General features: G+C 36.3%; 4 protein-coding genes, 2 long non-coding RNA genes and 1 pseudogene across 21 annotated transcripts in view; 1 reads left to right on the top strand and 6 right to left on the bottom strand.

Moving 5' to 3' along the window:
- LOC113313768 overlaps positions 1–4,376 on the bottom strand; it is a 16,269-nt gene extending 11,893 nt beyond the window's left edge. For 9 of the 11 annotated variants that reach the window (XR_003342034.1, XR_003342037.1, XR_003342030.1 and 6 more), the window contains exons 1-5: positions 4,131–4,376; positions 3,455–3,665; positions 3,023–3,160; positions 758–934; positions 34–351 (exon numbers count right to left, since the gene is read on the bottom strand). This is a non-coding gene — a long non-coding RNA (uncharacterized LOC113313768). The remainder of the gene's footprint in view (positions 1–33; positions 352–757; positions 935–3,022; positions 3,161–3,454; positions 3,666–4,130) is intronic. The other 2 variants (XR_003342035.1, XR_003342033.1) reach the window with 2 other exon arrangements.
- Positions 4,377–18,416: 14,040 nt separating this feature from the next.
- On the bottom strand, positions 18,417–20,071 carry LOC113311230 (fructose-1,6-bisphosphatase, chloroplastic-like). Its single transcript, XM_026560072.1, has 2 exons — positions 18,836–20,071; positions 18,417–18,704 (listed from the first exon to the last, which is right to left on the bottom strand). The coding sequence occupies exons 1-2, from the start codon at positions 20,045–20,047 to the stop codon at positions 18,633–18,635; spliced, it is 1,284 nt and encodes a 427-aa protein (XP_026415857.1). The 5' UTR covers positions 20,048–20,071; the 3' UTR covers positions 18,417–18,632.
- Positions 20,072–20,289: 218 nt separating this feature from the next.
- Positions 20,290–22,262, bottom strand: LOC113314464 (fructose-1,6-bisphosphatase, chloroplastic-like). Its single transcript, XM_026563257.1, has 4 exons — positions 21,664–22,262; positions 21,256–21,483; positions 20,677–21,177; positions 20,290–20,576 (listed from the first exon to the last, which is right to left on the bottom strand). The coding sequence occupies exons 1-4, from the start codon at positions 22,135–22,137 to the stop codon at positions 20,499–20,501; spliced, it is 1,281 nt and encodes a 426-aa protein (XP_026419042.1). The 5' UTR covers positions 22,138–22,262; the 3' UTR covers positions 20,290–20,498.
- Positions 22,263–29,024: 6,762 nt separating this feature from the next.
- Positions 29,025–33,621, bottom strand: LOC113308674. Of its 6 annotated transcripts, none has more exons than XR_003339981.1 (12): positions 33,259–33,621; positions 33,096–33,156; positions 32,907–32,968; positions 32,721–32,791; positions 32,067–32,565; positions 31,347–31,616; positions 30,981–31,245; positions 30,462–30,552; positions 30,285–30,380; positions 29,942–30,063; positions 29,667–29,840; positions 29,025–29,333 (listed from the first exon to the last, which is right to left on the bottom strand). It is a non-coding gene; the product is annotated as an uncharacterized LOC113308674 (long non-coding RNA). The 6 variants fall into 6 exon arrangements; XR_003339980.1 differs by having other exon boundaries at positions 31,353–31,616; XR_003339979.1 differs by having other exon boundaries at positions 30,981–31,616; positions 33,090–33,156.
- A 4,393-nt stretch (positions 33,622–38,014) lies between these two features.
- Positions 38,015–39,240, bottom strand: LOC113311302. Its single transcript, XM_026560140.1, has 4 exons — positions 39,106–39,240; positions 38,839–38,991; positions 38,473–38,619; positions 38,015–38,383 (listed from the first exon to the last, which is right to left on the bottom strand). Exons 1-4 carry the CDS (start codon positions 39,238–39,240, stop codon positions 38,015–38,017), a joined length of 804 nt encoding a protein of 267 aa, XP_026415925.1.
- A 22,614-nt stretch (positions 39,241–61,854) lies between these two features.
- LOC113311301 (LRR receptor-like serine/threonine-protein kinase GSO1) lies at positions 61,855–64,824 on the bottom strand. Its single transcript, XM_026560139.1, has one exon. It carries the CDS (start codon positions 64,822–64,824, stop codon positions 61,855–61,857), a length of 2,970 nt encoding a protein of 989 aa, XP_026415924.1.
- A 4,110-nt stretch (positions 64,825–68,934) lies between these two features.
- Positions 68,935–69,018, top strand: LOC113314526 (annotated as a pseudogene).
- The last annotated feature ends 3,071 nt before the right edge of the window (positions 69,019–72,089 follow it).

Genomic DNA, 72,089 nt, shown 5'->3' with positions numbered 1-72,089 from the left:
CCTTAATCGGTTAAACCAGTTGCATGCCAATACCTGTCCTGGACAAAACTGCTCACATATTGCAGCTCTATTTCCCAGCTAACCACCTGACGCATTGGCCAACCCGGCCAACGGCACACCAGGCACATCGGGCCGCCAGGACGCAGCGGCCAACCAGGCAAATCGGCCTGACAGGGTGCAGCGGCCCACCAGACACAGAGACCGAAGCCTCTGTCCTGGAGACCTCTGTTCTGGAGACCTTTGTACCTGGAGACCTCTGTTCTGGAGACCTTTGTACCTGGAAACTTTTATGCCGGGAGACCTTGGACCAGGAGATTCAATTAAAAGCTTAATCAAGACTCGCCTCCTTGTCTGCATCATTATTAAACCCAATGTTAAGATTACAAGCTCCAATTGTTCACTGGAAGACATATATGATATTTAACCTAACTACTACCGAAAGTCAAGTGTGATCCTTCTGTAATCATGATATTTATAATTCTCGCCTAAATAAAAAAGAATCTAGCACAATGAATCAAGATAACTGAAAGTGAGACTGTAGAACTGTAAAATTAAACATAGTAGGGCATCGAGAGACCATGGTTTTACTCTTTTGGCAATTTTATGATAGTTTACAATTTTTAGCAGTTGACAATGTGATCAGCTCTTTTACAGCAGAAATTTTCAACTATCCGACACGTCAAACCATAGAGAGGTTGGAATCGTAAAGTACATAAAAATACAAATGTTTCTGTACTCAAAGAAACAGACAACTGACCTCCATTAAATGGCTAAAAGCATTGTCATTTAACAAATCCAACGTCTTCCACACAGCAACATTTCGTACCAGGTTCCCTTTCATCTCCTGTATTTTCTCCATGACAGGCAAGAATGATATTCATCAACTCTTTATCTTCTCCCACTGATAACTTCTCCCACTGTAATATCAGCATCTCTGAGGGGAAAAGCACACAACAAAGACAGTAAGAGTTTACTTAGATTATAATATAATTGAATCATTGGGTGTTAACTCTGCAGTGAACACATGATATGCAAACGTGCTTTCCAAACCATTGCCTCTATCTACTCAGTCGACAGAGTCAAAAGGCATGCTCTCTGACTAGAAGCTAGTTTAGAATGTTCTCTTCTCAAGCAGTAATTGCAATAAGATCGCTTAAGTAAATTAAACAAATGCAAACTCTTAATATAACCAGTAAATACCACATTGAAAATCCAAAATCCTAAGACATATACTACGGTGCTAAGATGAAGATCACTAAAGTTTGAGGAACACAACAAGCCCACATTGAAAATTATGTTGGTCCAGGGAGAAAGATAACATGATAGCAACAACACAATCAAGAATATAAAAGGCAATATCAGGTCTAACAAAGCCAGAAAGACCAAAATCAATAAGTTTTACTGTGGCATCCTCATGCCTCGACAGGAAATAGTTTTAAGAGTTAGGATTTTCCATACAAACTCTGCAACTATACAGAAAACAAAAGGAAAAAATCAAACTATATAAATATAAATCAAAGGGGAAAACATCGTTCCATTGTGAAAAAAAAGCTTCACTTATAAGTGGCGTTTTTTATAGATATGATAAAACTTGTTTCCAAAAACCTCCTGGAACTTGTTTTCACAACATATATAAAAAAAATTCAACTCATAATGCTCAATTTCAAGGTTCAAGTACTAAGTACTAAAACTAATTTCAGAATTTATCAGAATTCTGAAACAGTGAGTGAGTTAATCAGAATTTCAACAAACATGTGGACAGTTGATGTGAAACAGACTCAAACTCTTTATTCGTTCTACTGGCTAAACTATGTGAACCGTCAATTTCACAGAATTGAAACATTTGCCTCCAAAAAGGAGTGATATAGGCGTAAGTATGTGAACAGAGTTAGTTCTGGAATTCACAAATAAGCAAAATCTTGATATGCCATCCCTTTGGTTGGTTGCTTAAATTTGGAAACTTTCCTCGTGAAAAGATTACACATAGACAAGATTTGAGGGGTCTTTTGAAGGGAGTCAAGAACATGAATATAATATTGGATTTACATATGAAAGTTCAGCTACATTTTATTTCATACATACTCAACCAAATAATTACACTTACATTTGATGCGTCTTCTAATCCACCATATACATCTTTAAGTTTTAAATTATTGCTGTTTCATGAGTTTTTAACCGGAAAATGGGGACTAGAGTTAGTGTATCAACTTCATTTCTTATCAACATCTATGAAACCTTCGTAGTGAAACCAAGCATTCTCTGCTCTTTTGACCCTTATATGCTTATTATAAAATTGGCATGAACCAAGGTATGTAGCAACCTAACTTCTTCTAAAATGTTGTTCTATCTTAATTTTTTACACTGAACTTCAGGTACGTTGCATTTCTTGTTTGCAAGAGAATCATTATTTGTCTATCAAAAAATTTACACTGAATTTCAGGTATGGTTTGTGCATCAAGCTCCTCCTCCAATTCCATAGGTCTGAGTTCCATGACTTTCAATGTGGCCATGGCTTTAAGAGTTACACTGTTAACTGTTCCAGGTCTACCTAAAACGAGAGCACTCTCTCATTAATTAAATAACACAGATAATCAACATCTTCTTCACTATTATAAAATCAATTATTTGTTTTTTTATTGTATTATTCATTCGAGTGTTTCTAAGGACCTTATTTTATAGTTATTATTCATTCGAACTCAAAAACATTCAGTGTTGATAAAGCCAGTGACTTGAATGGTAACTCTATTCTGTACATATGCAAATTGCTAATACTTTCAGAATCTTCCTTTGGACAAAAGAAGCAGCGCCTACCAAGGCGGGATAATCTTGAAAGACATCTAAAAAGAAGGCTAACACAGATTTGAAGTATTTCAAGTGCAAAACTGCAGTTATTGAGGGCATTTTGTTTCATGACACAACTGATCTATCATCCAGGAAAATAGCTAACTAGTGAAAAGACATAAACAGATTAAGAGTGCAAAATTGATTGGAGACTAAAATAAAATGAAAAAGAGAACAATACCAAAGTAGCGACGTTCATTTGCAGCCTTAGCTTCGTCGAGCATCTTGTGAAGATCAACTTGAAGCTGAGCATCCCATTTGACCAACTGATTTACGAATACAGCTCCAAGTCCCACTCCCAGTACATGCTCCCATGGATCTAAAATGAAAATGAGAAATTGTAGAAATCAGATGAAAATGAAGAAAGAGGAGGAAGAATTGATAGGGAAATGAGGAAATTAGTTAGGGTTAAACGATAAAACAACATATGCCTCATTTAAGGAAGTTTACAAAGGGCATCTGAGTACATGTGTGTACCCAACCCACTACTTAAGTAAAAAGTATCAGCTAGGTCCATACCAAGTTTAAAGAAGTAAGGATAACTACATGCTTAGAACTACAATTCACCAAAACAGCAGAGAAGTGAACAAAAACACATTCATAATCTTCTTACTTCTCTGTGAAATAGTTAACACCTACTAAGTGGAGGCTTCCCATCTGGCGTGTTTACTGTAAGATCCTAAGCTTTACTGTAATTTTTGCCTCCTCAGCAGTTTTAGGGGATGAAGGAGATTGAAAGATGGATTCTATGGTTGCTGCTGGTGCCTTAATTTCCGGCCTAAAACCCTCACCAGTTGCAGCTACATCATACTCCTCCATTTATCCTGTCCAAACCATATCATTAACAAAATGAAAAAATGTATCACAACTAACCACCTAAAGATCAAACACGAGTAGTAAGAAATTGTCTAACAACCATCAAACCCTAATTCCCCCAGAAAATATAAAATTCAAACCAAAATCGACAATGCAATTCACTAAGCATCACCCTAACATCAGCTATAAGTACAAACTGGATTATAAGAAGCGGAATAAGAAGTGGTTTTGTGGGCTAAGATTTTTATCGCAGAATTCAAAATCATTTGGTTTTTAAGAAGTTCTATAGGAAAAATGACACGGGCGATTAGTAATCTACCACCTGATCGAAGAAAAATTAGGCAGAAAACGTAGGATGGAGGTTTTGTTATACTATGAAAACCCTAGAATAAGAAGACAAAATCTGCTAAAATCTTAGAAGAATAGCAAAATAATGATGAAAATCACAAATAAATCACGAGAAAGAAATAAACCTTGGATTTTCTTTGCTTCAGAAATCAGATCGTTTCTTCAATCGGTGGCGACGATTTCTTCAATTTAGGGCACAATTTCTTCAGAAGAATTTTGACTTTTGAGTTCAGAGTTAGACAGTGAAGATGGATTTGCAGAGATAGGTGGTGGTGCTGATTAGCGGAAGACGGTGGAGATGGAGTTGCGGAGATTGAAGACTGAGATTTAGGTTCAGAAAGGGGTTTTTTCATTTGGGTAGTAAGGTTTTGAGTGTGTCAGAGTGAAATGCTCTTAGCCGAGACGTTTTATTCATTAGGTGAGCCCCATGATGAGAAGCCCAAAGATTCGATTAGTAATGCCACAGAGAAAGGCACCCAGCCACCCGCCCACCGTTTGGTAATTCATGTCTATAACTATAAAAAGCAACCGGCCGGTTAGACATCTTTTTACTCCGTTATTTATCTAGTTCTGACTGGAATTGAAGGTCTAAAGAGTAAAATCGAATTTTTAAAGAAAATCCTAGACAACTGTACACGTTTTGTTATCGTAAAAACGGCCTGAAATATTTTGTGGATTTTTACACGTGGTATTTTTCCATGATCTGTAAGGTCTCAAATGAGCCATTATTTGTCTAGTTCTGACTGGAATTGAAGGTCTAAAGAGCAAAACCGAATTTTTAAAGAAAAGCCTAGACAGCTAGTTGTACACGCTTTGTAATCGTAAAATCGGCCTGAAATATTTTATGGATTCTTACACGTGATATTTTTCTATTCTCTGTAAGGTTTCAAATGAGCCATTATTTGTATAGTTCTGACTGGAATTAAAGGTCTAAAGAGAAAAACCGAATTTATAAAGAAAGGCCTAGACAGTTGTACACGCTTTGTTATCATAAAATCGGCCTGAAATATTTTATGGATTCTTACACGTGATATTTTTCTATGATCTGTAAGGTGCCAAATGAGCAATTATTTGTCTAGTTCCGACTAGATTTGAAGGTCTAAACAGCAAAACCGAATTTTTAAAGAAAAGCCTAAACAGCAATACACGCTTTGTTATCGTAAAATCGGCCTGAAATATTTTATGGATTCTTAGACGTGATATTGTTCTATGAACTGTAAGGTTTAAAATGAGACATTATTTTTCTAGTTCTGACTGGAATTGAATGTCTAAAGAGCAAAACTGAATTTTTAAGGAAAAGCGTAGACAGCTACACGCTTTGTTATCGTAAAATCGGCCTGAAACATTTTATGGATTCTTACACGTGATATTGTTCTATGATCTGTAAGGTTTAAAATGAGTCATTATTTTTCTAGTTCTGACTGGAATTGAAGGTCTAAAGAGCAAAACTGAATTTTTAAAGAAAAACCTAGACAGCTGTACACGCTTTGTTTTCGTAAAATCGGCCTGAAATATTTTATGTATTCTTACACGTGATATTGTTCTATGATCTGTAAGGTTTCAAATTAGCCATAATATGTCTAGTTCTGACTGAATTGAAAGTCTAAAGAGAAAAATCGATTTTTTAAAGAAAAACCTAGGCAGTTGTACACGCTTTGTTATCGTAAAATCGCCCTGAAATATTTTATGGATACTTACACGTGATATTTTTCTATTATTTGTCCAGTTTTGACATGAATTGAAGGTATAAAGAGCAAAAACCGAATTTTTAAAGAAAAACCTAGACAGATGTACACGCTTTGTTATCGTAAAATCGGCCTGAAATATTTTATGGGTTCTTACACGTGATATTTTTCTATGATATGTAAGGTTTCGAATGAGCCATTATTTGTCTAGTTTTGACTGGAATTGAAGGCCTAAAGAGCAAAACCGAATTTCTAAAGAAAAGCCTAAACAGTTGTACACGTTTTGTTATCGTAATATCGGCCTGAAATATTTTATGGATTCTTACACGTGATATTTTGCTATGATCTGTAAGGTCTCAAATGAGCCATGATTTGTCTAGTTCCGACTGGAATTGAAGGTCTAAAGAGCAAAACCGAATTTCTAAAGAAAAGCCTAAACAATTGTACACGCTTTGTTATCGTAAAATCGGCCTAAAATATTTTAGGGATTCTTACACGTGATATTTTTCTATGATCTGTAAGGACTCAAATGAGCCATTATTTGTCTAGTTCCGACTGGAATTGAAGGTCTAAAGGGAAAATAGAATTTTTAGAGAAAAGCTTAGACAGCTGTACACGCTTTTTTATCGTAAAATCGGCCTGAAATATTTTATGGATTCTTGCATGTGATATTTTTTTATGATAGTAAGGTTTCAAATGAGCCATTATATGTCTAGTTCTGACTGGAATTGAAGGTCTAAAGAGCAAAACTGAATTTTTAAAGAAAAGCCTAGACAGCAGGACACACTTTGTTATCGTAAAATCGGTCTGAAATATTTTATGGATTCTTACACGTGATATTGTTCTATGATATGTAAGGTTTCAAATGAGCCATTATATGTCTAGTTCTGACTGGAATTGAAGGTCTAAATAGCAAAACCGAATTTTTAAAGAAAAGCCTAGACAGCTGGACACACTTTGTTATCGTAAAATCGTCCTGAAATATTTTATGGATTCTTACACGTGATATTTTTCTATAATCTGTAAGGTTTCAAATGAGCCATTCTTTGTCTAGTTCCGACTGGAATTGAACGTCTAGAGAGCAAAACCGAATTTTTAAAGAAATGCCTACACAGTTGTACTCGCTTTTTTATCTTAAAATCGGCCTGAAATATTTTATGGGTTCTTGCACGTGATATTGTTCTATGATATGTAAGGTTTCAAATGAGCCATTATCTGTCTAGTTCTTACTGGAATTGAAGGTCTATAGAGCAAAACCGAATTTTAAAAGAAAAGTTTAGGCTGTACACGCTTTGTTATCGTAAAATCGGCGTGAAATATTTTATGGATACGTACACGTGATATTTTTCTATGATCTGTAAGGTCTCAAATGAGCCATTATGTTTCTAGTTCTGACTGGAATTGAAGGTCTAATGAGAAAAACCGAATTTTTAAAGAAAAGCCTAGACAGTTATACATGCTTTGTTATCGTAAAATCGTCCTGAAATATTTTATGGATTCTTACACGTGATATTTTTTATGATCTGTAAGGTTTCAAATGAGCCATTATTTGTCTAGTTTCGACTGGAATTGAAGGTCTAAAGAGCTAAACCAAATTTTTAAAGAAAAGCCTAGACAAACTCTACACGCTTTGTTATCGTAAAATCGTCCTGAAATATTTTATGGATTCTTACACGTGATATTTTTCTATTATCTGTAAGGTTTCAGATAAGCCATTATTTGTCTAATTCTGACTGGAATTGAAGGTCTAAACAACAAAACCGAATTTTTAAAGAAAAGCCTAGACAGTTGTACACGATTTGTTATCGTAAAATCGGCCTGAAATATTTTATGGATTCTTACACGTGATATTTTTCTATGATCTTTAAGGTCTCAAATGAGCCATTATTTGTCTGCTTCCGACTGGAATTGAAGGTCTACAGGGCAAAACCAAATTTTTAAAGAAAAGCCTAGACAGTTGTACACGCTTTGTTATCGTAAAATCGGCCTGAAATATTTTATGGATTCTTACACGGGATATTTTTCTATGATCTCTAAGGTCTCAAATGAGCCATTATTTGCCTAGTTCCGACTGGAATTGAAGGTCTAAAGTGCAAAACCAAATTTTTAAAGAAAAGCTTAGACAGCTGTAGACGCTTTGTTATCGTAAAATCGGCCTGAAACATTTTATGGATTCTTGCATGTGATATTGTTCTATGATCTGTAAGGTTTCAAATAACCATTATCTGTCTAGTTCCGACTGGACCTGAATGTCTAAAGATTAAAATCGAATATTTAAAGAAAAGCCTAGAGTACACGCTTTTTTATCATAAAATCGTCCTGAAATATTTTATGGATTCTTGCACGTGATATTGTTCTATGATATGTAAGGTTTCAAATGAGCCATTATTTGTCTAGTTCCGACTGGAATTGAAGGTCTAAAGAGCAAAACCGAATTTTTAAAGAAAAGCCTAGGCAGCTGTACATGCTTTGTTATCGTGAAATATCTTATGGATTCTTGCATGTGATATTGTTCTATGATCTGTAAGGTTTCAAATGAGCCATTATCTGTCTAATTATGACTGGAATTGAAGGTCTAAAGAGCAAAACCGAATTTTTAAAGAAAAGCCTAGACAGCTGTACACGCCTTGTTATCGTAAAATCGGCCTGAAATAATTTATGGATTCTTACACGTGATATTTTTGTATGATATGTAAATTTTCAAATGAGCTATTATATATCTAGTTCTGAATGGAATTAAAGTCTAAAGAGCAAAACCAAATTTTTAAAGAAAAGCCTAGACAGTTGTACACGCTTTGTTATCGTAAAATCTGCCTGAAATATTTTATGGATTCTTACACGTGATATTTTTCTATGATCTGTAAGGTCTCAAATGAGCCATTATTTTTCTAGTTCCGACTGGAATTGAAGGTCTAAAGGGCAAAACCGAATTTTTAAAGAAAAGCTTAGACAACTGTACAAACTTTTTTATCTTAAAATCGTCCTGAAATATTTTATGGATTCTTGCACGTGATATTGTTCTATGATATGTAAGGTTTCAAATGAGCCATTATCTGTCTAGTTCTGACTGGAATTGAAGGTCTACAGAGCAAAACCGAAGCCTAGGCAGATGTACATGCTTTGTTATCGTAAAATCGGCGTGAAATATTTTATGCATACTTACACGTGATATTTTTCTATGATCTGTAAGGTTTCAAATAAACCATTATCTTTCTAGTTCGGACTGGAATTGAAGGTCTAAAGAGCAAAACCGAATTTTTAAAGAAAAGCCTAGACAGCTGTACACCCTTTGTTATTGTAAAATCGGCCTGAAACATTTAATGGATTCTTACACGTGATATTTTTCTATGATCTGTAAGGTTTCAAATGAGCCATTATTTTTCTAGTTCTGACTGGAATTGATGGTCTAAGGAGTAAAACAGAATTTTTAATGAAAAGCCAAGACAGTTGCACACGGTTTTTTATCTTAAAATCGTCCTGAAATATATTATGGATTCTTGCACGTGATATTATTCTATGATATGTAAGGTTTAAAATGAGCCATTATCTGTCTAGTTCTGATCAGAATTGAAGGTCTACAGAGCAAAACCGAATTTTTAAAGAAAAGCCTAGGAGTGAAATATTGTTCTATGATATGTAAAGCCTAGCTGTACATGCTTTGTTATCGTAAAATCGGCGTGAAATATTTTATGGATACTTACACGCGATATTTTTCTATGATCTGTAAGGTTTCAAATGAGCCATTATCTGTCTAGTTCTGACTGAAATTGAAGGTTTAAAGAGGAAAACCAAATTTGTAAAGAAAAGCCTAGACAGCTGTACACGCTTTGTTATCATAAAATCAGCCTGAAACATTTTATGTATTCTTACACGTGATATTTTTCTATGATCTGTAAGGTCTCAAATGAGCCATTATTTTTCTAGTTCTGACTGTAATTGAAGGCCTAAAGAGCAAAACCGAATTTTTAAAGAAAAGCCTAGACAGCTGTACGCACTTTGTTATCGTAAAATCGGCCTGAAATATTTTATGTATTCTTTCACGTGATATTGTTCTATGATCTATAAGGTTTCAAATGAGCCATTATCTGTCTAGTTCTGAATGGAATTGAAGGTCTAAAGAGCAAAACCGTATTTTTAAAGAAAAGCTTAGACAGTTATACACACTTTGTTATCGTAAAATCGTCCTGAAACATTTTATGGATTCTTACACGTGATATTTTTCTATGATCTGTAAGGTCTCAAATGAGCCATTATTTTTCTAGTTCTGACTGTAATTGAAGGCCTAAAGAGAAAAACCGAATTTTTAAAGAAAAGCCTAGACAGCTGTACGCACTTTGTTATCGTAAAATCGGCCTGAAATATTTTATGTATTCTTTCACGTGATATTGTTCTATGATCTATAAGGTTTCAAATGAGCCATTATCTGCCTAGTTCTGAATGGAATTGAAGGTATAAAGAGCAAAACCGAATTTTTAAAGAAAAGCCTAGGCAAGCCGTGCACGCTTTGTTATCGTAAAATATGCCTGAAATATTTAATGGATACTTACACGTGATATTTTTCTATTATCTATAAAGTTTCAGATAAACCATTATTTCTCTAGTTCTGACTGGAATTGAAGGTCTAAAGAGCAAAACCGAATTTTTAAAGAAAAGCCTAGACAATTGGACACACTTTGTTATCGTAAAATCGACCTGAAATATTTTATGGATACTTACACGTGATATTTTTCTATGATCTGTAAGGTTTCAAATGAGCCATTATCTGTCTAGTTCTGACAGGAATTGAAGGTCTAAAGAGCAAAACCGAATTTTTAAAGAAAAACCTAGACAGTTGTACACGTTTTGTTATCGGAAAATCGGCCTGAAATATTTTATGGATTCTTACACGTGATATTTTTCTATGTTCTGTAAGGTCTCAAATGTGCTATAATTTGTCTAGTTCCGACTGGAATTGAAGGTCTAAAGGCCAAAACTGAATTTTTAAAGAAAAGCTTAGACAGTTGTACACGCTTTGTTATCGTAAAATCGAACTGAAATATTTTATGGATTCTTGCATGTGATATTTTTCTATGATTTGTAAGGTTTCAAATGAGCCGATATATGTCTAGTTCTGACTGGAATTGAAGGTCTAAAGAGCAAAACCAAATTTTTAAAGAAAAGCCTAGGTAGAGCTGTACACGCTTTGTTATTGTAAAATCGGCCTGAAACATTTTATGGATTCTTACGCGTGATACTTTTCTATGATCTGTAAGATTTCAAATGAGCCATTATCTGTTTAGTTCTGACTGTAATTGAAGGTCTAAAGAGCAAAACCGAATTTTTAAAGAAAAGCCTAGGTAGAGCTGTACACGTTTTGTTATCGTAAAATCGGCCTTAAATATTTTATGGATTCTTACACGTGGTATTTTTCAATGATCTGTAAGGTCTCAAATGAGCCATTATTTGTCTAGTTCTGACTGGAATTGAAGGTCTAAAGGGAAAACCGAATTTTTAAAGAACAGCATAGATAGTTGTACACGCTTTTTTATCTTAAAATCGTCCTGAAATATTTTATGGATTCTTGCACGTGATATTGTTCTATGATATGTAAGGTTTCAAATGAGCCATTATCTGTCTAGTTCTGACTGGAATTGAAGGTCTACAAAGCAAAACCGAAGCCTAGGCAGCTGTACATGCTTTGTTATCGTAAAATCGGCGTGAAATATTTTATGCATACTTACACGTGATATTTTTCTATGATCTGTAAGGTTTCAAATAAACCATTATCTGTCTAGTTCGGACTGGAATTGAAGGTCTATAGAGCAAAACCGAATTTTTAAAGAAAAGCCTAGACAGCTGTACACCCTTTGTTATTGTAAAATCGGCCTGAAACATTTAATGGATTCTTACACGTGATATTTTTTTATGATCTGTAAGGTTTCAAATGAGCCAATATTTTTCTAGTTCTGACTGGAATTGATGGTCTAAGGAGTAAAACAGAATTTTTAATGAAAAGCCAAGACAGTTGCACACGGTTTTTTATCTTAAAATCGTCCTGAAATATATTATGGATTCTTGCACGTGATATTATTCTATGATATGTAAGGTTTAAAATGAGCCATTATCTGTCTAGTTCTGATCAGAATTGAAGGTCTACAGAGCAAAACCGAATTTTTAAAGAAAAGCCTAGGAGTGAAATATTGTTCTATGATATGTAAAGCCTAGCTGTACATGCTTTGTTATCGTAAAATCGGCGTGAAATATTTTATGGAAACTTACACGCGATATTTTTTTATGATCTGTAAGGTTTCAAATGAGCCATTATCTGTCTAGTTCTGACTGAAATTGAAGGTTTAAAGAGGAAAACCAAATTTGTAAAGAAAAGCCTAGACAGCTGTACACGCTTTGTTATCATAAAATCAGCCTGAAACATTTTATGTATTCTTACACGTGATATTTTTCTATGATCTGTAAGGTCTCAAATGAGCCATTATTTTTCTAGTTCTGACTGTAATTGAAGGCCTAAAGAGCAAAACCGAATTTTTAAAGAAAAGCCTAGACAGCTGTACGCACTTTGTTATCGTAAAATCGGCCTGAAATATTTTATGTATTCTTTCACGTGATATTGTTCTATGATCTATAAGGTTTCAAATGAGCCATTATCTGCCTAGTTCTGAATGGAATTGAAGGTATAAAGAGCAAAACCGAATTTTTAAAGAAAAGCCTAGGCAAGCCGTGCACGCTTTGTTATCGTAAAATATGCCTGAAATATTTAATGGATACTTACACGTGATATTTTTCTATTATCTATAAAGTTTCAGATAAACCATTATTTCTCTAGTTCTGACTGGAATTGAAGGTCTAAAGAGCAAAACCGAATTTTTAAAGAAAAGCCTAGACAATTGGACACACTTTGTTATCGTAAAATCGACCTGAAATATTTTATGGATACTTACACGTGATATTTTTCTATGATCTGTAAGGTTTCAAATGAGCCATTATCTGTCTAGTTCTGACAGGAATTGAAGGTCTAAAGAGCAAAACCGAATTTTTAAAGAAAAACCTAGACAGTTGTACACGTTTTGTTATCGGAAAATCGGCCTGAAATATTTTATGGATTCTTACACGTGATATTTTTCTATGTTCTGTAAGGTCTCAAATGTGCTATAATTTGTCTAGTTCCGACTGGAATTGAAGGTCTAAAGGCCAAAACTGAATTTTTAAAGAAAAGCTTAGACAGTTGTACACGCTTTGTTATCGTAAAATCGAACTGAAATATTTTATGGATTCTTGCATGTGATATTTTTCTATGATTTGTAAGGTTTCAAATGAGCCGATATATGTCTAGTTCTGACTGGAATTGAAGGTCTAAAGAGCAAAACCAAATTTTTAAAGAAAAGCCTAGGTAGAGCTGTACACGCTTTGTTATTGTAAAATCGGCCTGAAACATTTTATGGATTCTTACGCGTGATACTTTTCTATGATCTGTAAGATTTCAAATGAGCCATTATCTGTTTAGTTCTGACTGTAATTGAAGGTCTAAAGAGCAAAACCGAATTTTTAAAGAAAAGCCTAGGTAGAGCTGTACACGTTTTGTTATCGTAAAATCGGCCTTAAATATTTTATGGATTCTTACACGTGGTATTTTTCAATGATCTGTAAGGTCTCAAATGAGCCATTATTTGTCTAGTTCTGACTGGAATTGAAGGTCTAAAGGGAAAACCGAATTTTTAAAGAACAGCATAGATAGTTGTACACGCTTTTTTATCTTAAAATCGTCCTGAAATATTTTATGGATTCTTGCACGTGATATTGTTCTATGATATGTAAGGTTTCAAATGAGCCATTATCTGTCTAGTTCTGACTGGAATTGAAGGTCTACAAAGCAAAACCGAAGCCTAGGCAGCTGTACATGCTTTGTTATCGTAAAATCGGCGTGAAATATTTTATGCATACTTACACGTGATATTTTTCTATGATCTGTAAGGTTTCAAATAAACCATTATCTGTCTAGTTCGGACTGGAATTGAAGGTCTATAGAGCAAAACCGAATTTTTAAAGAAAAGCCTAGACAGCTGTACACCCTTTGTTATTGTAAAATCGGCCTGAAACATTTAATGGATTCTTACACGTGATATTTTTTTATGATCTGTAAGGTTTCAAATGAGCCAATATTTTTCTAGTTCTGACTGGAATTGATGGTCTAAGGAGTAAAACAGAATTTTTAATGAAAAGCCAAGACAGTTGCACACGGTTTTTTATCTTAAAATCGTCCTGAAATATATTATGGATTCTTGCACGTGATATTATTCTATGATATGTAAGGTTTAAAATGAGCCATTATCTGTCTAGTTCTGATCAGAATTGAAGGTCTACAGAGCAAAACCGAATTTTTAAAGAAAAGCCTAGGAGTGAAATATTGTTCTATGATATGTAAAGCCTAGCTGTACATGCTTTGTTATCGTAAAATCGACCTGAAATATTTTATGAATACTTACACGTGATATTTTTCTATGATCTGTAAGGTTTCAAATGAGCCATTATCTGTCTAGTTCTGACAGGAATTGAAGTTCTAAAGAGCAAAACCGAATTTTTAAAGAAAAACCTAGACAGTTGTACACGTTTTGTTATCGGAAAATCGGCCTGAAATATTTTATGGATTCTTACACGTGATATTTTTCTATGTTCTGTAAGGTCTCAAATGTGCTATAATTTGTCTAGTTCCGACTGGAATTGAAGGTCTAAAGGCCAAAACCGAATTTTTAAAGAAAAGCTTAGACAACTTTACACGCTTTGTTATCGTAAAATCGGCCTGAAATATTTTATGGATTCTTACACGTGATATTTTTCTATTATCTGTAAGGTTTCAGATAAGCCATTATTTGTCTAGTTCTGACTGGAATTGATGGTCTAAACAGCAAAACCGAATTTTTAAAGAAAAGCCTAGACAGCTGGACACACTTTGTTATCGTAAAATCGGCCTGAAATATTTTATGGATTCTTGCATGTGATATTTTTCTATGATTTGTAAGGTTTCAAATGAGCCGATATATGTCTAGTTCTGACTGGAATTGAAGGTCTAAAGAGCAAAACCAAATTTTTAAAGAAAAGCCTAGACAGTTGTACACGCTTTGTTATTGTAAAATCGGCCTGAAACATTTTATGGATTCTTACGCGTGATACTTTTCTATGATCTGTAAGATTTCAAATGAGCCATTATCTGTTTAGTTCTGACTGTAATTGAAGGTCTAAAGAGCAAAACCGAATTTTTAAAGAAAAGCCTAGGTAGAGTTGTACACGCTTTGTTATCGTAAAATCGGCCTTAAATATTTTATGGATTCTTACACGTGGTATTTTTCAATGATCTGTAAGGTCTCAAATGAGCCATTATTTGTCTAGTTCTGACTGGAATTGAAGGTCTAAAGGGAAAACCGAATTTTTAAAGAAAAGCATAGATAGTTGTACACGCTTTTTTATCTTAAAATCGTCCTGAAATATTTTATGGATTCTTGAACGTGATATTGTTCTATGATATGTAAGGTTTCAAATGAGCCATTATCTGTCTAGTTCTGACCGGAATTGAAGGTTTACAGAGCAAAACCGAATTTTTAAAGAAAAGCCTAAGCAGTTTTACATGCTTTGTTATCGTAAAATCGGCGTGAAATATTTTATGGATTCTTACACGTGATATTTTTCTATGATCTGTAAGGTTTCAAATGAGCCATTATCTGTCTAGTTCTGACTGGAATTGAAGGTTTAAAGAGCAAAACCGAATTTTTAAAGAAAAGCCTAGACAGTGTACACGCTTTTTTATCTTAAAATCGTCCTGAAATATTTTATGGATTCTTGCACGTGATATTGTTCTATGATATGTAAGGTTTCAAATGATCCATTATCTCTCTAGTTCTGACTGGAATTGAAGGTCTACAGAGCAAAACCAAATTTTTAAAGAAAAGCCTAGGCATCTGTAATGCTTTGTTATCGTAAAATCGGCGTGAAATATTTTATGGATACTTACACGTGATATTTTTCTATGATCTGTAAGGTTTCAAATGAGCCATTATCTGTCTAGTTCTGACTGGAATTGAAGGTCTAAAGAGCTAAACCGAATTTTCAAAGAAAATCCCAGACAAGAGTAGGCTCTGACCATACTCATATACTTTCTGATTCAAACCCCAAACAAAAAGGCTATTTAAACATAAAAATATTAGAAACTTTAATAAAAAAAATAGATAACATTCATAAATACGGAAACATCTCGTTCAAGATATGTATTCTCAAAAACCTTCATGTTAAACTGGGAAATGGTACGAAATTAGAAATGATTACTATCACCAACTCTCAGGGGATAAATTCTTCGGAGAATATGACCAAAATACGGAATATTTCCATGCTTTTGCCTCAAATAGGAAGAAAATCAATGTTATTCATTCTCTTAGAGAACCTATGGAATTATGATCGAGACGAAATAAATTCCCTTTTAATCAACCATTTCACACAAATTGGAGCTTCGCAAATGAAAAACTACAATGTGGACTTATCAGAAATAATCCAACCTTATTTAAGACTCGGAAAACATAACTTTAACCCAAATGCCATTAAAACAAGAAATTTGGTCAACTCTTTCTAACATGAATCCTTGGGGTGCTCCAGACCCGGACGGTTTCCATCCGGGTTTTTCAAAGCTAATAGGGATATATTAGGTCCGGATATAATAAAGGCTACGGAAGATTTATTCAGAATAGGGATTATGGAAAAAGAATTCAACCACTCGTTCATTATTCTCATACCAAAAATATCAACTCCGTAAACTCCGACAGATTTTAGACCTATCAGCCTAAGCAATAAAATTTATAAACTCATATCAAAAATCCTAACCAACCGAATAAAACCCATTTTAAATAGGTTGATATCCCAAAATCAATATGTTTTTTTATTAGGGAGGCAAATTATGGATAATATTATCATACCTCATAAACTGCTTCACTCGATGAAAACCTCCAAAAAGAAAAAGGGTTTCCTAGCTCTCAAGATTCATTTATCCAAAGCTTTTGATATAGTTGCGTGACCTTTTATTAAAAAAGAATTATTTTTTTTTGGGTTTAAAGATGAATAGGTAAACCTCATTTCTCAGTGCATTTCCACAACTTCTTTTTCCATCCTTTTACATGGATCCCTGAGCCCAAAATTCTCCAACTCAAGGGATTTAAGATAGGGTGACCCATTATCTCCATATTTATTTCTAATTTGCACGGAGATTCTCTCAAAACTCCTCGAAAAGGAGACAAAAGACAAAAAGTTATCAAGGATTAAAATAAATAAAAATGCCCCTATTATCTCCCACCTTTTCTTCGTTGATGACTGTTTTCTGTTCACCAAAGCAAACCTAGGGGAAGAAAAAAAGTAATTGGATATATTATCTAGGTTAGGGTAAATAACGAGGCCAATGGCAATCCAACAGAAATCAGGTATCTATTTCAGGCTTAAATCCATCCCAAACATGGAAAATTATTGCGAAAATCCTTAAAGTAATGACTAAAGAGGACAGATACCTCGGATCACCCCTCTTTTTTTATAGAAACTGAAAAGAGAATTTTGAATCGCTTCTTCTAAGATATTATCATACCTTACAAGGATGGAAACCAAAGTTATTATCTCAAGCGGGAAGGACTTTTCTAATTCAATCAATTCTCCAAGCTTACCCGACATATCAGATGCAAATGATAGCTCTTTCTAAAGATAAATTAGACAAAATTCAAAGGGGTTTTTAGTGGAAAAAAGATAAGTCAAAAGAAAAAGGCATGGTCAGGCATGTGTAAACCAAAATCTGTGGGGGGGTGGTTGTTGGGAATAAAAAATTCCCTACAAATTCAACGTAGCTCTTCTAACGAAGCTAACAAGCAAAGTAATAATAAAAAAAAAAAGATCAATTGTGGGAGAAACTGCTAGAGGCAAAATATTACAAAGGTAACCAAACGAGAAATTATGAGCTCTCTTGGATTTGAACAAGCATCCAAAAAGGTCTCAATTTTATAAGAGGAAATTTTGTCTGACAAGTGAAAAATGGAGCTAATACAAAAATTTTGGAAGACAATTGGATATCTAATACAGACAAAATAAATAAACCAAACGACATAGTAGACCTATTACCGCATAAAAGTTCAAGAGCTACTAAGTACTGAAAGGTCGTGGGACACCGGGAAACTAAATATATTCTTCTCGCCAGAAATAAAGGAAATTTTTTAGCTATTACTCCGAATATGGAGAAGAGAGACAGAATCAGATGGAAACATCATAAATTTGGGAATTTTATGGATAAAAACATCTATAACTAACTCATCATTCAAAATTCAGATAATGAGAATATTATTGATTTTCCTTGGAATAAATTATGGAAGATGCAAGCAATCCCCCGGATTATACTATTTATTTGGAAACTAGTTCAAAAAACGCTTCCAACTACCAGCAAATTAGCAGCTCACGCATAACTCTGAAATTTCATATGAGTGCCCTTTATGTAATAATCAAGCGACATAAACAGAAGATCATCTATTCGGAACGTGCCACTTTGCTAGATCGACTCGGGTTGGTTGCTCTATGGATGCCGTTGATTCGCAAATTAACGCAAACTCCAATAGCAAGTACGTGGAAAATTGGCTAACAGATCCTAGATTTTCGTAACATTGTGTGCAGATTGCGACGACATGAAATGGTGTTGAGGAAAACCTTTCCAGATCCAACTTCTTTGATTCAAAAAAAAAAGGGACATGCATTAGCTCCAATGGTCATCTATACGACTCCCTTCGATCGTCCGATAACATAATCATGTACCACATTATACCACCCCAAGACAAAATTTAAAGAGGAGATAAACTATATTTTCTTGATGGCTTATGCAACTTATTTTTGAGAAAACATTGCATACGGATTCCATGGCCATCTTAATGGCAAGACAAATGTTGATTAACTCAAGTACTTCTCCAACTTGTCCATTTCTTCTGGACTTCCGATGAAAAGAGGAGCCCGTTGATGAATCTGCGGATATATAAGTAATATGTTCTGCTCAGTAATTAATTAATTTCTTCACTCAAATTTCTTGCTAATTTATTTACGAGTATAAATCTTACTACCAAAATTTTGTGCTAGCTAGCTAGCAATTGTTATACCTCATCCGGTTTGATATCAAGTATTCTGCAACGACCATCAGACGCCTTGCCTCCGGCTTGTTCAACCAAGTAGCTCATGGGTGCGCACTCATACAAGAGCCTCAGATTCCCTTGTTTCCTTTTTGTGTTGCTTGGGTTACCATATATCCCACCGCACAGCAGCATCCGATGAACTTCACCAACAAGACACCCAATATACCTGCCAGCATATTGTTTCTTCTTTGTGTCCTTGATATCATCAATATATTTCTTCAGTTTCTCATCCCACAGCTCGTAATTAGCTTCGTTGAATGAGTATATTTTCCCCGACTTTGGTATCTGAATGTTCTTGTGTGTCAGTACAAACTCGCCGTACATCGGGTCCAATGTGAACGCGAAAACTCCATTCCCGATTGAGAGTGTAAAGACCACCATGGTTGAATACATGCAGTAACCGGCTGCCAACAGATTGCTGCCAGGTTGACACGCACTCACCACACATTTCTGCTCCTTTTTCCCCAGCTTCTGATCAGAGTGATCTTCTTCATCATCATCCTCGTCGTCATAATCGACAAGGCACGGCTCTTGATCGTCAGGACTGTAAATTCCGAATATGGAACCAGTAGTTAAACCGGTGTCGATGTTGGAGGAACCATCGATAGGGTCAAACACAACGGTATAGTTACCAGAATAAGTTTCTTCGATCGCAATCGGGACATCTTCTTCCTCGGAGGCTATAATGCCAGTACGTCCAGTGGATCTCAAGCAGTTACAGAACACCTGGTTGGCAATGAAATCAAGCTTTCTCTGGTCTTCACCTTGGATGTTGATGAATCCCTGAGAACCAGTGAGGTTGGAGAGTGTGGCTCTCTGAAGCAGGGAAGTGATTTGTTTGCAAGCAAGGGAAATGCTGGAGAGGACAATCGCAAGCTCGGAATCGATGTTTCCTTGTCGTTCTTGATTCAATAACCAGGTAGTCAGGGTTTCAATTTCGAATGCATTACTAGTAGTTCCCTTTTCCTGCTGCTTGTTATTGGCACGCCTAGTCTCCGATCCCTGCTCATTCACCGAAACTGCTATACAACCACATTGGTGTCTGCTAGTCCTATTGTTGACGTAATGACAAGACTTAGTAATGCCGCTGCTAGTAAAGAAACCGGCCTGCGGCTGCTGAAGCAGCAGTGATGATGAAAATGCTATTGGAGTTGCTCCAGCAGTACTCATTATCATCATCACTATCTTTTTTTTTTGGTTAATTTTCACAGTTTGTAAGGCTGGTGGTGAAGATAGATGGTGGTAGGTCCTATACTTATCCTCTACTGTCTTTTAACTTTACCGAATGAATGGACACGGTTGAGTCGGATTATGATCAGTAAAATAAATGTTTTCTGAGACGAACATATCCGTTTGTGATTACTGGCTAAGTTGCATTAAGTACATGGCGAATTGATTTTTTTGATAAATTAACACAAGTGTTTATTATATGGAGAATATCTCTGGATCTTAGTATATTATTAATTGTGATACCAATTACAAAACAAAATATCTCTGGAGAAGGAAAAAATAAATTTTCAGAAATGAAGGCCAGTTATTAGACATATCATTTCCTTGAATTCATCACTAAAACTGATTAACTTGAGAATTTATCATGTCGTTGGCGATGGTAAGATCATGTCTATGATGATCATTCAGCAGCCAAGTACTTCTCCAATTTATCCACCTCGTCCACGCTTCCAATGTACAATGGAACACGCTGATGAATCTGCAAAAAACATATGTATGCATAAATAGATGAGAACGGTAAATAAAAAGGGATTCATGAATTACTACAGGTCTCAGTGGTATGCTGCAGCTGCACTCACCTCTGTTGGTTGGATATCCAGAACTCTCTGGTGCCCGTCAGAACCTTTACCACCAGCTTGTTCAGCCAAGTAGCTCATAGGTGCACACTCGTACAAGAGCCTGAGCTTCCCATTCTTGCTCATACTGTCTCTTGGGTAACCGTATATCCCTCCATAAAGCAATGTCCTATGGAAATCACCTACAAGACTACCAATGTAACGAGCTGAATACGGCTTTGGATCTGGGATTTTGAGGTCATCAATGTACTTCTTTAGCTTGTCGTCCCACATTTGGTAGTTGCCTTCGTTGAAAGAGTAGATTTTCCTGGATTTGGGGATCTGCACTTTCTCTTGAGTCAGCACAAACTCACCGTACATGGGATCCAACGTGAAGGAGTAGACACCTTTCCCGACGGACAACACAAAAATCACAGAGCTCGAGTACATGCAGTATCCTGCGGCCAACAGGTTGGTCCCTGGTTGGCATACGCTCACTATGCACTTCTGTTTCTCTTGGTCCAGCTGCATTGGAGAATTTTTGGTTAGCTATGAAAACCAGGATTGTCAGATTTCTAAATAAAAGCGTTTGCATATACGTACAGCGGATACATCATCCCCAAAATCAGCAAGACATTCGTCGTTGGGATGGTATATCCCAAAGATGGATCCAGTTGATACAGCAGCGTCGATATTGGATGAGCCGTCAAGGGGATCAAATACAACAATGTAGTTCCCTGAGTAACTCTCTTCCACTGCAACAGGTACATCCTCTTCCTCTGAAGCTATAATCCCTGTTCTTCCACTTGATCTCAAACAGCTTGAGAACACCTAAACCACATTCATGCATCTATGTAAGAAATTATACATGCTACATGACAATAAATGCAATGCAAACTAGGGAATTGGATTTCTAATGGTGTGGTAATAAAATCATTCGAGTATAAGCAAGACTAATTTCTAACTAGCGGCCCAAAATTTCACAATGGATTCATTGAGTTCAGTAAATACCTCATTGGAGATAACATCGAGCTTCTTCTGGTCTTCGCCTTGAATGTTAACGGCACCTTGACCTCCAGTGAGGTTAGAAATGCTGGCTCTCTGTACCAAAGAAGCAATCTGTTTGCAAGCCATGGAAATACTAGACAGCACAACGGTAAGTTCCGCATCGATGTTCCCAGATTTCTCTTGGTCCAATAACCAACTTGTTAAAGTCACTATGTCATACTTGCTCCTTTTGGGGGTTGCCGTTGCGTTCTCAGATGTTCCAACTGCGGCACACCTGACTCCATTAACTAAGACAGAGTCATTACTAAGTGATTTCCTGCTGATTGGGATTGTCGACTGCTTAGAGACGTCAAAGAGTACTCGCGCAGAGGATGATGCATATGACGATGAGGAACGGTAGGGATGATGAGCAGAGGTAGTAGTGCTAGAGAATAGAAGCTGATGAGAAGCTGTTGCTGCAATTGATGATCCAACCATAGCTAGACAATTACCTCTGAATCAACTGATATTTCTCCAGTGATTACGACCAAGAATTTCTCTATAAAATCAACTGATATTACAGAGTTTGTGTTCTGAGTGAAAAGAAGAGATTGGCTTAAGATTGTCATGTGAGGCTAGTAAGAGTTTTGAGTTTGAGATGTCTTTTGGTCCCACTTATCTCATTTCACTCGTGTCCTTAAGATGATGACTTAGAAAACAATTGGTGTAACCGAAGAAGAACGTATATGCTCCATTACTTGTAGACCTTCAAAAATCCAAATTAAGAATTCCCAATTTTAAGCTTCAGCATTTTTTCTACTGCGACACACCAGCCGGTAAATGTTTATTTTGTTGTATGGCATTCACCCAATTTATTCTGAACTTTTAATTACGATGAAGAAATTTATTGGGATATCATCCTTGCCCAGTACTCCAGTACTAACAAACAAGTAGTCATGGTGTACTACCACTACGGATAACTGCGTATTTTGAATCATATTGACTTATTTTGACTCGTATTGACTATTATCTGCTTGTAGATGAATAGGATGCATAAGCATATGCTAGCTATTAATAGAAACAAATGGACAGCAGTTGCAAGGTCATTACCAGGGAGAACAGACAATCTATCAAGAAGAATCACTGGAATTCCACACAAAGCGGAGGTGCATTGATTTCAATCCCCCCAGTGGTACTAATACTACTGCTGCTGCTTCAATTGAAATCTTCGACACGATGCCATTTTCACAAGAAACTCTCATGTGAACACGACAAGAATTGTGAACTTAATGTCAAAGGAAATGATGGTGTTAACTCTCTTGAGAATCAATCAAACAAATATGAGGACAGGGAGGGGTATCGTTGCAGTGATGGAGTAAAAGGAAAACCGACACTCTTCCGCCCAGCACCTGGTTTTAGTGCATTAAACCGCTATAATCATCTGGACTGGATGGGTCCTTGGGTGGCTGAGGTTTTGCCAACAATGGTCCCGATGCTTCTGCTTCAACCTTATAACCACCTGATGTTGGGCAACACGAGCTGCTGGGGTGTTCGTGGAGAAGGGCGAGGGCCCGAGTGCCTTATCAATGTGAGCACGGCTGTTGCACTGGTGCTTAAAGTGGCGGGGATGATGGGCAGAGTTTGATGAGTTTGTGGATCCCCCACCTTTCTCGAGCCATGATATGATAAATCAACTAAAGCTTTATCTGCATTAAATCATTCAAATCAGAAGACACCTAGAATCTTCACATATTTAACTAGAATAAGGATTTTAAAGGTATAGTACTGCATTATGACAAGTGATCTAAAAGTTACAGAACTGACCCGACTGCTTTTTCCTTCCACCTTCGTAGTCTTCGATTCACATGAGCTACATGACTGCCTTCGCCTTCTGTCTCTGCAGCCTATAGCTCACAGAACTATAACAGCATTCTGTTTCGACAACCCTCCTTGTTGAAAATGTCCTACAATTGAGAAGGTGAGACCTGCAGTAAACAAAAAAGATACTCCAAAGCTAAAGTCAGCAAGACTTTATGCAAAATACAGTAAACATAGAACTTGACTTGAGAATATTTACTTTTTAGATTTGCTTTTAATCAGACAGGGATAGGGATTAGAAGCTTCTTCAGCAGTGGTTGTGCTATGTAGGTGTCCGACTGTTGTGTACCGACTCTGTCGACTTTTAGTTTTGCTTCATCCCTACATAAGAAATCATGGAGACTATCAGAAACAGCTGGGACATTTCCATCTTAGCTCATCACGTAGTAACTAGAGTGAGAACACAGAAGGAAACCAAGACTGGGAATCAGAATAAGAAAACATCATAACCATCAACCAAAGTCAGCAATTCAGCTGGTAAACACATATCAAGATTGCAAACCACATTGGAATTAGGATATAACAGTTAAAAAAGAGGCATATAATGATATAAGAGAATGTTGAATTTAACTATTCAGAGAACCATTTACTCACAGCTAAAAGAGTACCTTGGCAGCAAGAGCATTGTCATCAATCAATCAGTGGAGCAGCAAGATTTATGCCCATCAACACCAACCAGCCTAGAAAGAAAAGTAGCAAACTTTAAGTCTAATAATAAGTAGTTGATTATTTGATAGACACAATGACACACACAATCAAACTCAAATGATGATTATTAGCATATAAGCATACCTCAGTAACTATTAAAAAAATGCCACTTCGTTGGCATATGACTATTTGCTCAGAGTTCCTAGGCTTGCAGTGTTTTGGCTCACAGCGTTCAGTTCACAGCATTTGGCCTCACAGCAATTCGGATCACAGCATTCGGTTCACAGCAGCCTCGCAGCAATTCGGATCACAGTGTTCGCTTCACGGTAGCCTCACAACAATTCGGATCACAGCGTTCGCTTGACAGCAGCCTCGCAGCAATTCGGATCACAGCATTAGGCTGGTCATCGATGGTTATGAGGCTATAGCTGTTCTTCGATGGCTTGTCATCGATGGTTGTGAGGCTATGGCTGATCTTCAATGGCCGGTCATTGATGGTTGCGAGGCTATGGCTATTCTTCGATGGCTGGTCACTGATGGCTGAGCACCATTAGCTGCGTAGGTACATCTGTGTACCAACTCTCCCAACTTTATCCCTAAATAATAAAAAAATCCTGGAGACTGTAAGAAACGGGCTTCAGGATTCACCCAAAAGAGATCAATAGATATACTTTTGACATACTTTCAAATTCAATTATAGTATACAAGTTGATACATAAATTAGAGCACATGATACTCTTAGATTGCAAACAAATATAGCTAAGAGATGATTACCCTAACTAACAATAAATCAATGAACCAATACTTCTGAACTTGGTAGACGAAACATCTGAAAGAATCATGTGAGTAGTTCATATCAAATGGATTTAATAAACATTGTCCTCAAAAGATGAACAATGAGGATTGAGCAGCTGATAATTACTTCTGGTTAAAAGATGATCATTCAGAAGACACTCGGAAACAAAAATGCGTGAAAAAAATAACCTTATTCACAAATCTCCTTTCGGATAAGTCTTTGATATGACCAACACTCTTCCGTCCAGCACCTGGTGTTAGTGCATTTAACCTCTGTACCTCTATAATCATCTGGATGGGTCCACAGATGGCTATGTTTTGCAAAGAATGGTCCCAATGCTTCTGGTTCAACCTTATAAACCACCTTGTCTTGGACAATGCAAGCTGAGGGGTGTTTGTGGAGAAGGGTGAGTGCGGCATGGTTGTTGCACTGGTGCTCAATGTGGCGGGATGATGCGCAGAGTTCTTTCTTGGGGTCAGAGTGTGTCGAGTTTGTGGAGCCCCTAACTTTCTCAAGTTATGAAATGATAAGTCAACTGAAGTTTTATCTGCATTAAATCATTCAACCAGACGACACCTAAAATCTTCACATCTTTAACTAGAGTAAGGATTTAAAAGGTACAGAACTGCATTATGACAAGTCATCTAAAAATTAAAGAACTGACCGGGATGCTTTTTCCTTCCACCTTCGTAGCCTTCAATTCAGATGAGCTACATGACTGGCTTTGCCTTCTGTCTCCGCAGCCTACAATTAACAGAACTACACCAGCATTTGTTTCGACAACCTTCCTTGTTGAAAATGTCCTAGGATTGAGAAGGCCAGACCTGCAGCAAATAAAAAAGATACACCGAAGCTCAAGTCAGTAAGAAATTTATACAAAATATAGTAAACATACAATTGGAGGTAAGAGTATTTACCTTTAGGTTTGAAACAAGGAAACTTGGTCACAAATTAAGGTTTACATAACTCTTAAGTAGGTTTTAGAGAGAGGGGGCACAGATTTGCTTTTACTCAGACAGGGATGGGGGTTGTATCTCCTACATGGCTGCAGAAACGGTTGCTCAAAGGAAAGAAGAATGGAGAAACAATAGGGAGAAAGATTATCCTAAGTCTGATCATCACTGCCTTGTTATAAAAAGAAAGAGCGATGGAAGCTCCTTCTGCAGAGCTTGTGGTACGTATATGTCCTGTAGTTGTGTACTGACTCTGTCAACTCTTAGTTGTTTGCTTTATCCCTACATAAGAAATCATGGAAACAGTAAGAAAAGCTACAGAATTCAACCCATAAAGGGATATTTAGTACTACTTTGATATACTTAGTAATAGTATAAGTTGAGACATAAATTAGACCACGTGATTTACTCGCAGAGCAAAAATAGCTAAAGATTACTCATTTACCCTAACAGCAAATCAAATAATAGTAAACTTATACACTAATCATGTGAGTTTTTATGAACAGGTTTAACAAACTTCGACACCAAATCCTCGAAAGATGAACTAGGATTGATCTGATAATTCTATTTAAATATACTTGAATCTAACTAAACTTCATTTGCAGGCAATAGTGCTAGTATTTATAAGAGCTGGTAATAGATCCTAGATGGGCACCAACTACCAACACAGTTTCTCTATGATGATGCTAAATGATTAAGCCATACAAGAACTGAATGATAAGGTTGTTTGTCAGGGTTGTCATAGCGTACCCATCAAACATAGACAGCAATTCATTTGGTGAAGACATATAAAGATTGCAAACCACATTGTTGTCTAAAACATGATAGTAATTAAGAAATAAAAGATATAAAAGAGACATATAAGAGAATATTGAATTTAACTACAGAGAGAACTATTTACTCACAGCTGATTAAGTTAACTGAAGAGAACGAGAAAGGAAGAAAAAAAACCTTGGCAACAAGAGCATTATCATCAACAAATTAATGGAACAGCAAGATCTATGCCCAAGGCTGCAAGGCATCACCAACACCAACCAGCCTAGAAATGAAAAGTAGCAAATTGAAGTTTAATTATAAGCAGTTGATTATCTGATAGCCTACCGATAATGTATTAATAGACACACTATCGAACTTTAAGGATAATTAATAGCATATAAACATACCTCAGTATCAGCTACAAAATAACGATATGACCAATTAAGTTCAGAAACAGGCCACTGCATTGGAATACAGCTATTAGCACATAGTTCTTCGACTCGCTGTCTTTTGGCTCACAGCAATTCTGTTCACAGTGTTCGGTTTGTAGGAGCCTCACAGCAATCGCTCCACAGCAGCCTCACCGCAATTCGGTTCAAGTGTTCGCTTCGCAGCTGCCTCACCGCAATTGGGTTCACAGCGTTCGCTTCACAGCAGCCACACAGCAATTCGGATCACAGTGTTCGCTTCGCAGCAGGCTCGAAGCAATTCGGATCACAGCATTAGGCTGATCACTGAGGCTATGGCTGGTGATGGATGGCTGAGCACCATTAGCTGTGTACCTACACACCTGGTATCAATTCTTAGTTGCTTGCCCTTTATCCCTGCATAACAAAAGAAATCATGGAGGCTATAAGAAAAGGGGTTCAGAATTCACCAAAAAGAGATTATTATATCTATTTTTGACATACTTCCAAATTCAATTAGGGTATAAGTTGATACATTTGGAGCAGATGAAACTCTTAAATTGCACACAAATTTAGATAAGAGATGATTTCCCTAACTAACAAAAAAAAATCAACTAACCAATGCTTGTGAACTTAATTCTAGTTAAACATTGTCCTCAAAAGATGAACAAGGAAATTGAGCTGAAAATTATAGTTAAAAGATGATCACAGACAATTACTCAGAAACAAAAAGTAACCTTATTCACAGATCTCCTTCCGGTTAAGACTTTGATATGAGAGAAAGAATCTCCGGCGACGATAACGATTGAGAGAAACAACACGGATCTGTTTTGTTAATACGATTTGAGTGAAGATGTAGAAGAAAACCCTAGAAATGATTTTGTCGAAATTTGGGGATGATTTTAGTTGAAATCGATAAATCCAGAGTGTGTGAGAAAGAGGAAGTAGTGTATGGAATATATGTATGACGATAGAGAGGTGGATCTGTGCCCTAAAGAGTTGATTTGAGCGGGAGATTGGGTAACCCAAAACAAATTTTCGAATTTCGAATTGGCACACAGAGAGAGACGGGGAGATAAATGAACTTCACATTTGACTGATTCAACTCAAGGACTGAATCTTATCTTCACTTGACTCGTTTTTTCTTATTAATTTTCTTTTTTTCTGTGTCCACTTGTGCTGGTACACTAGTCAACAATTCGGGGGTACGAGCATGAATTCGGACAGCATATGTACGGGAATTATAAATTTAATTTTACAGCACAAAATGAGTGTAAAATGTAACCCATGAGTGTCGGTTAAAGAGTGCATGACAGACAGTCAAGGAGGAGTGCGAATTCGTGCACACTCCTTAACGAGTGTATATTTCACATTTTAATCTCTACCCTTGATTTAATTCAGAGAATTATGTAACGAGGGCCGTGATTCTAAACATGGAGGATAATGGGACCATCCGTTAAATAATCAACCAATCAAAAAACTATGTGAAATATACACTCGGTAGGGGAGTATGAACAGATTTGGACTCGTCAAGGAGGAGTGTTTGAAACAGACAATCAAAGGAGTCTAAAAACATTGACTGCAATAGCCGGTTGCTTTCCGTGGAGAACCAACTATATTTTATCCAACATTATGATATTTCTAGTCTAGTGAAGCCAGTAGGCAGCCTCTAAAACTATGCCACACGTTCACTTTAACAGAGAAATTAGTTTTCCTTGGAAAAGCCAAGGAAGCTTATACCTTCCATGAAAACAAAAATAATAGCATTAGAATCTGTATGGATAATTACTCTCCTACAGTTTTAAACTTAAGAGACTCTCCTACGGTTCCAAACTTCAGTAACAATGGTAATCCTACTCCTGATTACCATTTTTCTAGTAGTCACCCCAATGATAAGGATCTGAAGATCATTGCGTATGTAACAAAATGTAAAATAAGAGATAGAGGTCAGGTGGTTAATAGAGAGTCAGACGCAGATTTTTACGTGGTTCGGCATAAGGCTTACATCCACGGGGTTAGTGTTTCACTATTACTGTTGATTCCATTACATTGAGGTTGGAGATCCATTTAAGACTTCTGGAGTTCAGTAAGTAGTAAAGTCCAGCAAAATTGACTCTTCCCACTGAACTAATTCTAAATTGAGCACAAAGTCCAGCAAGAATGGACAAAAAGGCACATTAGATGACCTTCCAATTAATACTTGAGCCTCTAAAGAAGGCTTAGCTGAAGTTCCAATGTTTTCCTCCTGGCCTGGCCCTGCAAATGTGAAACTTGGACAATTAATAGATGTGGAACGAAAATGACCTGGAGCAGAAAAACACAAAACCATAAAGTTACGAGAAATACAAGTGAACTTTCACTATCTTATGAAGTTGAAGCTCGACGCAGTTGTTCAGCGGTAATCAGGGTCCATAAACCAGAAGGTAACTTAATTATGCTCTTTAATCCAACACAAATTACAGTATGTATGATAGATGGCCAATTTCTAGAAGATGCAAAATCAGATGAGTTTTCAAAATTCAAGCCCATAATAATGGAGGAAGATAATAAACACAATATTTGCTATATTATTAACTCAAGGATACTGACCTCCTTCCAGAATTGTGAGGGGTAATCATTGAGCCAATTAACCTCGGCAGCAGACATTGAAAACTTAGAGTTTGAGGACCTTGAATATAATTCTGTAATCAAATGAATAGAGCTATAAAAGGGAAGTATTTTTAGCAATCTTTCCAACCATTTCTTCTTCAATATAATTCTTCTCTGCCAAGACCAAATTTAATATATCAATAAATTGAAATTCTGAAATAGTGATGAAAAATCAAAATTCTAAGAAGCAAAACTAGAAGAGGCCAATTCGAGACCTATTGACATGATCTTTCTCCTCCTTTGATTCAGGACCAAACCAAAAGCCTTCTATTTTTGTGTTGTGAACCTTTTTATTTGATACATAATCTTCGTACTGGTGTACTGTTCCTCACTTGACCTGTTCCAGATGAAATGAAGTTTCTAACTTAGTTCAAGTAAATTTACAGAACATTTTAGTAACAAGTACGAAAAATAGATTTCATCAAGAACCAAATAGGTCTAAAGGCTCAATGCCTACATGGTACTTCATTTCAATCAAATAAAAGTCCATTTTTAAACCAAAATCCTACCAAAACTGGAAATGAATACTAATAGAAAATCTATTAGAACAGTACTTACCAAGCAACGGAATTCCCAGCAACCAATCTGTCAAGTATCATTCTGCAGTTCATCTGTGTCGATTTCTAATCAGTGTTTGCTCATAATTCATAAAACCTGCAAGCATCAGCAATTCAACATTATTAAACCATGGTCTTTGTTAAGCTGAAATGTCCAAACATACGCTTCCAATAATACCCGTCTGAAATTTTTAAGAGTCATGGCCTGAAAGTGCCCTGGCATCAGTGGACGCTGCTTCTCCTTTACCACTCCATTGGATCTGGTGAAGCTGAAAATATTCAAACATCATATATGCATATGACCATTGATCAACTTTGAAAAGAAAAAACATCATTTAAGTTAATCTACTGCGTATTGCTACTTCAGTTAATTGAACAGCTCAAGATGCTGTTAATTAAACAGCTCAAAATGCTTTTAATTGAACAGCTTAAAATGCTGCTAATTGCTACTTCAGTTAATTGAACAGCTCTTTAGTCGGTTTAAATGCTGTAGACGAAATAATTTTCAAGAGAAAGACGTAGTGAAAAAAGGACAAATGACGCACAAAGCACAGAACAACTGAGGCTTTCCACGGCCGAATTCACCGTAAGATTCATTAGGTGATCAGGTCTCAGTTCCTCTTGTTACAAGCAGGACTGTGTAAGTTCAATAAATATCGAAACACAACAATCTAGAGTCATAATCTACTGGTATTACCTTCAAAAACCGTGTTGAGTACTCTTGATTGTGATGTTATCTGAACAATCTCATGCATTCTTGGATGAAGTTAACTAGCACTAGAAAAACCCAGCAGAACCAACTCGACGCTCCATAGTATTCAGACGGCACCAAAAGCCAGGGGCTAGGACCACGGGGTTCAGACGACACCAAATGCCATGGCCAGGACTATGACTTTCAGACGTCACCAAATCCCACAGGATAGGACCGTGGCTTTCAGAAGACACCAAATACCATGCACTGTCTGTAAAAAAATTCCAAAGACAAAAAAAATGTCTCAAAAACGATGAACAAAGAGCAAGTTCAATAAATATTGAAACACAAGAATCTAGAGTCATGATCTACTAGTACTATAAAAACCGTGTCGAGCTCTCTTGATAGTGATGTTATCTGAACGATCTCATGCATTCTTGGATGAAGTTGCCTAGCACTAGAAAAACCCAGCGGAACCAACTTGATGCTCCATAGTATTCAGACGGCACCAAACGCCAGGGGCTAGGACCATGGGGTTCAGACGACACCAAATGCTATGGCCAGGACTATGACTTTCAGACGTCACCAAATCCCACGGGATAGAACCATGGCTTTCAGAAGACACCAACTACCATGCGCTGTCTGTCAAAAATTCCAAAGACAAATAAATGTCTCAAAACGATGAATAAAGAGCAAGCATACGACGACAACAACCAATACTTTGTCCCAAAAACATTTCAGTGAAGCTGAAAAATATTCATCAACTTTGATAAGAAAAAGTATCAAATAAATTACTCTACTTCACTACTGCATATTAACTCAGTTAACTGATCAGCTTAGGGTGCTCTGTTTGGTTAGAATGCTCTAGACGCACTAATTTTCAAGACAACGATGTAATGAAAAAGAAGTCAAAATCTTAATTGACAAGTGACACACAAAGTGTAACACAACTGGGGATTTCCAGAGCGGAATTCAGCGTAAGATTCAGGACTGATCAGGTCTCAGTTCATCCTATTACATGTTCGAACATGTAACTTCAACAAATATCGGAATACAACAATCTAGAGTCATGATCTAGTGTGGTATTATTACCTTCGGAACTATGTCAAGTTCTCTTGACCATGATGTTATGTGAATGTTCTCAAGCATTTGTCGATGAAGTTGACTAGCACCTAGTAGAACCAATGGAAACAACCTCACGCTCCATAGAATTCAGACGACACCAAATGCCACGGGTTAAGACAATGAGGTTCAGACGACACCAAATGCCACGGGCTAGGACCATGGGGTTCAGACGACACCAAATGCCACGGGTTAAGACAATGAGGTTCAGACGACACCAAATGCCACGGGCTAGGACCATGGGGTACAGACGACACCAAATACCACGCACTAGGACCATGGGGTTCAGACAACACCAAATACCACAGGCTAGGACCATGGCATTCAGACGTCACCAAACCCCACTGACTAGGACCATGGCTTTCAGACATCACCAAATCGCAGGGGCTAGGACGATGGCTCTCAGACGGCACCAAATCGCACTGGCTAGGATCATGGCTTTCAGAAGTCACCAAACACCATGCGCTGCCTGTAAAAATAGCAAAAAAAAAAGGATTAACTTACAGCAGATACTCTGATTTTACTAATACAGTGTGCTGATTGTTAAAAAAAAAATCCAAAAAGAAGTCTAAAAAACAATGGAAATTAGAGAAAAAAAATGGATCAAAAAACAGAAAAACATACATGTTTCTTATGGTTGGCTTGCATGACTTAATGATACTCTCTCCAGCTTTAGCAATGTAAGGAGCTTTGTCCTAACAGAGATGAAAACACCGAGTCAGCCAACAAATTAGGGAACCAAATAGAAGCGTAATATTGGGTGACAAATCAGAAGTCATTTGAAGGAGTAGATCTATGAAAATAAGTTACATCAGAGACTGAAGTAGTAGGCTTGTGAGTTTGCTTCTCTATCCTTGGATGATGCTTTTCTCCTAATTGATATAAAATTTTGAACAACAAAATCATAAAAATTAGAAGCAAAAACTTAATCGATTTTAAATACACAAAAAAAAAATAACAAAAATCTGGAAAAAACGGAAATTAGACAAATACTCGCACTTAAAATCATGAGTGCTAGTCTTGTTCATATCTTTAGTTTAGCTAAGCTCACTGTTAAAACCTTTTAAACACAAGAACAAAATAACATAGTCAGAACCAATTTCACTGATAATAATGAATCAAACGCATACTAGAACACAATTTCACAGCAAGATATACTCACTTGTTCGCCCCATAAATAAAACACACACTATTTAGGTAGACTCGTCTCCGATTCAGCTCGTGAAATGCAATACTCAGATCTTTGATCTTGGCTCCTTGAATCACTTCAAATTTAGGATTTTCAGAGAATGAAAACCCTAGAAATGATTTAATTGAAAATTTGGGGATGATTTTTGTTGAGATCTAATAATCTGGATTGTGTGCGAGAGAGAAAGTGCTGTGCAGAGGTATCTAGGTGAAGAGAAGGTTAGATCTGTGCTCTAAAGATTTGGTCTTGAGCGGGAGATTGCGGAAGCCAAGATAAATTTTCAAATTTCGAATTCGCAGAAAGAGAGAGAGACGGACAGAGAGATAATGAAATTTATATTTGATTTGACTGCAGTCACTGAACCTTATCTTCATTTCACTAGGTTTTTATTTCTTTTTTTTCTTTTTCTTATCTTCACAATTGCTGGTCCACGTAAAAAGGAGGATTATCTGTAACCCCTTGTTTTCTTTTCTTTGTAAAAATGTCCCTAAAGGTATAATTTAAGTTGATAATAAAAAATAATTAGTACTTTTCTAGATAAAGAAAATGAATTCGTATGTTCTTCACTGGTGAAAAAGTCAACCCAACCTCCTTCCAAGGTTGAATTGACTTAGTATAATTTTACATGTGCCGAAAACTAGACCCTAAAATATATCCCTTAGGGGTATTTGTGATGACCCTTGAAAAAGAAGGGTAGTTATTCAAGTTCCACAAAAAAAAATTATATTCTACTGAGAAACAGAAAATGTGCTTAAATCTACCATCAATTTCATCCAGTACCCATAGACTCACCATCGGTGACTTCTAAAAACGTTGGACTGCAACTCCTAGTTCCTCTTGAGGTCCCAAGGGTCAATTCAAAATACTAATAGGTCATAGAAATAATATATTATAGAGAGTTTGGTCCAGTTGACTGAGTCAATTGTATGTTTGGTCCATTTTCAAAATATATATTACAGTTTGGTCCTGCAAATTATGGTTTGGTCCTAACGTGACGTCATGGATGATGTAATTGTCATCTCGCAGTGGCAGAAATACCCTTTCAGATCCATATATGTAGGAATTTCTTAGCAGATAGCACAAAAGAAATCATTTTATTTTTATTTTTTTCTCTCCTCTGTTCTTGATTTTCTTTTTCTTTTGTTTTGTTGCTGGTGTTTGAATATGATGAAGACGATTGTTTTGAAGATGAAGAAGACGATGAAGATGATGAATGATGAAGACTTATGTTTTTTTTTCTATTTTTTTTTTGTTGTTGTTGTTGAAAATGGGGGAGAGGATGAAGACGACGACGAGAATATGTGATGAAGATTTTTGATGTTTTTTCGTCTCTGTTATTGCTGCTGATGATGGAGACGATGAAGATGATGAAGATGAGTTGTTGCTACTGATGAAGAAGATGAAGATGACGAGGTTCATTTCTGTATTGAACTCTGGTTTGTGATGAAGATTTTGATGTTTTTCCGTCTCTGTTGTTTCTGTTGATGATGGAGACAATGAAGATGAGTTGTTGCTGCTGATGAAGAAGATGAAGATGGCGAAGTTCATTTTTGGAATGAACTCTGGTTTGTGATGAAGATTTTGATGTTTTTTCGTCTCTGTTGTTGCTGCTGATGATGGAGATGAAGATGATGAAGATGAGTTGTTGCTGCTGATGAAGAAGATGAAGATGACGAGGTTCATTTCTGGAATTAACTCTGGTTTGTGATAAAGATTTTGATGTTTTTCGTCTTTGTTGTTGCTGTTGATGATGGAGACAATGAAGATGATGAAGATGAGTTGTTGCTGCTGATGAAGAAGATGAAGATGACGAAGTTCATTTCTGGAATGAACTCTGGTTTGTGATGAAGATTTTGATGTTTTTTCGTCTTTGTTGTCGCTGCTGATGATGGAGACGATGGAGATGATGAAGATGAGTTGCTGCTGCTGATGAAAAAGATGAAGATGGTGAAGTTCATTTCTGAAATGAATTTTGTTTCTTCTTTCTCTGCTGCTGTTGAAGATTTGGGTTCATGTAAAGAATGAACTCTTTTTTTAGATCTTGAATTACTAGGTGTTCATGTAAAGAATGAACTCATGTTGAAGATAAACTCGTGTGTGAAGGTGTTCATTTGAAGGAATGAACTCCGAAGTTCATCAGACAGAATGAACTTCGCACAAAAAATAAGTAGGAAATCTAGTTTGGTTTTATTAGGAGTTCATTTGAAGGAATGAACTCCGGAGTTCATCAGACAAAATGAACTGCTACAAAAAATAAGTACGAAGTTTAGTTCAGTTTTATTAGATGTTCATTTGAAGGAAAGAACTGCTACAAAAAATAAGTAGGAATTAACACGGCAGGGTACTTTGGTCCATTTAATATTTTTAAATAATTATGGGCCAATGAAAAAGGTGATTTCTGAAAGGATCAAACTGACTTGGGACCAAGCGATATTTTTTCCAATCTTAAAGTCTTAGGCCTATTTCTATGGGATGTGGTATAAATTTTAGTTTGACATGTCATGTGGGCCCTTATGATAGTAAATACAGCGTTTCTATATGGACTGATGCTTTGAAGGGAAAAAAAACGTCTATAGAGAACAGAGGGTCCCATTTTGTTGTTGGGTCTGTGAGTGTGAGTGTGAATGTGTGGTTTCTTTTTAATCCATTCTCACTGTTCAAACAAAATTTCTATAAAAAATATATTTGTGGATATTTTGCCTGGCTAGTTTGGGGCCTAGTCCATTTGTTTGGGGCATATTACTAGATGTCAAAAAAGGTCATTATAAATAAATTTCACATAACCCTTTATCCAACTATTATTTAACTACCTATTTTATCTCTGATTAATTAGTGTTAATTAATCATATTAGGTATTAATTATCATGTGAGATCAACTAATGTAAATCGGTCTTCAAAAAAAGAACTGAAAAGTTTTGATTTTTTTTTGATAAAACAAAAGCCAGAATCGGTTTACATTCATGCATTAGTAAATCGATTCTGGGCTGGTGTTTTCGAAATTGACAGAGGACTTCTGTAATCTGTTGACGCATGCATAGATAAAGCCCAATTTCCAAAATCGGTTGTTTTGACGTCCATGTAAACCGATTGTTACCTTTTCATAAGAAATTTTTTGTCCATTAATTTCATATTTACTCCTTTCGTATGAATCACGGGTTGCACTTAGCACGTGCATCAAGCCTTTGAACCCTTAGGTGACCCTAGTGGACGAGTTATAGTCTCGTGAGGGTTTACATAGAGGTCTAACCACAAAACCGATACAAAAACTTTTGAAACCATCAATCTTCATCGGAGGAATCCGAGTCTGATTCACCCACCACAAAGTATGGGCCATACTCCGAAATTTTGGATACCATGAAGTGATAGCTTGCATCGAATATGAATGCTTTCCCCTTTTCTTCCAAGTAGCGCGCTTTCACGACTTCATGCTACAAAAGCACAACACAAACTCACTTAGTTAGTGGTGTTTCATTGGAAGATAAAACAACATGGATTACGTAAAATAATCCACAAAAATACTTACGAATTTTTCGATGGACAGGCTAAAGTGGCTAGCGTTCCAAATCCGATGTTAGATAGCTAAATAAGAAAGTATCGCATTTTCAATGACTTGGTGCCTATCATGGGTTTGTTGAACACTTCTTTCATTCGGATTCCCAAAATGTTGCCTATATTTGTTAAACATAGAGATGAGTCACGGGCTATTTCACACTATCTTAAGCTGGGTTTAACTTCTTCTTTACGTTTGTTTAGGTAAACAAAAAGGCCTTGAAAACATTCCATGCTTTGAAGGGAGATTAGGAATAGCATAGTTCCATTAAAAAAAATTCTCGTACACGGTTTTTACCCATATGGAGGTTGTGGTGGGAATGGTGGTTCATTCACTTTTCCAGTATCCAATATATGGAGGTGGTGGTGGGATTGTTGGTCTATTCACTTGTACGATATCCAACAGTATGTATTGATTGGTTACTCAACATCATTCGATTATAATTTTGGATTTGGTTAAATATAGTCTTTATGTAAGTTAATTGAGATTTTTTTATTATAATTTTGGATTTGGTTAAATCTAGTTTTCATGTACAGTTAATTGCGTTTTTCGTTGGGCTATTTCAATGGAAATATATTGTGTCCCTTGGCCTCTAACTTGTATAAATCATCATTGAATTTATGATTTTAGGAGCACCTGACATCTCTGTACATTCTTGGTCTGACGTCGGTTTTGAGCAAACCCCAGACTGAGAAACCAGTTTATAACTTGGATAAATAAAGTAATTCACTATCGGAAGATACCAAAGCACCTCCTAAATATATTTCCAATCGTTCACTTCCCTTAACGCCTATAACCCTATTCAGTTTACCTAGTAAAATTTAATAAAAAACAGTTAATTTAAATAAATCAGACTGCTGACTTCCCTAACGGTAAGTCTCGGACTACTAAAAATGATACTTGAGTTGATTAGCAATTCATTAGTAGGGAAATAAAAACTATAATTACCGCCTGAATTTTAATGTTAAAAGCATAACAATATCGATCTTTTTTGTCCTCGGTTCAATGAAGGTGCTAAACATATGGAAATAAAAAACAGAAACCGTATAAAGTTATCGAAATAAAATACTCATGCCAAAATGAATTTAAAGTTTTATGTATTTGTACTGTGATGTTAATATAACACTAACGAATCATCACCCATAGATAAGAAATTATTTTTAGGTCATATATATTCAATCATTGACATCTATCATTATAATCAGGATCTCCATAGTAAAAACTGTAACCATTTGTATCATAATTGTCATCGGTAATTTTCAAATCATAGCAGTTTGGATTCGTAATATATGTTTCAACATTTTCAGGGTTCTTCATCGCGTTATCTTCATCAATTACTTGAACCCAATTAAAATAACTCGACGTCTTCAAACCACCCTCAGAAGGGAAATGTCCACTACCCATTTGAGTCGAAGTATGTCGTCCTTTAGTCCTATCAATGATTTCTCCACCCCTTATACTGTTGTTGCTACTTTTGATAATTCCGTGAAGAGAGAACTTGGATAATAACCGATTGGAATACCTTGTAATTGTATCCACCAGTGTCCACTATTTTGGTGCTACCAAATTATTCAATATTTAATTTTAGATCAAAGTTGATAACGGGTATGAAAATTTGATCACTTACATATCCTTACCTTGTGAATAATGAATGTGACATCTTTCTGGTCGTCATTGAAAGTGGATACCTCACTAAAACTGCAACCAAGGGAGACATTTGATGATGTGTGCACAAAACCATCACAAAGGAGGTTGTAGCATCCCGTATTCACGTATCCGTCCTCCTATTAAGAAAAAAATAAATAAAATGGTTTGATCTGCTTAAATCTTTAAATATAAAGAAAACGGAGATAATATACTAACCATCCAAAGTATAAAAAATCTTGTCTGATCGTCACCAAAATTAATTTTGCTCACCTAATTAAAAGCAAATTAGGAAACTTAATTATGCCTTACAAGAGGATAGAAATTTGTTTACATATAATTTCGAACGAATAACTTACCTCCCATCCAACTTCAATAGTATTGATATCTTTATCTAAGGTTGCAACCCAAATTTGGGATATACTTAATTCATCTGCTTCAATAAATGGTTTCCAAAGATTTATTTTTGCTTGTGCTTCTAAAAAATTACCTTTCACTCCAATTGTTGCGTACTGTAAAGAGAAATAAATTAATCAAAATATATGTATTTTGACTATAACTATATATTTTTACGTAAAATAAAAAGAAATAAATTAATAATAACAATGATATATTATTATATATACCTCATGGACCCCATGGTCGTATGTAGTATCATTTAATTGGGATGTAACAAGAGTCTTATCAGGTGATAATCTTGGATGATGATGTTTACGCATAAGTGCGGGATTATAATTTTCTCCTTTCCTCCGAATAGGCATAGTTCCTAATGGACATGATCCATACTTATGCCAAGTTTGTGTAAGTTGAAGTGTCCCAAGCAATGTAGTCGATCTCGGATTCCGGTTTGTCTCGGTCCCGAGCGAGACACTGGTACAACATTGTCTCGGGGAGATTCTGTTTCCAAATCTCGGTGTAATCTCGGTTCCAACTTTTATACATATAATTTCTATGTATGTTAAGATAATGAAATACCATCAATCTAAAAATAAAAAAGGAACAAATATTCATTAAGAAAATACAAAGGAGGAAAAACTTCGGACTTAACTGTTCCCGGAAAACACAAGTATTCATTAACTACAGTACTCCATGAAGAAAATACAGTTGAAAGAAGAAATAGCTTCATATTTGAATACAGAACAAAGACATAAATACAGCAAGACAAAACATACATACAATGGGTTACATACATTAATACGTATATTGATCATGTTCATACTATTAGTCTACTTCACTATTCAAATCCTCCGAAGGGGTTTGGCTCCATAAGATCGAGTCCTGCAAGTTTTCTGTGACATAGTTTAAATTCTGTACACTATGTAATCGATCAGTTAATAAGGAAGCATTTAAAGAACACCCTCCATTGATTCGGTAATATTCATACTTCAATAGTCCAACCACCATCAAAAATACCATAAGCCTCATTAGAAAAAAGATACAGAATCATTAAGTAGCAACTTAATGTATACTAAAGACAAAGACTAAATTGAAAACAAAAAACCCAATTCTTCATTACTAAAAGATGAATAACATCAGAATAATTCTTTACTAATCATTACCCATCGATTAAACAAACCAAAATAATCAATATCAAAGAAGTAACAAATAATTGGTTCGATTTATATACCTTCTGTGAGTAGCAAGCTCTAGATTATCCGAGAGAGAGGTGAGTTTTTGAGATCACCCTTACCGATTCAGGGATTTTATCCTTTTTTAGGAATAGTTTACCAAAATAACCTTGTCTCGGTGTCTCGTTTCGGCTTTATCTCGGCCGAGTCAACCGAGTTTTCCGGGACCTTTCCGTCTTGCCGAAATCTTATGTTTCGTTTTTTGGTGATCCGAAAACGGAAATTCCGCCGGAATTCCAGCCGAGATGCCCGAAATTGACTACATTGGTCCCAAGGTTATATGTTTTCATTCCATTTGGGTATGAACTTGGTACCATCTGTGTTTCATAACAATAAAGCTTAAGTTAGTTCTTAGGAGTTTAAAAACATATATATTATAAGGAAAAGACGTAAAAATATATACTAAACCTGTATTGTATGATTAGAAAGCAAATGATGATTAAGACTAGGTTGTTTGTAAATATCATAACAGTCGATGATGTCATCGTTTTCAGCCTGCAAGATAAAAATCAACGAGGTGAGGACATATACATGAATACATCAAGAATCATGATATTAAATTTATGGATTAATTTAAAAACAATACTTTACCTTAATGGTTTTGATTATTGCTTTGTTCATTGCTTTCGTAATCGTTTTACCTTCAACTAATCCCTTGTTAACGAGTATCGTTAATATGAGAAACCAGAGTGTTAGGTTGATAAGTTTAAACATGGTTAACTAATAAAATACAGGAATACAATACGGTTGATGGAAAAGATTAGTTATAATATTGTATTCATGTATACCAAAATAAAATAAAAATTGTATTCATTTATATTTCATTTAATATAATATCTGATTTCCTTTAATATAGTATATGATTTCCTTTAATTTGTGTATGATTTCTTGAATATACTAAGGTATTTTGTTGGGTTTTATCATTAACTCAAAAGAAATTTTTTTTTTATATTTTGAGATATAAATTTCCTTCCATATATAATTCTGATTCCCTTAAATATATTAAGATATTTGATTGATTTTTATCATAAATTCAAAAGACATTTGATATAAAATTCTACAGACTCAGTTTAATTATTTACTCTTGTATTTGGTATGAATTTAAATAGAAGGAAGGCGTTCATACTGTCACGGGGAACCTTATGATTTGTCGCTTGCATTTTGTTTCTGTCATGCAAGAATGATTGGGAAACACTTTCAAGATCTCATACATAATTTTTTTGTTTATCTCTTAAGATTAAAAATTGATTCAACTCTCTTGATTTCTAGGTATCGTGCTAATGTCGTACTCGGATTCGATTCTTGAACCATATTTGGTGGATTATGGATTTAGAGCTTCTCCAATGGTGGTTGTGTGTGTTTCCTAGGTGGAAAAACAAATAAGACATCCTCATTTCAATTTTCCTTCAAGTTTGGAGAGCATAAATAGTTCATCTCCAGTGGTGTTGTTTGTGATTTTTTATGGATTAAATGTAAATTTTATTTTTAGTAATTTTTAGATTTTATTAGAGCTAAAAATGGTTATTTAATACATTAGAATTAATTTAGATAAGCAAAAGCTTACTAGGATAGCTTGACATTGTCAAGATGAATGTCTAAAACTTGACATTCACCTTGACAATGTCTAACTAAAATGAAGCCATGTCATCTTCACATTGATTTAAGAAGTTGGGTTGGAGACGAATTTTAGGGAAATGAATGTCTATCCTATGTGGACTTAGACATTTATCTTCACATACATTCCATTGGAGAATCTCTAACTAGTGACACAAATATATTTTTGACTTGTGATGTCACGTACCCCCGAATTGTTGACTTAGACAATGTCATGGAAACAATATATTTTTCCACAATATATGTTTAAGTCCACAATTGTCTAAGATAAATGTCTAAGTCCACAATATATTTTTGACATCACCCAGATGATTGGGTCAATACAAATATATTTTTAACTTGTGCTGTCCATAAGCCTCCAAATAGTCTGCATGGTATGACATGGAAACAACATCTATGTTTCTTTTTAGTATGAAATACCAATTAGTTCAAAGAATAATATATTAGAGTTAGTTTGGTCCAGTTGACCCAATCACCTGTCTATTTAGTCCTTTTTAAAAATATAAATTATTGTTTGGTCTTAGAAATTATTATTTGGTCATATGATGTACAGTACCCATGCGGGGTGATGTCACCGTCCTTTAATAGTGACACAAATATATTTTTTTCTCTTTTTTCTCTCTCTTAATAAAAATAAATAAATAAAATTTTACGACTTAAAAATCTTTTGAACCATGTGTATAAAAATGATAAATATATATCTTCGGAAATCCCTCGACGATAGTTTTGCAACGAGTACCATTATCGTTATATTTCGGAACTTTTAATTTTAACCTTATTTTTTAGCTATAAAATGAACTATTATACGAGTTCATTCTACAAAATTAACTACTTTAATGAACTATCATACTAGTTAGTTCATTCTAAAAAAAGTGAACGCTTAGAATTAAATAACATACGAGTTCATTCTACAAAATGAACTACCATACGACTTCATTCTACAAAATGAATTGGTATAATTAACTATTACTACGAGTTCATTCTACAATATGAACATCTATCACGGGTTCATTATACAATATGAACTACCGTTACGAGTTCATTTTATAATATGAACTACCATAATAAACAACTGTTACGAGTTCGTTCTACAATATGAACTACCATTTTTAATTATTATTACGAGTTCATATTACAACATGAATTATCAATCCTACAATATGAACAACCATTATGAGTTCATACGAAAATAAGAACATCTATCTCGAGTTCATTCTACAATGTGAACTATAATAATGAACTACCATTGCAACTTCATTCTTCAAATTGAACTATTATTATGAGTTTATTCTACAAATAAATTGCTAGTATATACGAGTTCATTCTACGAAATGAACTGCTATAACTAGAATGAACTCACTACACGAAATCAGGGAATTTGTAACGTCGAAAAAAACGTTATTATCTATATATTGTAACGTCAAAAAAACGTTGGAAAAGTGCCGTTATTATTAGTGTTACAATAATTTAACAACGGTTGATTTCGTTACAATAAACATTTATTAAATAACGGTTTCACTCGTTGGAATAAATACACCAACGGTTATCTAGTCAGCACAAGATTTATCTGATGTCATTTTGTTGTAACGGATAGACGTTATTGTACAGATCGTAACTGTTGGTCTGTAATAGTTCGGTGTAACGGATACTGTAATGGGGACTTTGTGTGTAATGGTTGGCTTATTGCCACCTGTCCTTCCTTGTAATAGATACAACAACGCTTTTAATCGTTGTTTAGTTTATTGTAACAGATTGGGTTAGCAATTATTGTAACGATTCACAACGGTGATAGCTCAGTGAACGGCTGTCGTACGACACGTGTCAATCTTTTCTAACGTCTAAAGTAATGGCTTCAAAGGTTGATGATTTATTGTAACATTTAGGATATAACAAATTGATCTAACGATTCGATTCGTAACAGCTGACTGTAACGTTTGCCGTCTTCCACTCGCTTGTAATATATATACTAGCGGCTTTAAGACGTTGACAATTCATTGTAATAGTAATAAATTTGCCAGGTTTGCTAATTACTAACAAATATTATAATGTTGATCTGACGTTGGTAAAAAAATAGTTTTCAAAAAAAGAAACATTTTTTTACTGTTATAAATAAGCTCCCATAATTGGACCCTGCAATGCGATGCAATCCATTTCTGAAGTTGCAATACAATTAGTTTCTGAAGCTGCATTGCAATTCATTTCTGAACCTGCAATACTGAATCTGAAACCCATAATTCAATCCCATTCCGCAGTACATACATTTTCATTCTAGCACAAGGAATTCATTCATTCAATTATTCTGGAATTCAATCTCATTCCACAATACATACATTCTCATTCTAGCAGCATAAGGAATTCATTCATTTAATTATTATGGAATACATACTCCTCAATCATTCACATATGTAAAGTATATACGAGTTTCATCTTTACATTGGAAGAACCGCTTAAGCCTAAAAATACATGGTTCTCTATATGGTTATAATCAAATGAGAAGGGTCGTGTTTTTCAGCAGTTTCTAAATATAAGCAAGTGTTGTTCTGCATCATATATACCTTGGCTGAAAAAAGTTATTATCCGCCAAAAGAAGTTGTCCATTGACGTCATAGTAGCCTTAATCATCTCTTGCCATCAATTCTAGTATCCTGAAAAAACAATAAACGAAATAGAAACCAAAATTAGAAACAGATCTCATAGGAGAGAAAGATTCATTCAGTAATTTGGGCATTTCATTTTACATGATTCTACAAACAATAAAATTAGTGACAATCAAATTGGAAACAATGTTCACAGAAGAGACAAAGAATCATTCAGTTACATGTGCATTGTCATTCTGGATTTCATACATTTTCATTGTTGAATACCATTCAGTCATAATAATTTGAACATTGATAACCGAAGTATCAAAAGTTTATATTTATTTGACAGAATTGTAACTGGCAATTCACATACACGGTTCATATGAAAAAGTCTGAAAAGTTGTAGTAAGAGTTTACTCACCGTAATAATTAGAAACGAGAATGTGTTACTTTTCAGTTGTCCTACTTCCACAGCTTCGCAGGACCAACACTGTCTCATATCTTCTAACTTGTCCACATGTCAAGGTATTCTTGCACATCAACATTTCTAATTATATTTATCTATCAATGTCCTGCAACACAATACAAGGGAAGGGATAAACTTAATTCAAGAATCTTGATCTTGGTTACAAGTTAATCCCTCGCTTGTATAGCTTTTCAAGGCCAACATGATCGCACTTGTTCATCATTTGTCCAGCTTCAGGTGTTTGCATCAATGAATCCTAAAAAATCAAAGAGAATTGTAGTATGAATCAACCAAATTTTTCATTTAGAGGAGACCATAATAATGATAAGTAATGCACATAACTTTAGTGTGGTAAGAGTTTACTCACCAACTGGAATTAAGTAGGTTGCTTGTCAAGCTTGCTGCATCATCAATCTCCATAAGGTAAGCATTATTTGTGCCAAGAGAAACAAGCATATGCATCGAGTATTCGGAAAAATAATGTCTCTACAAATATTCGATGTGGTAAGTTGTTTCTTCTGCCATAAAAATGAACATCTTGATCTTTTGTTGTTGTGTACCTAACCTGCAACCAAATTTTCATCAAGTGAAAGAGATTATAATAATGATAAGTAATGCAAGAAACTCTAATGGGTTAAGAGTTTACTCACCGACTGGAATTAAGGAGGGTTACTTTCTGGTATTAAGCATCGACATCCATAAGGTGAGCTTGATTTGTGCCAAAATAAACAACTCACCTACATTGGGTTTACGGAAAATTAAGATATACAGTAATATGTTTTCTCTCTACGAAAACTCGTTGTGATGAGTTGTTTGTTCTGGCATAAAAATGAATATCTTGTTCTTTCGTTGTTGTATACCTCTCCTACAAGACATGTTTAAGAGCTCGGAATAAAATCATTTGAAGCAACTTCATTTATTCCAGATCTTGAACAGCCTTGCACGAACAAACAACAGTCTCTTATCTTGTTCTTCACTTTAGATGGTACTGCCACACTAACACATCTTCAACTTCAAGTCTTCCAATCAATGAGTCCTCAAAAAATAATAAGAAAATGGTAGTAGGGGAGTATTTCAGTCAAGATAAAATCATGACAAGGGAAACTAATTATCATAAGAGTTTAGTCACCAATGGAATTAGAGAGGAAAACTTATTAGTTGTCAGGTTAGCTGCATCGATCTCCTTCATTTACAGCAAACCTAACGACTAATACGTATCCACTCTGAAAAATCTATGGTGGTAAGTTGCACCTGTTGGCAGGAGTCGTGTAAAACATATATTTGAAGAGATCAAAATAGGCAAGTAAACAAACCTGAGATAGAAAAGGAAACATGCACCTTCACATCAACAATGTCTCATATAACGGCTATGCAAGCACATCTCTAGGTACCTCAAAACTACCACATCTCTTATCTTGGTGTACACTGGTCCTGCAAGGCTATGTAAGTGGTGGCAAAAATACATTACAAGATATGCACTTGTTAACTATGAATTTTTTCCAGACTTACACAACTTCAAGTCGCATCAATGAATCCTGGCAAAAACAAAGTGAATGGTAGTAAGAATCAACCAATTTTCATCAAGGGAAAGAGACCATAATAATGATGAGTAATGCAAGAAACTCTAATTTGTTAAGAGTTTACTCACCAACTGGAATTAAAGAGGTTACTTGTCAAGTTTGCCGCATCGATCTCAATAAGGAGAGCTTGATTTGTGCCAAAATAAACAACACACCTACACAGAGTTCACGGAAAATTAAGATATACAGTAATATATTTTCTCTACGAGAACACTCTGTGGTGATTTTTTTATTCTGGAATAAAAATGAATATCTTGTTCTTTTGTTGTTGTAAACCTGCAGCAGCATCGTGTTCATGGGAATGGCTAAAATCCTAGACGAATGATACAACTCATATCGATGTAGGTGTATATTAATCCTGCAAGGCTCTCTAAGGGCTGGAATAAATTCATTTTGACAAAGTTAATGAATTTCTTCAAACGCTTAAACACATTTACAGGACCAATACGGTCCATATAGGAAACGTGACAACAAACCGCATACAGAACATGAGGGAAATAGAACTTTGTGCTAGGTGTTGTATCTTTAAGAATAAAAATGAATTTCCAGTGCAATTGTGGTTGTATGCCAATCCTGTAATTTATGTTCAACAACTTGGAATCAAATCATTTATAGAAACTTCATTGTTGAATAGATCGTAATATGTGACAAAAAAACCTGCGGTTAAAAAGGAAACCTGCAGCAACATCGCGTTCATGGGAATGCCTAGAATCCTAGACGAAGGATACAACTCTTATCGATGTGGGTGTATACTAATCCTGCAAGGATCTCCAAGGGATGGAATAAATTCATTTTGACAAAGTTGATTTCGTCGAATAATGAATTTATTCAAATGCCTAAACAGATTTATAGGACCAATACTGTCCATATGGGAACCGTAACAACAAACCGCATACAGAACAAATGGGAAATAGATTACAACCAAACAACCATAAATCTAGAGCATCAATCTGATGAATGAGATTACAGTTGAATAAACCTTATTTGGGTTGTAATCTAGAGAAAAAATAATGTAAAGCAGTAAACATCAGCATATAAAGAATATAGACCACTAAAAATCAGTAAACCTTAAATGTGAAGCAGAAATATATTGAAAGACATTACAAATTGATGATATGCAGTAAACAATATGGATGTTAAGCAGTCAACAACAACAACAAAAAAAAAAATCGAAAATATATATATTGTTAAAATCTATTGAGATTACAACCAGTAAAAACCTAAATTTAAAGGGAAAAGTACAAATCTAAAACATACCAGTGATCTTCATACAGATCTATTAAAGAAATTGAAACCCTAAAGGAGAAAAATAAATTTTTTTGATAAATCTATTCGTAGCTAAAAGGCACAAAGAAAACACCTTGAGATTGAATGAGGTACAATGAAAGATGGGAAAAAGGTCTGAGTTCTTTGTCTCTCTCTCTTTTAATAAAACAGGAGGAGAGCTGCAATTATTGAGTTCGAGGAGGGAAATAAATTTGAGAGGGAAATCAGATATGATTTCAAATTTGTGAGGGAATGGATATCAAAAAGAGTTATTAGATTGGGAAAGTGAGAGGTAAACGAAATTTGAGAGCCAAAACTTTCAGACAAGATAAAAGAGTACAATTATTGAGGAGAGATTTGTTTTTTCTCTCAAAATATCTAAGTCCAAGGCATCCTGATCGAGGTAAAGTTGGTCAAATTTGTGGTCAAGTTGGTCAAATATGTAGTCAAGTTGGTTAAACTTGTGGTCAAACACATAATCGGATGCAAAACGAGGCACACTCAGCTTGCAAGATTACCATATACAGACCCAATGTTCTCGTCCAAGTGAGGTTTTTGATGTCAAATATCAGATTGGATGATTCTGCAACCTATTATGGAACTCAGCTTACAAGATTACCAATTACAGACCCAATGTTCTCGTCCAGGTGAGGTTTTTGATGTCAAATATCAGATTGGATGGATCCTGAGTGGATTCTGCAACCTATTATGGAACTCACACTAGTGGAAAATAGAAACAAAACCACTGTCGGGACAAGAAGTTATATCGCTAAAAACGACTGTGTCCATCAGCAGTAATCTAGAAGTGGTTTTTTCCAGAACGACTGTGTCTGGCAAAGGTTGAATTCTTTAAAAAAACTACTTTCTTCAACAGTTGAATGACCAGTACCGATAGACACAGTAGTTTTTATTGAAGATATTTTATAAAAAAATTGATATTGATTCAGCTGAATCAACTGAATCAAAAACTAAAAGCTGAATCACAATTAAATTAATAATGAATTCAAAACTGAATTTAAACTTAAAAATTAAATTGATAATGGCATTAAAACTCATTTTATATTAAAATATGTATTCAGTTTACAGTTTCAATTAACAAAAATACTGCAAGTTCCAAGTCTGAAAACTTCTAATACTAAGTTGGAGAACCTTAACTTATATTCATATTGCAAGCTTAAGATAATGAATTGGCTTAACTAAGCAGCAAGGTTCTACCATCAGTTCATCATAATCTTCCTCTGACAGCCAAGAAGCTCAAAAGCTATTCACCATGACTCTTTTTATCTTGTCTTGCAGCAAGCTTTGACTACTGTACAAATTCTATCGTTCTTTCTTTTGTAGCTCCACAACTCAGTTCAGTAGAAGGAAATTTTCAGAACCTGCACATTTTCAGCTTAATATTTATGAACAACATACACAATTTCAGAGTTTAAATGCTTCAAGGTTAATGTTCATAGATACATGTTTATGAGATAATCCAAGATATATGCTTATGAGCTATATCAGTTCATGGAGAAAGATCAAAACTCATAGGTCCGGGATGTAAAACAGTTAGCTGCTAATGCTTATCTGAAGTTATAATGGATCTTACCAAAAACGCAGAAATATCAAATTTTATGTTAAATCTACCTGAGTTCTTGTCGAGATCAAATGCATAGATTTTCATACAGATATTATGTAAAGGGTTGAACAAAAAGAAATGGAAACTTACCTTTGAATTAGTGGTTGTTCAAAGATGTTCACGATTCTGCAACATCCTTTTTCCTCATTGCAACTACTCTCCATTCAGAGTTCAGATATTGTTCAACTCCAACACTGAAACAACAAGGAGGTTTAAGGATACGACAGGATATATTCTAGGTAGATTAAATAACACAACAATTCCAATGGTATGCCGGCTAGGAACCAACAGTCCATTTGTAAGTAGACCATGCTTAAATTTAAACAATGCAAATCTGGTAAACCATTTGCCAACATATACACATTTAAATTAAAACTGCATTCTGAAAACCAACAGGGGTGCTGAAATATTTTAATTAGGTGGCTTAGTTTCAATGAGAAGTTGTTAACCTGCATTCTTGTACAAGGAAGAATCCTTAGAGTCTCCCTTTTTTAGTTAACGAACACGATAAAAAAGACATGCGGAGAATTGAATATTTATAAAACTGATAAACTACATGTTCTTTAATATCAGCGTAATTCTTCTTACTTCAAACCTCTCTTGAACCTGCACATGAAGTGACCAATTAAATTGCAATACCTTTCATACCAAATGAACCTGCTCTGCCAAACCTGCAAAGAGATACTACTAAGTTATACTGAACTCGTAAAGTACTACAATGTCGTAGAAACAAAGACCCATTTAAGTACAAACTTAAAGGCATGAAGAAGAAACAAGAGCTCAGAACAAATCCTTTTTAAGTAAGTATCAGCACAATCAGGCATATCATAATTGATCACAATATTGACGCGTTCAATGTCTATTCATGTATTAACCAAATCCTTGAAACCTTTATAGCGAGTCAACCTATGAAATGTAAAAAAAATCCACCTTCAGGGTATGCCTTCGCTTTTCTTAGTGATTTAATCTTCAGCAGTAAAGGCAGTATTATGTTGACTTAACCATAAGATTATTTTAAAATAAATTACAGTAGTATACTTGTACATTAACCAAATCCCTAGAAGATTCACTAGGCACTTGCACCTTCATGCATAAATATCAATGCAACAAGACCGAATGTAATTAGATAAAATATAAGAAAAAAGAGAATGTATACCTTTCTTCCTGGGACATTCCAGAATGGGTGCAAATTGATGGGAAGTTGCACTGAACATGAGGCACTATTTTTTAGTAATTCCTTGTGGGTCTTGATGCTAAAACTACCATTGAACACAACAACATTAGTATCAGGCGGGGTAAGTGCTGAACCGCTCAGAGAGATACGTGGAGTCATGGAGTAAGCCTTATTTAGATCTAAACACACTAATAAGGAAACGAATAAAAGTTGAAGTTCTGAGGAAGTTATCAAATACGAACTACCTTTAATTATTCAGTTAAGAGATATAGACAATTTAATTTAGCTGCACATAACACCAAGATAAATACAAGGGATGAAAAACCATATTTATATGAGAGAAACCTCAAGGGGAGTTGAAATGACTAAAATATATATGATAGCTTGTTCCTCACCACTGTATTCTGGACATTTACCATCCCTATGAAAATATAGTGCAGCAAAAATATAAAAGGTTGATTACTAAAGATCCCAGAAGCCTTCATTACTCTTTAATTTACGTTAAATCACAAAACTTCCTTCAGATCTTGTGGCGTGAACTATATGGGAACAAAAAAATTATATGATCAAAGCAACTCTCTGTCCCACAACATGAAGACTTATATCTTCTCAGTTAGTACCTAGTTTTGATATTCTGATGAACCAGACGAAATCTTTCATACTATGAATTTTTCACCAACACAACATAAAAATTCATAGATTCATATACTACCTGAGCAACCTTCAAGTCTCCAACTATCCACACACATGAACGAAACAACACACAACATGACACAATTATAAATCTGTACACACAATACATGTAAGTGATAAAACTACTGAAAATAAAGTGAATAAAAATCAATTGGATATATGTTCAATCCCAAATCGACCACTGCTTTAATAAAAATCTCTGAGTCCAGAACTGTACATTCCAATATACCCCCTGCACTATTACAAAAGATTCACATTAGCCTCAAACTTTAAACCTTAAAATTCCATACATACTACCAGAAATCGAAAAATAACTCCAATTTCTAGGGCTTTAAGAAAAAACCAAAAACATAATCAATCTCATAAATCCAAAATCATATCAATTTCACTCACAAGATGTAATTAACTTTCAGAAATCCAAAATCACTATCAATTTCATAAAAAATTATTTCTACATTCCAGCAAAATCAATCAAAATACAAAAGTTACATCAATTTCGTTAGAAAAATTTCTCAAATCTAGGGTTTTGAAAAACACCCAAACAAGCTCAGTCTCAAAAGACCGTTCAAAAAACCAAATCTAAGAACCAAAAACAGAAACTAAATAAAACCCATAAGTAAAACCTATTCATTATAGAGAACTAACCTCACGAAACAGAGAAATTTTTCTAAGAACCCAAGATTTCTTCACACAAGATACATATGAGAGTTTCATTTGTGATGGATCTCTTTGAAGAAGAAAAAGAAGAAGAAGAAGAGGAAGAAAAACCTAATATTGATTCGTATGCGATTTATTGTTATGATTGAGAACGAAAATCGACTGAAAAATAGAGTTCTGAGAGAGGGTTAAAGGAAGAAAGAAGGAAGGAGGCCGAAGGAGTAAGACCGAGATAGAGATAGAGATTAGATAAGAGAAAGGATTATAGAAGTTTCTTTCTCTCACATACGTTTTTCAACTCCAATTAGAGCCTTATATTTTTACAAATATACCCCCTAAAAAAACAACTGTGTCAGAGAGAAGGTTTAGTAAAACAACTGTGGCTCACAGTACCTATAGTTACAGCTGCACGGATACAGTGGTTTTCGTGAAGGCCAGAAAGTAGTTAAAAATGCATTTTCCACTAGTGTCAGCTTGCAAGATTACCATATACAGACCCAATGTTCTCGTCCAGGTGAGGTTTTTGATGTCAAATATCAGATTGGATGGATCCGAGGTGGATTTTGTAACCTATTATGGAACTCAGCTTGCAAGATTACCATATACAGACCCAATGTTCTCGTCCAGGTGAGGTTTTTGATGTCAAATATCAGATTGGATGGATCTGAGGTGGATTCTGCAACCTATTATGGAACTCAGCTTGCAAGGTTACCATATACATACCCAATGTTCTCGTCCGGGTTAGGTTTTTGATGTCAAATATCAGATTGGATGGATCCGAGGTGGATTCTGCAACCTATTATGAAACTCAGCTTGCTAGGTTACCGTATACAGACCTAATGTTCTCGTTCAGGTAAGGTTTTTGATGTCAAATATCAGATTGGATGGATCCGAGGTAAATTCTGCAACCTATTATGGAACTCAGCTTGCAATATTACCAATTACAGACCCAATGTTCTCGTCCATGTGAGGTTTTTGATGTTAAATATCAGATTGGATGGATCCTGAGTGGATTCTGCAACCTATTATGGAACTCCGATTGCAAGATTACCATATAGAAACCCAATGTTCTCGTCCAGGTGAGGTTTTTGATGTCAAATATCAGATTGGATGGATCCGAGGTGGATTCTGCAACCTATTATGGAACTCAGCTTGCAAGATTACCATATACAGATCCAATGTTCTCTTCCAGGTGAGGTTTTTGATGTCAAATATCAAATTGGATGGATCTAAGGTGGATTCTGCAACCCATTATGGAACTCAGCTTGCAAGATTACCATATACAGACCCAATGTTCTCGTCCAGGTGAGGTTTTTGATGTCAAGTATCAGATTGGATGGATCCGAGGTGGATTCTGCAACCTATTATGCAACTCAGCTTGCAAGATTACCATATAAAGACCCAATGTTTTCGTCCAGGTGAGGTTTTTGATGTCAAATATCATATTGGATGGATCCTGAGTGGATTCTGCAACCTATTATGGAACTCAGCTTGCAAGATTACCATATACAGACCCAATGTTCTCGTCCGGGTGAGGTTTTTGATGTCAAATATCATATTGGATGGATCCTACTACGGTGAAAGCAAAATTTCCGTCGAAAGCAAATTTTACGACGACGGTGAAATGACAAAATTACCTCGCCGGCAGCAAATTTCAGGCGACTGTGAAAATGACCAAATTTCCTTTATAGGCGTTTTTTACTCTTCATAGCAGGGGTACCGTTACAAATTGCCCATTCAAGTTTTCAACCACAAAACCATCTGAAGTTAGACCTAAATTGGCAGTTATTATTGTCAGGTGATATTACTGATTAAAGTTTTCTCTTGCGAATAGGCGTGACCCTGCAAGAATTTAGAGTTTATTTCTGTTACCAACTGTTGTGTCTTTTAGGTTAGACTAGTTTATAAGGGGGAAACCAAAGGGTCAGAGAGTAAATAATTTCAGAGAGAAAATTTGTAGAGGGAGACAACTGTTATCTGAATTTTTTTCTAAATAAAATCAATCAAAATGGCTGGTGATGATGATCGACGCAGACGAAAGGGTAAAGCCCCCATTACTCAAGAGCAACAATTGAAAGAGTGGGAAGAGAGGCTAAGACAAGAAAGGTTATCTGCCACTATGCAGATGATTGGGCAGATGACCAAGGGTGATCTCCAGAAAGTACAAAAGAGAGTAAGTGATTTGTTGAGTGATATTGAACTCGCTCTTCTCTGGCAAGATATGCATGCTGCGGAAAATGAAGTACAAGATAAAACGGTAGAGATTACTCCAAAGAAATCGGTAGAGATTTTACCAAAGAAGCGTCTCTGTGATCCCTTCAAAGATGAAGCAGAGAAGGAAAAGTACTATGCATTGCGGGAGAAAAGGATTAGGTTGGCGGAAATGGAGGAGATCAAGGAGGAAGAGGCAAAAGAATATGGGCGGCGCGATAGTGATGCAAATGCTACCGAAGATGAAGAGACAGTTGTTGTTGTTCATAGTGTCAGTAATATCTCCAATACATACTGTTACACATCTGACCTAGATGAGTCACTTGCGGTTTTTCGCGAAGATGAGATTCTTGGGATTAATGATGAAATTTTGGCCCGAAAGACCGATTCCGAAGCGGAGTCAGATGAAGATGAAGATGATGACCCGGAATGTGTACAACATGAAGAGTCTGATGAGGAGGAAGAGTCTGATTCCGAGTGATCGGGTATAACGAGTAAGCCTTATAAAAGGGAAAATGGTAAGTCACTGAATCATGATTTCTTTTTTGGTCATGGCAATGGAGTCTGAAAATGCTGGAGATGATACAGGGGAAAGTTGTGTTTATTTTGCTTTTTTCATTTTGTTTTTGGTACTTGGATTTTTTGTGTGTAACTGGATATTATGAACATGATAGTGTTGCTGTCAAATGTTGCTCAACACTGAATAAACAGAAAGGTTGTAACTTTATGAAATGCAATATGATGAAGTCAGTTTATTTATATTGTCCGATGATTGTGTGTCGATAATGTTGGAGATGCAGGTTGTAATCTAGAAACTAAAACTACAATGCAAAGAACTGGAACATGTACAAGACTAAACTATAATGAAAACAAATGTGTGCTGAAAAAATTTCACTTTAGTGTTTCTTAATAGTTTCCATGCATCTTTGAAATTACAGCATGTTTGAAATTCAAAAATGATTCTCTATCCAGTCTAATTCACTTGATAGAGAGGCATATACACACCTAGTCTTAATCTATAATATGGTGAAGAGTAAAATTACGAACATCTATATATGTTTCATCTTTATATTTTTATATCTTCTGTCAATACATGACTAACAAAAATTGTCTTGTGTTGGTTGCGTCATATTCGACTTGCACATAATTGACACAAACCCTACTTACCATATACAACCCACACACCTAATTCTACAATATGACAATGAATACAAATCACAAAGATTCCTGAGATGCTGATTCTCAAAACATAATACAAGCTTTATTCACCAATGCTGACATCCTACAACCAAATACTATGTCTGAGTCTAAGATCATCTGTCAACTAACATATAAAACCACTTGGTGGAAGCATAAATCATGCAATTGAGATGTTCATAATCACAAAAAGGGTCTCAAAACAGGATACAATTCACAACAACATAAAAATAAACCTAAAATCTGAAACATAGAGATGTTCATACTTCATAATCACCATCAGAAATTGTACCATTCAAAATCAAGAGTGTGTAATGATAGGTGTTGTAAACACCTTAAATTTTATATATTGTTTATGCTTTCTTTGCGAGTTTTCATGTAAATTATGTATCTTATGTTTGCTTTTGAGTTTTATAGGTGTTTCAGAGTCATTGGAGCAAAAGAGAAAGAAGTTGATCAATAAAGGCATAATTGTCATTTCCAGCACAGGTGATATTGGGAATCCAGCAGGAGCCAAGGGGTTGTCACCTGGTAGCTCTTAACTGAAGCGTGGGTGGCAATAGCTTCTCCCAAAGTTATACCTTGTCTCAACTTGGGTCGAGATGAAGACGAACACATTTTCCTTTGCTCATTCTACACTCGCTGGAGACGTTCATGGAGGTGATTTTGATGGGACATTTGGATGGAAGATAAGGAGTTGAATTAGCAACAGAATAAATGGATGGGTTCATGAGATCAAATTGTTGCAGTTGGTGGTGAAGACTAAGATGATGTTGTTCAAATCTAAAAGGGGATCTGAGGTTTTTATAATTGAGATGTTAGAGTTTGAACTGAGGTTTGAAGATGGTGAAGAATCAGAGAAGAAGAATTTGAGAATCAGTGAGTTGGGTACTAATCAATTTCAATATTAAGATGAATCTGAGGTTGATGGGGTTGTTCTTGTTAATTTTAGGGTTTGATTCGAATTGGAGGTTGTGAAATTAGGTTTCTGAAGCAGCAAGGTCAAGAACAAGAAGTTGCTGTTGAGAATTGGCTACTGGTGATGAAGATGATGTAGTAATGAATCTGATGGAATGGGTTTGTTGGTGAGCTGATACTGATGCAGAGAACTTGAGTTTCGCATTACTGGAAAATTAGAAAGTGGTGTTGCATGCACTACAAGAAAATGGGGATTTAGTGTTAAAAAAATTTGTCTGGAAATCCCCTTTTTTTCTCAAAATATTTTCTGAGATGGATTTTTATTTTGTCGCGAAGTTGTCTCAAATACCCCGTTTGGGAAAGTATTTCGCGACAAAATTACGAACGGTCACGAGAAAAATTAATTAACAACTAAAAATTTATTATCAACAAAAGTATTTTTCACCAACAAAGTAAAATTGACTATGAAAGTTATTTTAATGACGGAAAAATTCAACACCAAAACGCATTTTTTTTGCGAGCAAGATTTTTGTCGCAAAAATGTATCTATGAGATCGAGTATGAGATTTTGTTTATTCACTTTAAATTAAGTATCCATTCCCCTCTTTTTCTTGATAGGATTGGAAATTCTGTATTATACATATCCATACGATCGAGTCCTTGGATTTACGAAATAGGGTAAAAAGAAGTGCTTCGAATCATTGATATTTGAGTCGGACTTGTTCTAAAAAAGCGAGGTGTTTCAAATTGTTTGTTGACACTGAAAAAGTTGGGTAAAATATATGAAATTATTCCACACGAATCATCGTGTTCTCGAGATCCAGGATAATTTCATATACGAGAAGGCGAACTCAAGGCCCAAAGTAAAAAGAAATCGAAGCTCTCAAAACTATTTCACATCAATGGGACCAGACTTATGAGTTTTCATGTTGTAACAATTTTGATGAGCAGTCACTCACTTTTGACAACTATATGATTTCATAACATAGATTCAGGATTGGGTTAGGGCATGCACCAAAGTATCTCCCTTTGTATGTGCCTTCTAACTTTGTCAGTCACGAGGGAAAAAATAGAAGAACTCAAGTTTCGTTACCACATGACACTAGACACAACAACATCGTACATATATATCCTTGATGAGAGTAACATATTTTACGGGGATTTTATTCTTTCAAGAGCTCACTACATGATTTCTCTCGGTAGTTTTTGCATACACGATGCAAGTCAGTGGATATACCAGTTGCAGGTCCTTCTGCTGCCGCTATCTCTCCATAAGTTGTATTTTCAAGAAGATCGCTTTTGTTGTCTACCACCCAAACATAAAACCGATTTGGTTATTACGCTGTCTATCCTCCTTAAGCAATATTCAATGAGTCTCTCCCAAAGTCTCGACATGTGGGTCATAAGCATAATTCCTCTGTAATTTGTACAACTTTGAGTACATCATTTATATTCTTCTCATAAACATAATTCCTCTGAAACAAAGAAACACTACCCTCTCTCTTTTTTTCTTCCCTCTCTCTCATGCGATTTCAGGTGAGAAAACCCATCTTTTCCGGCAAGCTCTTCTGCTCAGATCTATCCCCTCTTGGGGTGGATCTGAGTAGGACCCTGTTTCCATTTCCGTATTTTAGTTTTGTTTCATAGTTTAGCTAGGTTTTAATGTCTTTTAGGGTTAGGTCAGTCGATCATTCTCCTTTGCCAGCGACAAGTTACATACGTCTCATGGCGTTTCTGTCTGTGCTTTCATAGCACCTTTAGCTGACTTTCATGGTCGTTCTTTGATTGGTTTTCTAGCTTTCAAGCACATCGACAGCGACGTCCGGCGACCAGAATCTTCATTGCTCAGTTCAAGTGTTGCAGGAAAAACTCCTTTGGAGCACTCTCTTTCTAGAAGAAGAAAATCATCAAAAATGGGGGACATCCGATCCTAAAACCATTTCTTCTCCTATCAAATCGTATCTCTTATCATACATGTTTTTAGTCATCCTTCAACATTTTGGCTCTTTTCTTGCTAGATTTTGATTTTGTACTGATTATGTATGGGATTTCTTTATATTTCTTGAATTTTGATGTACTAGAGATCTATCTAAGCTTTACTCTGACTAGTTAATGGAAGCTTGCTATCTAACTATTTAAAAAAAAAAGGAAAAAAAAAAAGAAAAAAGAAGAAGGTATATCATTTATATTCTTGAAAAATAGTACCATTGTCGTTACTAATATCTCAATTATACTCCATTGGTTTCTGGAAAAGAGATACTTTCACTTTTTCAGAAACAGAGGGAATAATATATATCTTTCCAATTTTTTTTTTTTTTTAAATTAAAATTTTTTTATAACCAAAGTAGAAATAGGAAATTACAAACACTTGGTGGGCAACCTAGCAACAAGCTAGGCACCAACACCTCTTTGAATAGCAATACCTAATCTATGAAAAATAAAACTACCAAAACCCCTACTAACGTCTTTGCTAGATAAACAATTCTTCAGACGATTGAAAAAACATAAAGTGTCATCCCCTAGTTCCCCTAAAGTAGAGAAAGCTAAAACACTCAAACCATAGACATGATATGCACACTTGTCCAAGTATTTAGTGCGTTTTCGCGAAACAACACTAGAAATAGCCTTGCCTGGAACAAAAGAGCGTGTACCTTCACCAGTGAAAGGAGAAACCCCTGTAACATCCATGCAAACATCTTGGCCATTTTCCCAGTTAGGAACAAAGATATCAGCAGGCCTTAAATCTTTTCCATCATCCGACAGAAACCCGAGGGAAACTTCCTTACGCACATGTACACCTGCCTTATAACAAATGTCAGCAACTACATCGCGAACAAAGTCATGTTGAAACTTGGGTCCAACATCTTTAGCACAATGAAGCGCATGATCTCCATAAATATCCATAGGGCTATTGCATCTTGAGCATAAACTATTCGCAACAAACAATGGGATACCCAGGGAGTAGCACAGAACAACTCTGAACTGTCTCGGCCCGATACATTGATTAAGCCCACTAATAGGTACAGTGCGTGCTTAACTCTGTTACACTGCCATAGAATAGAATCTCTTGCAGACATAGAAAATTGGTCGGGGATTTTCTTCTTAATTGCATCAAAGTAAGTAACTGCCAGGGAGTGCATGGAAGGGGGGGAAGTATCATCGACACAATAAGAAGAAGGTAATCCACATACCTGAATGAAGTTATGAAGAGCCAACTGATAAGCAGAACCTTTGCTTGTTGAGAATAAGTCACCAAGGATCACCTTTTGCACTGCATCCGTCTGACTCTGAGAAGCAAGATAACAGTAGGTGCGGGTGTCTGCCATGGTATAAATGACCAAAACTTGAACCATCGCCAGTAACAAGAAGTCTCAAGTACTTGAGCAAATGATCATAAAAAATCTCAGTGGCTTGATGAAGATCTGCCGGATTGATAGTTCGCAAAGCAAAATATAATCTAGAAACACCTGTGCAATTGCGAAGTAGAAGCATCTCACTCTGAGTATCCCTGAGTTTTTTGATGGCAGACATAAGTTGAACAATCTTGTTCACTCTGTTTATCATCATATCACTAATAAATTTCGAATCCAGACTCGCGGGACCGCTCAAAAGTTTAACACCATTAGATGGTCTACTAATATCAAGAGGAAAAACACCCTCATCATTACTTCTGGGATCAAAAGAAGGTCAAAAGACTCCCGTTTTCTTTATATTGAGATGCAAACCCCTACTAGGTCCTTCAATTTCTATTATGCGCAAGGCTTTAGATACCTCAAGAGTATCACCAATGATTGTACCATCATCAAGGTACCAGGCGTGCAAATCGAGTTTGCAACTGGAGGCAATAATCTTCGCTAGAGGGTGAAGAGTCAAAGCAAATAACAAGGGACCGAGAGGGTCACCCTGCTGTACTCCAAGGGCGGAAGACAAAATAAATTGGTCGTAGAAGAGCTTAGCTGATTGCATATAACAAAATTCAACCCAACGAGAGATACCTGGACAATGAAGACGAACCTCTTTGATAAGTTGAGATCTGCTCACCATGTTGAACGCATTAGAGAATTCAATGAGGAGCATTGATATCGTGTCCGAGTGACCTTTCAGCTCAAGTATGCCATTTACAGCATGTACAATACTCCCACCCTCGGCAGGAACACCAACACCGAATTGGTAATCACCCAAATAAGAGGTCATATCCTTACCGACAGAGAAAGCAGCCACTTTGAAGATCAATCTACGCCAAACCATGCCAACTGCAATTGGACGAATGCAGAGTATGAGATACTTAAATTACTTGTTCTTAGGGGATTATGTGGACCGTGGGAGGCAGAGTCTTGAAACAATATGTTTATTGCTTGCTTACAAAATTAAATACCCTGAGAACTTCTTTTTACTGAGAGGGAATCATGAATGTGCTTCGATTAATAGGATTTACGGTTTCTATGATGAGTGTAAACGCAGGTTTAATGTTAGGCTATGGAAAACGTTTACCGATTGTTTTAACTGTTTGCCTGTGTCGGCGGTTATCGACGACAAGATATTGTGTATGCATGGTGGTATTTCGCCTGATTTGAATAATTTGGATCAGATTAGGAATTTGTATGGTGGTGATTCCGGGGTTGTGGGGTGCTCATGTAAATACATTTTGGTCTTGTGAATGGCCATATATTTGTAGTAGGTTCTGAACCCCCAAGAAACAGAATTGTTTGGTCAAATATTGACTCAATATTTCAAAATCTCCCTCATGACTGGAATATTTTCATGGTGTCTACCTGTTGCCTAATTATTTGAATTTTGGATGAAATCAAAATTTGAATTGGGAATTAACTGAAATCTTTTTTCTACCAAAATATTGATTGTTACCGTTTGTGAATATAGTCTTACCTTATTCCAACTTCTCACGAGATCTTTTCCGTTTTAAATCCCCAATCTTAGCGCCCACTACTCCACAATATGCCTCAGATCAAAACGAGGGTTTTATTCTTCTTCTTATTCAAACTCACAAGGAAGAGACGGTCTCTGATTCATAGTGCGGTTCTGAAATCAGAAGATAATGGTTGCTGTTAATCAGAAAAGTGATTACGAGGAGGAAAGATTGGCAAAATTTGAAGAGAATAAGAAGAGGATAGCAGAACTTGGACTCCACAGTCTAGCTCTCAATTTCAAGAACTCTTCTTCCAAACCCTCCTCATCTGTACAGGTATATTCCCATCTTTTTATTTTTTATTTTGATAGTATGCATATTGGCAGAGGAGGGATATTAGGTTGATGCTGAACTGGTGTTGTTTTTGCTGCTCTTTGAGCAGTTAGGGGTGTTTTTCTTGCTGGATGGGGTAATGTTGATCTACCATATCTGCAATGAAATTTTGTCAGTCAGGGTTCCTTTTCGTGTATTTCTCATTGTTGTCTTATATATACATGCTTGATACTACATTATATTCAGCAAGTGTGGAGGCCGAGGTGTTTGCAGCTTTGAGAAGCATTGCTTCGGTGCAAACGAGGGGAACTGTAAAAGGGACTTTGCACTCAAAAAGTGAACAAAAGCTAGCCCTATTATCCCTGAACAAAAGTTCACTCGAAGGAAGAGAATTCCTGGTGCTAAATTTGTCGTTAACAATCATGAACAAATGTCATGCTTGCTTAATTATCTGGTGTTTGGATTTAAGCTCAACTGCACAATATTTGTCATGGAAGAAATAACAGTAAAAGAAAGATATAGACATGGTAAAAAATTTAGTACCATTTATTAACATTTTAGCACACGACGATATTTAATTTTTCCACATACAATCAGCGACTCCCACTGCAACCACATCTACTAATCTCCAATACGGGAACCACCATTTCTGTTTCTTGAGAAGCAAAACAAAGAATAGACCCCAAAATCCAACTGCAAACCCCAGAGCAACAATGGCATACAGCAACAACTTATCTTTATCATCTTCATTTGGAGAATTCCCATCAGTAGCGTCAGTTCTCTGATCAGCCTCGCAAGTATTATTTGTGTAGAAGCCACACAACAAACTGTTGTTGAGATATGCTGAACCATCTCCACTCAATGTATCAAAGTGTGGTCCTCTTGGGATCGTACCACTCAAGTTATTGTAAGATAGGTTCAATCTCCCAAGAGAATTCATTGATACTAAAGAGTATGGGATAAGTCCAGTTAATTTGTTGAAACTCAAATCCAGGGATTCTAAACCATTCATGCTTCCAATACTTTGTGGTATAACGCTGGAAAAGCAATTGTGTGATAAATTAAGTGTGGAAAGCCCTTTCAGTAGACCAATCTCTTCTGGGATATTGCCTTCAAGATTGTTACACGATAGATCAATCCCAGAACTATATGCATACAGTTTCTTAAACTGTATCATGATCCCTTTGATCACCATCTGCAATTGCACTTCAATTCCTGAACTGTCTAGCAAAGATGCATCGTTAGGTCTATTTCTTAGCATCATTAAGTTTCCTATTTTCCTAGGAATCAACCCGTTTAGATTATTCCCCGATAAGTCTAATATTTGGAGTCTTACCAAATGACTGAACTCTTGAGGGATTGACCCATTGAACTTATTTGACCTTAAGGAAAGAATGCTCAATCCGATAGCCGAACCAAATGCACTGGGTATACTGCCTTCGAAGTGGTTATTCGCTAAGTTGAGAACTTGCAACTCTTGAAGTTTACTGATGAAGCTAAGAGGAGTACCATCCAGAATGTTGTCATTAAGTTGAAGATATGACAATGATTTTAGTAGTTGAAGCTCATTTGGAACATTTCCTGTGAGGTTATTTTTGCCGAGGTTTAGAGATCTAAGATTTCGCGAGTACCCTATACTAGTAGGTATAACCCCGAAAAGTTTGTTGTTTGAAAGGTTTATAAAGTCAGGATTAGACTCTGAATCTCTTGAACATATGGAAAATGGGATCGAACTTGAAAATTCATTGCCAGCTAGATTGATGGAATAAAAACTAGAAAGTCGTTTTCCATAATCCATTGAGATTTCACCAGTGATTTTATTATATGATACATCAAATGAGGAAGAGGCATCAAAAGCTTGCGGTGGAAGAGGCAGTCGACCATGAAGTTTGTTGTTTGACAGATCAAATGTATAGAAATTGAGTTTGGAGAAACAAGTTGGAATAATTCCAGTTAGGTGATTATGAGACAAGTCCAAAGACTTTAGATTACTCAATTTACAGACGAAAAAAGAAGGGAATAAGCCTTCTAGATTGCATGATTGTAAATTCAATTCCTCTAGTTTAAATTTAGAGTATAGATGGAAATGTCGATCTATAACCACTGTTAACCTATTTGAACCCAGGCTTAGAATCTTCAAATTAATAAAACTAATCAATGAAACAGTACCCTCAATCGAGTTTCCATCAACTATAAATGCAGTAAGGTTCTTGAGGTTTGTTAGGCAACTTGGTATGAATCCTGTTATGTTATTATTACTTAAATGAAGTTCTTGGAGAGAATACATCTCGCAGATTGATTTGGGTATGGAACCTTGGAGAATATTTCCAGACAATTCGAGCGTCCTTAAGGATTTTAGATTGGATATTGAGGAATGGATATAACCTGTTATTGAATTTGCAGTGAGGTCGAGAGATCGCAATTGTGAAAGATTATAGAATGAAGAAGGTAATGACCCTTCAAACCGACAAAAAGAAGCATCAAAGTCGACCAATAATGGCGCATTGGAAATTGAGTCCGGGATTGATCCACTTGCATTAGTATCTGATATGGAAAGTCTTTGAAGTTTAGGCCATTTTTGTTGAAACATTCTAGTTAGATCAGGACGAAGATTAAAATTACCACTCACATCAAACTTTGTAAGTTGAGGAAGATAAGGAACTGAACCTTGTAAATCACAAGCAGATAAGTCGAGAATAGAAAGTGAAGTTAAATTGACTAGCTGTACTGGTATGTCGAAATTTAGATTATAATTGCCTCTCAATGTGAGAGAAGATAGACGAGAAAGATTGTAAAACTCATGGGTGGGAAAATCTGTGCTTGGTAGATGACAATCACTGAGATCAAGAATCCTAAGATTAGAAAGATAGGAAATTGATTCAGCAAAATTCTGTTCGGAAGACGCCGCCTCATGTAAATCAATGCCTCTCAATATTAAGACCTTTAGATTTACTAACCCTCTTAACCATTTTATAGATGACGATTCTAAGCAAAATTCTTTTTCTCCATATATATAACCACAAGATAAGTCGAGGTATAGTAAGGACGATAAGTTGCTTAATGGTGTCGAAACTGGAGCAGAGAAGTTAGAGTGGGAGAGATCAAGATGCACGAGTTTCGTGAGAGCATAAAATAGAAAGGGGATTTTTGATTCCTCAAAATTGTTGAAGGCAAGATCAACATACTCGAGATGACTAAGGTTGACAAAGGAGGAAGAGAATTTACCTTGTAATGCAGTATTTGGTGATGGCACATCGTACAGATAAAAATCAATGAGCTGCTCATTGTAGAAGGTTTCAAGGACTGTGTTACGGAGGTTTATGGAGATAACATGAGATGAATCACCGGAACATCCCACTCCTTGCCAATCGCAACAGTTTCGATATTTGTTGTCATCTAGCCATGAAGATAAACGATTCGCAGGGTCCTCCAATGAGAATTTGAAATCAAGGAGTGCTCTTCTTTCCTGTTCATGGCAAGCTAATGGGCAGTGAGTGATGTTAATTAATAAAAAGAGCAAGAACTGTAGAAAGAGTGAATTCATGGCTAACTCTAACTCAAGTGTTTGCTGGATGTGCAGAATGGCTTCGGTATAAATAAAACCAGCAATTCATTGGATTTTAAGCGTAAGAACTCCAGTTAGCTAATGTTTGAATTTTCCTTCACAACGACTAGAGCTTGACTTGGAAACTCATCAGTTAGCTAATTTTTTCTTAGTTCGTGTCCCAGCCCATGATTGATGTGTTTGTGGAATTTTCTTTTAGAGATGAGATTTGAGATTCCCGTGGACATGGTGTGATGAAAGACTAATCTAACTATTAGCTTGACTTGTAGAACTGCAAGTGGTGACACGTGATCCACACACACTGGAGACTAAACAGTCTGTTGAGAAGTCAGGTTCAATCCTAACACTCATCAAATATAGACACAACAGCCTCAAACTGACATAAAATTGAGAAGAACAAATATACAAAAGTCCAAAAATTAAAAGGCCCGTAGAATTTCCATCAAATTCAATTGGACAATTACCAAGCTTGATTCCTTCATCTCTTTCTTGCTTTTCGTTGCTGTTTCTCGGCCAAAATTTATTCATCCATTTATTTGACTTCTTCACAATTTTATCCGGCTTTTCTTCCATTCACAACTTGCTGTACAGGTGCGGCAAGCAATGTCCATATGTCCCTGCAGAATTTCAATTACGCTTCATCGAAGGATCCTAACTACATTTTTTGAGAGGAAAAATCATTATGGTTGCTTTCCCTTTTTCTTTCTCTTTCTCCAAGGCTGACTTAGTTGGTGCAACTTTATTTTCTTTAGTCAATAGCCTTCAGAAAGGCTAATGATTTCCATCAACAATTGGCAAAAGCCAAATTGGAGGAACGGGCCAATACATAGAGGAATTGTTTGTTTTAGCCCGTTGAGCAAGCTCGATCATGAGCAACATAATTACAAACATGAGGTTGAAAACTAAAAACACAAGCTATTAAACTAGAAGAAAATTGTTGAATATCCTTAAAAATAACATCCGCTCTGGAGTCTCCATCAAACATGCCTGCTGAAAATTGGTCGATGAGATCTTTAGCATCGCTTTCAATGATAATGTGAGTGAATTTTTGTTCCATAGCTTTCTTCAAGACAGCCCAGATAGCTCTGGCTTCATCTTCTTCGGCATAATTTAATTCAAAAACTATAAAAGCACAAAAAAAAAAAGCTTTGCTCGAGAAGTCCCTCATCAAATAGCCTGCACGATTAGCTCCAGAGATGTCATCATAGGCTCCATCTACATGTATGATAAAAGAGGATGTCTACCGAGTTCCCCGTATCTATCAAGATCCTGTCTATTGCCCAAATTTTTTCTTTCTTGACCTCGTCCAAATCCCACTTGGATTATTTCCCAAAGTTCAAGGTTATGACCAATGGGTCTGCGTGTGAAGCTCCTCCCTCAGGTGCGTCCTTTGCTGAGAACGTTATCTCCTTCTTTTGCCACTCTTCTAATGGCCCCCTCTTTGCCACGCTGAATATCTCGCGTCCTTCGAAGTCCCTCTTATGCACTCTCTTGAGTATGTTGTCATGGAAATTTTGGATGTTCTTTGCTGCTAGTATTATCGAATTACAGTTCAACTTTTGAGTTCCTTGGTCTATTTCGATTCGGTACACTGGTTGGTTGTCACGAGGTGGGGTTGGTGGTGGTTGCACATAACCCTCCAAAAAATGGGCGAGCTTCCCTTGTTCCAATAGACGATGTATAATCCTCCGGATGTTTCGGCAGTCGTTCGTATGATGTCCATGAAACCATTGATACCTGCAGAACTCATGATTCCTGATACTCGATGGTGGTTTTCTTCCCAAATTTGGCGGGGGTGGGATATCTTCGGTCAATACTATGGCTTCCTATACCTTTTCCACGGTTGTGTTGAGTCTTGGGAGCTTTACATCTTCAAAAGCTGGTGTATTCGGTCTTCGTTCTCCAAACCTAGGTCCTTGATTGCCTCTTTGCTGATACTAAGCGTTATAGCTTCGTGGCTCATAGTTCCTTCGTCTTGACTCCTCGTATCTCTGTTTATCGATCCATTCCCGGTCCCCGCTCGACACAACCACGAGTATCACTGGGACTGGATTTGAAGGCTCCCCTCTTTCATATTTCGGGTCACCCTCCACGCTGTACACCGTTCTCGGTAGTAGCCTTGAGTTTCCTTCCTTCGAGGGAATTGGTGCTACTTCACTGACTTGCCTCTGCTTTTCCTCCAACGCTATGTATTCCTCTGGATACTCCCTCAGTTCGTTCACATCCTTGAGTTTCCTTTCTTATTTGTTTTCAAACGAAAATAATCATCCCAGTGTACTGTTTAGATAAAACACTCGTATCTGCATTGGTGATTCAATTTTTATTAGGCCAGTCAGGTAGGTTGATGCCGTTGTTTATGTAAAATATTCATTGATGATACTACATTATATAAATAAAGTAAGCATAGAGTCCTTTGCAGCTTTGAGAAGCATTTCTTCGGTGCAAATGAGTGCAATTGTAAAAGGGGCTTGGCCAACAAAAGCCATATTGTTAGAATATGGGCATCCAACTCAAAACCAATTGGCTATGAGCGGAGAGGCCCTAAGGGATTATAAATCGCAGGATCTTAGATTTCCCAAAAATGTGGGACTAATAATCTCAACACGTCCCCTCACGTGTAGCCTCGTTGGTTCTAACACGTGGACAATAAATTGGGTGACGCGGAGTATAGGCGTGGTCAATGACTCGTCGCAAATAGCCTGCTCTGATACCATTTTACAGTTTGCGGGCATCCAACTCAAAACCAATTGGCAAAGAGTGGAGCGGCCCTTCCATATTACATTTAAGTTCATTATGCGGAAACTAGGGATGTGGGACTATTTGTCCTTTCACACCCTCCATCACGTGTAAGGCCAGTCACTCGGCCTAACACGTGTATCTACGCACGTGTGGGTATTGGGTGTGCAGGTGACATCGGTCACGGTCCACCCCACGTACAGATCATACGAATGACCAGTCATTCGGTCACAGGTGTACATGTGCCCACTCGGGTCACGACGGCTACTAATTCGGCCTACACCCCGCGTATGGGACCTAGCTCTGATACCATGTTAGAATACGGGCATCCAACTCAAAACCAATTGGCAAAGATTGGAGCGGTCCTTCCATATTATATTTTAAGTTCATTATGCGGAAACTAGTGATATGGGACTATTGTCCTTACACACCTTCCCTTACGTGTAAGGCCAGTCATTCGGCCTAACACGTGGACCTACGCACGTGTGGGTCATGAGTGTGCAGGTGACATTAGGTCACGGTCCACCCCACGTACAGGTCACACGAGTGACCAGTCATTTGGTCACGAGTTTCCGCATAACACGTGGACAATAAATCGGGTGACGCGAAGTATAGGTGCGTCAATGACTCGTCGCAAATAGCCTGCTCTGATACCATTTTACAGTTTGCGGGCATCCAACTCAAAACCAATTGGCAAAGAGTGGAGCGACCCTTCCATATTATATTTTAAGTTCATTATGACGAAACTAGGGATGTGGGACTATTTATACTTTCACACCCTCCCTCACGTGTAAGGCCAGTCACTCGGCCTAACACGTGGACCTTCACACGTGTGGGTCTTGGGTATGCAGGTGACATCGGTCACGGTCCACCCCACGTACAGGTCATACGAGTGACCAGTCATTCGGTCACGGGTGTACAAGTGCCCACTCGGGTCACGACGGCTACTAATTCAGCCTACACCCCGCGTATGGGACCTAGCTCTAATACCATGTTAGAATACGGGCATCCAACTCAAAAGCAATTGGCTATGAGTGGAGAGGCCCTAAGGGATTATAAACCGCAGGATCTTAGATTTCCCAACAATGTGGGACTAATAATCTCAACACATATATTTCAACGCAGTCCTAACCAAGTTTATATAAACCATGTGGTTGAATCCAAGCAGGGTATATTTCTAGTTTATCTGATTCACTGTGCATAATGATATTCCTCTCATCTTAATTAACTGGGTATGTTTCTAATTTATCTGATTGTTTTAGTCTATCTGTTTAGCCATTACCTCTTGGGACTGGCGATGAGACATACATTTTGTCATGTTCCTTTTAGTTTATATTCATGTTTTGGTGTATCTAGCCTATGAGGATATCAAATTATAAAGAACTTCAGACAGAACCGCTTAACGCCATGGTGACATATTCTGCAATTCTGAGGCTTATAACTTCAATTTATTTTTATGTTGCGTGTTCATTGTAGCTTGTTTGTTTACTTTGATGAATTTGTTGGGTGCAATAATCAAAATAAAGAAAAAAAATCAAATAAGCAAAAGTTATTGATACTTAGCTCCTTTATAATGGAAGTGATTGATTGAAGGAACGAACGAGCTTCTCATATCTCCACAACAGCAACAAGGCAAAACTTTGGCAAAACAGAGTGAGTCACGTGTTCAACACGTTGCCCTTAAGATATTAACGCCCGGCTACACTCAAGAGTGATGCTATAGCCCTCACAGGACGGATATCTCTAGGATAAAACACCCTAATACACCTACTACTAGCATATGTAGTAGATGCTCAACTCTAGCTTGGCAACTCCGAAAAAACCATAAAGGAAAATCTCGAACGCTTGAGAAAACAATACAAAATATTTTTTTTCCCTTGGGGGTCCCTCTAAATATAGAGCTACCCCTTTCCCATAGATTTTACAAAAATAGTGAATTTGTTTATATAATTGACAAATACAACTTAAGAATAAAAACTCCCCGATGTGGGACTAAAAGGTTTATATAGTTTCTTAAAACTACTAAAAATTGGAAACTCCACGATGTGGGACTAAAAAGTTTCATTCACAAAATAAAACAATAAATTATAATTTTTTATTAAAACTTTAAAAAAATATTTTTTTATTAATCGTTTTCCGACAATCCCCCACATGAATGAAAACTCAATAAAACATGAAAACACAGATAGATCTTGGTAAATCAACATCCCAACCTCACGATCCAACAGACTGATCATGCAAGTGTTGAAATCATACTAGTCATTTCTACGTCCTCTCCCTCACACAAAAGTGTGTTGACCCCAGGGTCATACTATGGATTGCATAAATCATAATAGTATTGAGAGCTTTCATCTTTAGTGCTCACATGGAGAGATTATAGGTATCTTTCACCAAAGTGAAAAAGCATGAACTAGTGAACCCTTAGTGACCTTTAAGTCCTAAGTTCCAGTAATACCAAAACCATCAAAACGAAAATCACATAAAAAGCGCAGGAAATACCATTTTAGGCAGAGGTGTTCATGAGGTCTTGAACCTTTGCTTAGTGAGATATTACCGGAATTACTTGATAGAGACAGTGAACTATGTATTGAACTGCTAGCATTTGATGTAATTTGTGATAACAACCACGGGTGATATCTCCAAGATTGCTGCCAAGCTCATGTCGTTTTGTCCAATTTGGCCCTAGACATATCATGTTTCTCAGAATGCTCTAGAGAATCAAAGCTCATATTCTCATAGGAAGCGGCCCACTTCCTCATTCAGATAGGTGGGTTTCCATAAAGAGTGTTACTGCTACACCCCACTTCAATCTTAAATTGAAACTACAGAACTCATTAAGACTTCTTAAAAGCATCAACAGTTGAAGACCGAAGAAGACGTTGTTTCTACTGAGCACTATGAGAGAGTCGAAGAAAGATACATTTGGTTGCTTTGTTAGTCCGCTTTCCATCTGACACAACATATTTCTAGAACTGGTTTAACTGATCACACGTAATTAGTCCAGTTGTGTAGCAGATGTCCCTCTCATTTTTATCTCTGTCCTAATCTTATCTAGCTGTAAAGCAGCGGACGCATCTTACAATGTTTATCTAGCTGTGTAGCGGATATCTCTTTATCTAGCAGTCGTGTGGATGTGTCTCCCCTTTTCTTCAGTCAGCTTTAGAGCTGACACCTTTAATTTCTCTGGCATTCTACTTACTTGGAGATAGGTTGAGAATATGTATGTCCTCATAGCTCTTTGGATACTTGTGACTAATTAGGAGTAAGGTTTTGTGGGTACACCTCTGGTAAACCTTCCGGAGACAAAACTCCGCCGCTAGGGCCACCTAGCGGTTTAACGGCCTGCTGCACGTGCTAAGTGCAGTCTTTTTATCTTTTCAAAAATAAATTTTGCTCGAGGACTAGCAAATAATAAGTTTGGGGGTATTTGATAGACGCATTTATGTGTCTAATATATCTCATTTGTATATACTGTTAGTGCCCATTTTTATACTTATTACGGTGTTTTATTTATTTATAGGTGTTTTTGGGAAAATAATCTTTTGAGGCGAAATTGGTTTAAAATGCGGCGTTTGGATCTCCGTTGATAGCGCACCGGAAGTACCCCCAAAGTGCACCGGAAACATCCCAGAAATGTCCTGGAAGAACCCAGAAAAATTACTATTTCCACCCCAATTGCTGAAGGGACACCCGTACAGGATTAGGGGGAGGACACTTTTCTTCTCATAATTCAAATTTTGGAAAAAGGCGGGAAAATATTTCTTCTCACTGGCAGTTGGGTCGATCGATTTTTGGAGGGGTTAGAGTTCGATTAAACCTCTGATTTTCAATGGGTATTTGTGATATGGATAGAGGAACACGTTTTGGGCTTTTGGTTCGATCAAATTTGGAAAGAATTAGCTGGATAATTCACGGAATGCAAAACAGGGAAACACGGGTTGGACAAGGGATTGGAGAAGATTTGAGCGTGTTCTGCTCATGCATGAGGGTTCTAGCAACATTGTGGGTCGTGTGTAAACATTTCTAGAGTGACCAGGATGGAAATCTACGCGTGAGAAGCTAAATCAGGGAAGAAAATATTCCTAGAATATTTTTTCATCAAACCGAGTTAAGAGAGAATTATCTCGAGTTATAGCGAGACTTCTTGAGCCTGTGGAGTATATATAGAGTTCTGGGGACTCATAGAAGAGTGGTCGAGAGTTTTGGGTCGAAAGGAGGTCTAGAGAAGCAGAAATCAAGAGTTGATGAAACTTTATTTCTGCTGCTGCTGCTGATGAAGAAAACCAAGAACACGAAGAAAGAACTTGCAAGGACAGTGGTTTATCAACAATGTCTAAGACGCAATCCGTGGGTCGCAGTGCAGTCTAAAGAGCAGCAACACTTGTGTTTTATCGTTCATTCTGTGACGCTTTTTGTGCGTCGCAGATTACAGTTTTACACCATTTTCTCCTTTTCTCTTCTTGTAAACACCCTTTGAGCAATAAATAAATATTTTGAGCGTGTTTTTA

Source organism: Papaver somniferum, chromosome 9 (genome assembly GCF_003573695.1).
Source record: "Papaver somniferum cultivar HN1 chromosome 9, ASM357369v1, whole genome shotgun sequence".
Lineage (NCBI taxonomy): Eukaryota > Viridiplantae > Streptophyta > Magnoliopsida > Ranunculales > Papaveraceae > Papaver > Papaver somniferum.
Note: the sequence above shows the minus strand (reverse complement) of the source record. Positions and strands in the feature narration are given on the sequence as shown.

Coding starts and splice junctions, on each gene's coding strand:
- LOC113311230 (XM_026560072.1), bottom strand. CDS start 20,047: ATGATGATAATGAGTACTGCTGGAGCAACTCCAATAGCATTTTCATCA. Junction 18,705..18,835: donor TTGATATCAAACCGGATGAG/GTATAACAATTG, acceptor ATATATCCGCAG/ATTCATCAACGGGCTCCTCT.
- LOC113311302 (XM_026560140.1), bottom strand. CDS start 39,240: ATGCCTATTCGGAGGAAAGGAGAAAATTATAATCCCGCACTTATGCGT. Junction 38,992..39,105: donor ACGACCATGGGGTCCATGAG/GTATATATAATA, acceptor TTCTCTTTACAG/TACGCAACAATTGGAGTGAA. Junction 38,620..38,838: donor CTATTGAAGTTGGATGGGAG/GTAAGTTATTCG, acceptor TTTTCTTAATAG/GAGGACGGATACGTGAATAC.
- LOC113311301 (XM_026560139.1), bottom strand. CDS start 64,824: ATGAATTCACTCTTTCTACAGTTCTTGCTCTTTTTATTAATTAACATC.
- LOC113314464 (XM_026563257.1), bottom strand. CDS start 22,137: ATGGTTGGATCATCAATTGCAGCAACAGCTTCTCATCAGCTTCTATTC. Junction 21,484..21,663: donor TCGATGTTATCTCCAATGAG/GTATTTACTGAA, acceptor AATGTGGTTTAG/GTGTTCTCAAGCTGTTTGAG. Junction 21,178..21,255: donor TTGGGGATGATGTATCCGCT/GTACGTATATGC, acceptor TCTCCAATGCAG/CTGGACCAAGAGAAACAGAA.